At 42.9% G+C, this 60,948-nt stretch overlaps 4 protein-coding genes across 7 annotated transcripts; 2 read left to right on the forward strand and 2 right to left on the reverse strand.

Annotated features, from left to right (window-relative positions):
- Positions 1-8,359: 8,359 nt before the first annotated feature.
- Positions 8,360-10,060, forward strand: LOC124016089 (GTP-binding protein Rhes-like). The gene has a single exon (XM_046331617.1). It carries the CDS (start codon positions 8,626-8,628, stop codon positions 9,259-9,261), a length of 636 nt encoding a protein of 211 aa, XP_046187573.1. The 5' UTR covers positions 8,360-8,625; the 3' UTR covers positions 9,262-10,060.
- Positions 10,061-13,362: 3,302 nt separating this feature from the next.
- LOC124015417 (phosphoribosyl pyrophosphate synthase-associated protein 1-like) lies at positions 13,363-41,325 on the reverse strand. Of its 3 annotated transcripts, none has more exons than XM_046330584.1 (11): positions 40,749-41,325; positions 30,624-30,676; positions 26,641-26,707; positions 22,424-22,596; positions 17,796-17,911; positions 17,603-17,658; positions 17,307-17,461; positions 16,151-16,189; positions 14,396-14,466; positions 14,016-14,162; positions 13,363-13,671 (listed from the first exon to the last, which is right to left on the reverse strand). In XM_046330584.1, exons 1-11 carry the CDS (start codon positions 40,829-40,831, stop codon positions 13,513-13,515), a joined length of 1,119 nt encoding a protein of 372 aa, XP_046186540.1. In that variant the 5' UTR covers positions 40,832-41,325; the 3' UTR covers positions 13,363-13,512. The 3 variants fall into 3 exon arrangements, with proteins under 3 accessions (XP_046186540.1, XP_046186539.1, XP_046186541.1); XM_046330583.1 differs by having other exon boundaries at positions 16,151-16,195; XM_046330585.1 differs by lacking the exon at positions 16,151-16,189 and having other exon boundaries at positions 40,749-41,324.
- A 251-nt stretch (positions 41,326-41,576) lies between these two features.
- LOC124016248 (scaffold attachment factor B1-like) lies at positions 41,577-44,695 on the reverse strand. The gene is made up of 4 exons (XM_046331798.1): positions 44,575-44,695; positions 43,469-43,733; positions 43,139-43,341; positions 41,577-42,764 (listed from the first exon to the last, which is right to left on the reverse strand). Exons 1-4 carry the CDS (start codon positions 44,606-44,608, stop codon positions 42,427-42,429), a joined length of 840 nt encoding a protein of 279 aa, XP_046187754.1. The 5' UTR covers positions 44,609-44,695; the 3' UTR covers positions 41,577-42,426.
- A 4,053-nt stretch (positions 44,696-48,748) lies between these two features.
- Positions 48,749-59,218, forward strand: LOC124016309 (cytoglobin-2-like). 2 transcript variants are annotated; one of them, XM_046331857.1, is made up of 3 exons: positions 48,749-49,351; positions 56,183-56,414; positions 56,601-59,218. In XM_046331857.1, exons 1-3 carry the CDS (start codon positions 49,203-49,205, stop codon positions 56,799-56,801), a joined length of 582 nt encoding a protein of 193 aa, XP_046187813.1. In that variant the 5' UTR covers positions 48,749-49,202; the 3' UTR covers positions 56,802-59,218. The 2 variants fall into 2 exon arrangements, with proteins under 2 accessions (XP_046187813.1, XP_046187815.1); XM_046331859.1 differs by having other exon boundaries at positions 48,776-49,351; positions 56,637-59,218.
- The last annotated feature ends 1,730 nt before the right edge of the window (positions 59,219-60,948 follow it).

The following is a 60,948-nucleotide window of genomic DNA, read 5'->3' on the forward strand; positions in this document are numbered from 1 at the left end:
GGAATGGCCTAGTCAAAGCTCAGACCTCAATCCAATTGAGAATTTTTGGTATGACTTAAAGATTGCTGTACACCAGCGGAACCCATCCAACTGGAAGGAGCTGGAGTAGTTTTGCCTTGAAGAATGGGCCCAAATCCCAGTGGCTAGATGTGCCAAGCTTATAGAGACATACCCAAGAGACTTTCAGCTGTAATTGCTGCAAAAGGTGGCTCTACAAAGTATTGACATTGTGGGGGCGTTCTGGTTTTTTGTCTTATTTTTGTGAAATAATAAAATCCCAATAAAAAATATTTAGCAAAGTGGTAGACGTGTTGTGTAAATCAAATGATACAACAAACAAAATAAGAAAAATGCCAAGAAGAGTGAGTAATTTCGCAAGCCACTGTAGAATTTTTTTTATCGGTGCTCGTCGGCCATTGGACATAAACATTGGACAAGTTGGAATTCGCAAATTCAACAACGAGTGGTTTGGAAGGAATCAGTGGCTAACTGCAAGCATTGCAAAGCAATCACTAGCCTGCTATTCCGTGGTGGCTGTGTGGTCCAAGTCTGGGTTTAGGGGTCTCTTTTCCAAGCTTAAAAGGATAAACATTCAACATTGACCATGCTGTCAATCCAGCATGAATTCTGCCACATTCAAAACAACTGGATACTCAGAACTGGGAAATATCAGACTTCAGTGAGTTCAAGACAACTGGGAACTCTGGAAAAAAAATAGCTCTGACTGGGAAAATACATTTTGAACGGTCATCCAACTCAGACCGAGGCTCCTGCGTCTGGACGACTGGTTCAGGCGCGCGGAGGAGACATGGGAAGCTGTCCGTGTTCACCTTCAGTGGGCCGTGCTTCGCCAAAAGGAGAATGCAGACCGCAACCGCAGTGAGGGCTCGGTGTCCTCACCGGGGGACTGGGTCTGGCTCTCGACCCGAAACCTACCCCTCCGCCTGCCCTGCCGGAAGCTGGGTCCACGGTTTGTGGGTACTGTCACGACTTCCCCGAAGTCGGTCCCTCTCCTCGTTCAGGCGACGTTCGGCAGTTCTAGCCATCGCTGATCCACCTTTCATTTTCCATTTGTTTTGTCTTGTCTTCCCACACACCTGGTTTCAAATCCATCAAATACATGTTGTGTATTTAACCCTCTGTTCCCCCCATGTCCTTGTCCGGTATTGTTTATTGTAAGTGCTTGTGAACGTTATGTCTGGTGTGCATCGGGTTTTGTACCCATTTATTGATTGTTCTAGTTTCCGGTGGGTTTTTATTATTAAACTGCGCCGTTGGAAACACAGTTTTTGCTCTACTGCGTCTGACTTCTCTGCAGCCAGTACGCACCCCTTACATGAGAGCATACATCATTAACAGAAACAACTTCAATTGTTACATCCTGTTGTGTTGTTGTCCTCCGGTGGCTAGCTAGCTAGCTAGCTAGCTAAAATAGCCCCTTTCCTAAATTAGCCATGGATGGAGATAGGGATTTGGACTTGTGTTTTACTTAATTATCTGTACTGGCCAATGACTATAATGGCGATTCTGATCCAACTATTAATTCATACATTGTTGTGCCCCTGGACTGAGAGGATGGGAGTTCAATGTGTAGCCAGATGTAGAAGGCTAATGTTAACTAGCTAACGTTGCCCATGAATGTAAGTTAGACTAGCGAGCGAGCATTTTATCCAGGTAGCATAGGACAACAAAAAATAAAAGCATGTACTATATGACAGAGTGATAGACCGTTTGGTCAACATTGAAGAGAAGAGGATGGCATTGGCGTTTCTCTACAAGTAGGGTGAGTCAACATGTTTTTCTACTTGCACAAATGCGCATGCACACACACACTCACAGAATCATTGATAGCCACATCATATTTAGCTTACGTTGATTGGACTAAATTGCTTTTGGTATCTTTTAGTTTTCAATGTATTAGACTAAGCACAGGTGATTTGATGATGTTGAAACGTTGAAGTTGAAATAGTGCCGGAATAGTAGAGGCAGCTCCTGTTTTCTTTGTGACTTGCGGTCACTCTCCGTGGTTCTAAATCAATGGTTGTTTAGAGGTCCAAAAATGTCGGAAAAATTTACTTGCTTGACCATGCTGTAGGTCTGTTACTGTTGGCTTCCCCAGTGATTTTACTCACGTAACCGCTACTGGTTGCTTGTTGAGTATGCACAACAGTGTCTCCCTCATTGCTTTCTATTACAACTGCCTTGGCCTGCACTGACCTCCATGCATTTGTCTCTGTCACCTCGCAGGGGGTATTGGCCAATTAAGCCTGTGCATTGAACAGCACTTCAGTACAGCTTCTCACCTGCCTTGGTTGTGTTAGGAGAGGTAAAATGTTGTGCTGACATAACCTCTGGTTAACAAGTCTATTTACAACATGGGCCCATGAAAGAACCAGGAGTCTGTCATTGTTTTACACCAATAAGACCTATTTGCCACATGCTGATAAAGGCTCTTCAGCCAAAACATTGGACAAATAAATCCACAGCAAGGAGAGGAGCGGGGGACTTTGTTTTAAACTAAGACATCATCCATTGGACCGAGCGCATATACGAAAGGATAGAGGCTCAGCAGCAACTATTTTAGCACAATGCTATTTTGACAGGCCTAAATATGGAACCTAGAAAGTAGAGGGGACCTGGGTCCGGCAGCCTTCTGGACAAAACCTAATCTGTTTTAGAGAGCATCTTGGAAGAGGACAGGGACAGCCAAGCCATATCACAAATCAAACATGAGTGACACTCGTGTTGAAGCCCAAAGAAAGGAGAAGTGGATCAACCCAAACCAACCCCCGCAGGCCATGGATAAGATTTAGAAAATGGCCTTGTTTCTCTGTCTTGAGTCAGCCAAGGGCAAAAAGCAGCAGAGGATAACAAAGGGAAAGAATGACATGAATAATTGCGTGTGGAACAAGCCAAAAGAGATGTACAGTGTTTATGGCGGAAGGCAACATTAGGTACAGTAGGATAGGTAGGGGATACCCTCTGACTTACTGTACTACCCATCCTTGCAAACATCCGATGAGCCATAATGTTGAGAAGATATGGGCCTGGCTAGAGTTGGATTACCGGATCAAATGATAGTGTTTGTTTTCTCAGGTAATTGTGCATATGATGCTGCTTTCTGGAATTCTAACATACGAGGAAGGGGTGAAACTAAGAGACTGTACTTAGGGAAGTCATATGGTGTAAATGACAGGACTTTAGTCAACAACAGCACATGTGACACAAATTACCAAAACATTGGTTTAATGACATTTCCATATAAACAGTTACTACTATACTATGATGAGGGAAGAGTGGAAACCATGTTGAGCACAAGTGAATACAGTATAATAACCATTTGGAATCAGTCCAAGCACTAAACCTACAGTAAGCCCATAGAGAATGGATTTTCCACCCATCTAGGTAGATTTGTGAAACCCATCATAGCAGATACGTGACTAATGAGTTGAAAAACTGGAAACATTTTCAATGGAAGATGATACTGTCTAGATCATGTTCCACTCCATGCATGCCTGGATTTTTCATTGAGGGAATTAAAGTTATTTCCTGGTCAGAAACATTGGAAAGATTGCGCAGTCAAAAGTATTTACTCTTTTTGGTGGAACCACCACATCCGTTTGATATATTACAATTTTTTTGTTTATTTTACCTTTATTTAACCAGGCAAGTCAGTTAAGAACAAATTCTTATTTTCAATGATGGCCTGGGTTAACTGCCTGTTCAGCGGCAGAACGACAGATTTGTACCTTGTCAGCTCAGGGTTTGAACTCGCAACCTTCCGGTTACTAGTCCAACGCTCTAACAACTAGGCTACGCTGCCGCCCCTACAATGACAAATAAGAACACTTTTCCCCCCTACGAACATCATTACATGTGCGAAAGAACAGCAGCTTTTTTACAAAGCTCTTCCCACTCGTCTCCTCCATGTTCCTCCATTTCATCAACAAAAACAATAACAAAGGTGCTTCCGTGTACATGGCGCCGTTTCCCTAAATGCGGATTCAATCTTTAACTGGTGCAGGGTAATTCAGTGCCTCACATACATAATATAATATAGGCCTATGCATTTTTGGCCAAATATCACTGTTGTCATCTCCACCGTCTTTTCACAGGGTTATGTTGTGATCAGTGGAGCCTGCTGAGGGGAGGACGGCTCATAATAATGGCTGGAATGGAGCGAATGGAATGGCATCAAACACATGATGAAACCGTGATGTATTTGATACCATTCCACTTATTCCGCTCTAGCCATTATCACGAGCCCGTCCTCCCCAATTAAGGTGCCATGATTCCCTGTGTTCCTCTCGGGTAATCATGGCACTGAACACGTCCACAGTACACAAGGGCTTTGAGCCTGGATACAGCACTTGGCCACACACCACAACCCCCCGAGGTGCTTTAGTGCTATTATAAACTGTTTACCAATTCAATTAGAACAGTAAACAAGTAATTTTGTGTCATACCCGTGGTATATTGTGGGATTTACCACAGCTTTCAGCCAATCAGCATCCAGGAGTCAAACTACCCAGTTTATAATGATTGTTAATTAATGTCCAAGTAATGACTCTGGTGATTAAAAATGATTAGAAAGTCTATCGAAGGTTGTAGGTGATTGCAAATGAACGTTGCTGTGATCTTGATAATGATTGTAAATTAATGCTTGTGTAATTACCGTAGTAAATGGATGTCCGTCCGGCACTTGCACGCGTAACGTTCGAGCTGAAGGAGCGATAGAGCTTGGCACACCTGGGTGCGAGCAGCCTAATTGGGCTCTCCTACACGGGGGGAGACCCACAGTGGTGGAGGGGCTTTGTCTTGGGAACATTAAACAGTCAAGGAGAAGAAGGACACGGGCAATTAGAGAAGAAGTGGACTGTATGAGTGCACATGATCGCCCCCCTTCGCCCGAAACATATCCATCACTGCCGCCATGACAACACAAAAGACACCTGTTGTCACGCCTGCTCCCGCTCTTCCCCCCTGGCGCTCGAGGGCACCAGGCTCCCCAGCATTGCGCACTCCTGCCACCATCATTACGCACACCTGCGTTCCCCCATCACGCGCATCAGCGATTATTAGACTCACCTGGACTCAGTCACCTCTGTCATTACGTCCCCTATATCTGTCTGTTCCCCCGCTCTGTTCCCCGCTTCAGCATTGATTGTCTTATGTCCTTGTATACCCGTGTGCTGATGCTATTCCTGTCTCGTTTCATGTCTGTTCCTGATTAAATGCTTGACTCCCCGTATCTGCTTCTCTATTCCAGGGTCGGTCCTTACAGAATGCTGAAGCCACCAAATGAAAGGGAGTACTGGCCAGCTCGTTGGGCTGTCATTCCCGAGCTGGCTCGAGAGGTTTCTTGCCTCGGAAGGTGCCCATTGCACGTCAGGCATCAGCCGAATAGAACATTTTCCTGAGATCAACAGCAGGACAGGGAGAACCAGTGTCTTGCCTGGTGATGGGACATTGACAGCTTTTGGACAGACTGTACTATAATATGCTATCTACAGGACTACGAGGATCCGCCCCCCCCATTATGCCCACGTCACAAGGGAAGAAAGAGGTACACTAATAAACACAATGGAAGATAGGCCTATTTACTGGAAATGGGTTGTTCTGGACACATGACATGCTCCCAAATGAGCCCACTAATGTCTCAGGTCATGTCAGAGTGGACAGAACATTGTGAATGAATAAGAACGGTAGAACACTGATTAGAATTCCAGAGTTGTGAGTGCATACGAGTGCATAAGAGTAGTATACGAGTGCATGGCAGTCTTGGAACATTGATTGTATAGATTATACTTCCCAGGCTGCTCTGCTGCCTATCACACAGCCAGTGGTCTAGAGAAGATAACTGAGATCGGGTACACACCGTGGTGGGGAGGGAGTCCCTCCCTAGAGCTCAAAACGGTTCCATGCTGTCACTAGCCTGACGAGGCAGGGACAGGGAAAGTCACAGTCCGTCAAACGCTGCAGATCCTAGGGGAAATTTAAGAAGGAAATGGGCTCCCTTCTGTAAAGCATCTGGCTCTCACACAGGAGCGACGTGATTCAGTACATATCACTCAAAGGCTATGAAATGCTTTAGCCTACACCTAATTGGATGCTGAAGAAAGAGCATGTGTTAAAGATTCAGGCAATAAGGACAAATGTGCCTCAATTAAGTTCATCTGATATAATATTCAGAGTGTTGTGATTAAAGTCATCTGATATAATATTCAGCGTGTTGTGATTAAATTAATCTGATATAATATTCAGAGTGTTGTGATTAAATTCATCTGATACAATATTCAGAGTGTTGTGATTAAATTCATCTGATATAATATTCAGCGTGTTGTGATTAAATTCATCTGATATAATATTCAGCGTGTTGTGATTAAATTCATCTGATATAATATTCAGCGTGTTGTGATTAAATTAATCTGATATAATATTCAGAGTGTTGTGATTAATCTGATATAATATTCTGATTAAATATCTGATATAATATTCAGCGTGTTGTGATTAAAGTAATCTGATATAATATTCAGCGTGTTGTGATTAAATTCATCTGATATAATATTCAGCGTGTTGTGATTAAGTTCATCTGAGATAATATTCAGCGTGTTGTGATTAAATTCATCTGATATAATATTCAGCGTGTTGTGATTAAATTCATCTGATATAATATTCAGCGTGTTGTGATTAAATTCATCTGATATAATATTCAGCATGTTATTATTAAATTCATCTGATATAATATTCAGCATGTTGTGATTAAAGTCATCTGATATAATATTCAGCGTGTTGTGATTAAGTTAATCTGATATAATATTCAGAGTGTTGTGATTAAATTCATCTGATACAATATTCAGAGTGTTGTGATTAAATTCATCTGATATAATATTCAGCGTGTTGTGATTAAATTCATCTGATATAATATTCAGCGTGTTGTGATTAAATTCATCTGATATAATATTCAGCGTGTTGTGATTAAGTTAATCTGATATAATATTCAGAGTGTTGTGATGAAGTTAATCTGAGATAATATTCAGCGTGTTGTGATTAAGTTCATTTGAGAACATATTCAGCGTGTTGTGATTAAATTCATCTGATATAATATTCAGCATGTTGTGATTAAAGTCATCTGATATAATATTCAGCGTGTTGTGATTAAGTTAATCTGAGTGTTGTGATTAAATTCATCTGATACAATATTCAGAGTGTTGTGATTAAATTCATCTGATATAATATTCAGCGTGTTGTGATTAAATTCATCTGATATAATATTCAGCGTGTTGTGATTAAATTCATCTGATATAATATTCAGCGTGTTGTGATTAAAATTCATCTGATATAATATTCAGCGTGTTGTGATTAAATTCATCTGATATAATATTCAGCGTGTTGTGATTAAATTCATCTGATATAATATTCAGCGTGTTGTGATTAAATTCATCTGATATAATATTCAGCGTGTTGTGATTAAATTCATCTGATATAATATTCAGCGTGTTGTGATTAAATTCATCTGATGTAATATTCAGCGTGTTGTGATTAAATTCATCTGATATAATATTCAGCGTGTTGTGATTAAATTCATCTGATGTAATATTCAGCGTGTTGTGATTAAATTCATCTGATATAATATTCAGCGTGTTATGATTAAGTTCATCTGAGATAATATTCAGCGTGTTGTGATTAAGTTCATCTGAGATAATATTCAGCGTGTTGTGATTAAGTTCATCTGAGATAATATTCATCGTGTTATGATTAAGTTCATCTGAGATAATATTCAGCTCACTAATTGGCTTCTTAAATAATCAGGCCAACACTGCCAAAAGGTTTATATATGTCACGCTAATCATCTATGTCAGTGAGCTGAATCATCTATGTCAGTGAGCTATGACAGTGTTGTAATCACTGTCAAACACATTCTATTGAATTAAAGTCCATACTATAAATGTATAACTAAAGACACATTGTAATCACTACTCAAGGCGGATTTACTATATTTAAAAAAATATATGTATTTTTTATTGTGCACATAAACATAAAATAGAATATCAAGAGATCAGGCAGCTCTTTCATCTGTGAGCTAACGTTACGTGAGTCTGCTTTGAATGATTATCAGACTGCTGCTCCTAGCAGATTTTCTCCGCTCCACTCTTCCAGTAGCTCTTGTTTATACACTTTCAGATATCACCTCGTTTTCCCCTCCCAAATCTGTCTAGTACTCACATTTGCATGCAGACCAGTGATTGGCCGCTTGCATCTTACGCCACAATAGACAACCATGTACTGATTGGCTCCTGTCGAAAGAGGGCATGGAATCCCTGCGACCAAAAACACACATAAAAGGGACCGTGGAAAACGACAGAGGCAGACAAGCACCTACCTATTACAAGAGAACTTTGAGCACAATCAGAGACCTTCTGCTAGAATCTGTACAGAAATCTCAGACAATCTACACTCAGTGTGCAATTGCGCAGCTGTTTCTACCAACAGCTACTTCACCAGAAGACAGAAGAGTTTGACTGGTCTTGTGTCCTACTATTCTACCTGTCTGCTGACAGAGACTGTCAGTGACTGAACAGTCAGTTTAAAGATACTTTTAGAACCCAGACAAAAAGCAGTATCATGTCTCTAGAGGTGAAGGAGAAGACCCAGGTGAGGTTGGTGTTCCTGGGGGCAGCCGGCGTGGGCAAGACGGCCCTGATCCGCCGCTTCCTCCAGGACACCTTCGAGCCCAAGCACCGGCGCACCGTGGAGGAGATGCACAGCAAGGAGTACGACATCGGCGGCTCTAAGGTCACCGTGGAGATCCTGGACACCAGCGGCAGCTACTCCTTCCCTGCCATGCGCAAGCTCTCCATCCAGAACAGCGACGCCTTCGCCCTGGTCTACGCAGTCGATGATGCAGAGTCGCTGGAGGCCGTCAAGAGCCTCCGAAACGAGATCCTGGAGGTCAAGGAGGACAAGTACACCCCGATCGTGGTGGTGGGCAACAAGTCAGATCGAGCAGGAAGCGACCGGCAGGTGGCAGCTGACGACGTACTGTCAACAGTGGAGCTAGACTGGAACAACAGCTACGTGGAGACGTCGGCCAAGGAGAACAACAACGTGATGGAGGTGTTCAGGGAGCTGCTGCAGCAGACCAACCTGCCCAGCCGGCTGAGCCCTGCTCTGAGACGCCGCAGGGAGACCTTCCCCAAAGGAGACCCCAAGGGCATCCGGCCACCCATGAACAAGACCAACTCCTGCATCATCTCCTAATGGGGCAGGTTGAAGGAGAAAAAGAGGGAAAGGGTGTGGGCTAGTACACCTGTTAAAGTGCTGCTGGACAAGAGGGAGAGGGAAACTTGACTGTGTATGAGCTGAAAAGGTTGAGTTGAGGGACTGCCAGTGTGCTGAAACGTAACTCCCAAACACTCTTGATTCCACGTCTGCTTCCCTTGTCCAAGCAATGTGGTTGATATGGGAAGAGAATGGGTGACAACGAATGGTTATGAAAGAGGACTTGGTCCAACTAATGTAAACATTGTAAGGTGGGGAGATAAGGGTGAAAAGGTGACAAAGATGTTCAACTGCTCAGTTGTTACTCAGTAACTACTTACTGTAATGTGTTGCTGCTTATTTGGTTAACAGGCTTCTGCTGTTTCAGTTTAGATCAATGTATAGCTTTTGTATTCAAATGATGCTAATTTTGCAATGTGTGTTTGACATTCACTTGCAATAAGACATTTGACTGTTGCAAACATACAATAAGAGTATTTATTCACTCAAAAGGAAGAATTATGTGCTGGGGTTTGTGCAAAGTCAATGGTTTGATGTAAAACACCATCTATTCAGTTGGAAATTCACATGTAGCACAGCATTATTGTTTACAAAAGACTCGCTTGTATTCAAGTTTTTTTTTGTTTTTTTTTGCTATTAAGCATGACTTGATTAATGTGTGTAAAAAGTGTTGACATGCAAATGTCTATTACATGCCATATGTTTTATTTTAAACATGTTTTTACATTCTTACGTTTTTTTAAATTCACGATTTATACATTAAACTGCTTCACCAGTGTTCATTTTACGATGGAATGTTTACCCCATAAAGCTAAATAAATAGTACACAAAAATAAAAAAGCTATAATCTCCTGTAATAACTAACTGCGTTATGAATATGAGACACATACTTGCACTCTCAATAGAGAATGAACAACTGGCAGACACCAACTGGAGGAGTGAAATGGATATCACACACACATCAGACATCGCACACGTCAATCAAATAGCAACGGTCTATCTATCATCATGACCCCAATAGATGTGCAGGTGCACCATGACGTGGATCAAATTTCCACAAGCAAACTACAAAAACATACTACCAAATCCCACTTACTAGTGAACATCTGCATAGTAGGATAAGGCCTAGACCAGGGATGGGCAACTTTGATGGGGGTGGGGACTCATCATGAGGGGCCGCTGTGGCTCACGGGTCTGCACACACATATCCATACCCACACATGCAGTCAGAGCAGGCCCTAGCCTTTTGGGGGCCCTAAGCTACATTTTTGGGGGTGTGGGGGGGAAATTGATCCGTGGGCCTACAAAAGAGCTGCCAGTTGCCAATCCCTGACCTAGGGTATAGCCTACAATTACACAAGGCTCAAGGGATTTTTCTGGCGTTATCAGGCTACCTGGAATACAATTGAATGACATTAAGCCTGAACCTTAATTTGTAAAGAATAAGATAGGCTTGTAAAAATTGCAGACATAGCTTACTGTGATTCAGTTCACACAGCCCCACTTCTTGGTCCAGAAAAGGCGTCGAACTGAATTGTGCAGGCTGTGTTATAGTCCAACAACGCCCTCTAACGACACTTGTCTTTCACTGCGCCCCCCTTCATAAAATATTTAACAACGTTATAAGCATAAATCGTTGCATTTCTTTAAATTACTGTATTTAATCAGTCTTCCTTTGAGACATTGACCGTTGCTCTCACAAACAACATTTGGCTTAATTAGTTACACCTGCTGTGAGCAGTCTAGGCATGCGCCAGAAGCCTCAGTACTGTATGCAAAATTAGCAACATCACGAGACAATAGGCTACCTTTCTCAAATGATATTTAGCACGGTATACTGCACTTGAGTGCGCCCATCTTGGGACCTTTTTATTTTACTAAACATATCCCTTACAAAGTATTGTATTTCTGTCTTGTTTCGATAGCCTTGCGCAATACATCAGATAAGAGGAATGTTAAAAACTTCTGAAAGAAATATGTACGCGGATTTCCCCTGTTTGTCATGAACACAGACAACACGGTCACAGCTCCCAACATACATGTAAAGTAGAGTACAACACACGGTCTCCACCAATAGCTGTGGTTGGTCCCCTGTCCTCCCATCAGACGCATTGTTTCCTGTCTAATATGAGGAAGTGGCCTGGTGAACGTTAAGTCCTCTAGTTCCTCTTTCTGTCCAGTTAAAACATTCTTCCGTACTCTCCCCCTATTCATTCATGGAATGGACGACTGGAGAAGAGAGGTCTATATATACACACAGTCAAACAGGTACGTAGGCCTTTGAGTCACAATAGTGTTATTCAATGACACGACTGAGGCGTTTTAACTGCGATACCTAAAATTGGTTCTCATATGCAATAGTTCTGTCTGTGATGAGTGATTACTAAATGCGGTACTATAGCCTACCGTATTGAAATGACTTGGTTTATTTTGTAGAGAATCCAAATAAGTTACAAGTACATATCGTGTCCTCAGTTCAGATGGATGTTCAGTGTCTATAGTTGTCTCTGCCCCTAGACTTGGTCAAAGCTCCTCAGCAGATGTTTCAGAGAATCCTGAGGCGTTTAGAACAAGTTCAGGGTCCTGGGACTCTTTTTGACAACTACAATGCATCTGAAGATAAAACATTTGCTATAAAATGTGATGTGTTCTGTGAAGACAGATCAACAAGCTGGTTGAGACAACACACCAATTATCTTAATATTCTGCTTGCAAGACATAGTTAGCAGGTGCCGTTTGACTCCACGTTCTAATCCATAATGAACTGTTCTTTCAGCAATATACCATAGTTTCCATTAATACTGTATCCTCAGACAAGCATACGTGAAATTAGGTGATATCACTAGCACACGTGGCAAAACAAATTACTACAGAAAATATATACATTTCCTCACTTCTTTAACAGACTAGTTGCCTAATAGATCCATGCACTTGCCTCATTGCTGTACATTTAAGCTAGTACCACTTGCTTTCATGACATGGTTCAGATGGAAAATACAGACAAGCTTCATTTGAATTTAGAGGAACCCAGAACCAAGATTTTAACCACATGCAACCAAAACCACCGTCAACATTGAGACAATGTTTCCATTGAGTCATTGTGTGGTAGATCCTAAAAAATGAGAGAAGCAGGCCTATTGAATAAGCTGTCAGAAAGAGGCAATAACTGACAGACCTATTCAGCTTGACAGGTTTATGAACGTTGGATTTCACTCCACTGATGGTAAACACATAGCTGTGAGAGGGAGACAAAAGAGAAGCACGCAATATCTAGACACAGAACAGGTCAATTCAATGCACCTCTGCAGAACACGGAGCCAGTACTTCACTCAAGAGTTGTTTGCTCATGACGGACTTCGACAGAACACAACGCTTCAAGGGAACAAGAGAGAGGAAGAGATCATCTCGACACATGAAAATATGTAAGAGCAGATTTAAGCATTTGTTCTCTTCAAAGGCTTAGCCTCATCTACTTCCGTGTGATTAATGGGTTCAGTAAAGTCCTCGATATGCATATTCCCTGTTTTCATCTATGAGCAAATGGAGATCAAATCCCCATGAAAACAGAGCAGTCTTCTTTGATAGCTGATAGACGGAGGTCCTCCGATTTGTCTATCATAATTTGCCAAGTGACAGAAAAAAAATAACATTATTTTTTTGTGTGTGCAGAAAACACACTGTGCAAGTGTCTATTCTTGTCCGATTTCAGTTAGAGCGGTATCGGTATCTGTGACTAAAATAGGTCTTGCCACTTGTTACAATTCTGTGCTTTAGTTCAACGGCTGCGAAGAGCTTTGGGCTATAGGCATCTAACTACAAGCTAATTCAGTAACCTTTCGAACAGACTAACTACGTACCAGTCTTGCTTCAATATTGGAGTTCAATTGATCACAAATACATGTTCATCAAAAAAGGATTTATTAACCAAATGCGGTGCTGTAAGTAAACACTGAAAAGTTGCATACAACACACACACTAAGATTAAATTTAACTAATCCAAGATATATCAGTGCAAATTGTTCTTTATGAGAGTGATGGGTGATGAATTTACCATGCATATAGTATAACACAGTACAGTAGTGGACTGAACAGTAGACATTTATTGAGAATGCAAGATATATTTTTTTTTACATGGCAAGTCAACAAGAATGAAAAGAAACAACTGCCTATGTAACCGAGGTGAAAATCCTTGGTCTCACGGTGTGAACACAACGTATTTGTGCGTGTAGCTCAGTCATCTACTGTGATGTTACGGAACAGGTAAGCCATGGACTCTCCATTGTGGATGCGTCGGATGGCCTCGGCCAGGATCATACTGACGTCCACTGTCTTAATCTTGGGACACTGGAGCTTCTGGACCTCGTGAGGGACTGTATTAGTCACCACCACCTGGGGGGGGGGGTACAAGGACACAAAATGGAGAGTCAGGTTACAGCAGGACCTGTTTAAGAATGTCCTTTGAATTATTAGAAAACAGCAGTGTATTCGCAGAGTTTGAGTATGCATTGCATATTACTGTATTTGGGTATCGGTGTGTGTACTTGTCTTTTTAAGGAAGCATAGATTTGTTTGATTTATTCAGCAAAGAGACACTTCCGACCTTGAGAAGCTTCCAAGTATCGGAGCAGCACAGACTACTTACAATAATTGTCAGTTGTGTCAATGTTAGAAAAGACAGCCATTTCAGGCTTAATAAAACGCCTGTGCGAGTACGGCCGTGTCCTTAGTCTTACCTCGTCGATGGCGGATTCCTCTATGAGTCGGGGGGCCTCTGCTGAGAGCAGGCCGTGTGTCGCCATGATGTATATCTTATAGGCCCCTCTCTCTTTCAGAATCTCAGCCGCCGCCACAAAGTCCTCCACGTCGTCTATGATGTCATCCTGAGAGAGCGAAACGACAAAGGCGGAAGTTTATTAGCGTCTAGATAAATAAAAAACACCAGCTCTATCATACAGTATGTCCAAATACACCTTACACGAGGACTTCCTAAGAACAGTGAGTGTGAAATTTCACTAGTTGATATAACACTCACTCTTGCTTGTTAGCAATAGTTACGTTTTTGTCCCATAGGGGTTAAAGTTTAAACAGAAATAAGAGATGATCAAATTCTTACAACAATGATAGCGATGCGACCTCCCACATCTCCCACTACAGTGATTGGCGGTTTCTCCTTGGCCATCATTACTGAAAGAAGAGAGAGATTTATCATCACTTTCAAAACAGTGGTTCAGAGGAAAATGAGGAGGAAAAATGACATTGAAATTATTGGGAGGAGATTGAGTAAGGGATCAAGTTCAACACCTGCAAAGACCATGCAAGACAGCTCTACCTCAATGTCCACATACTGCTACAACGCCTACAGAATAATCCTGAAACTCTAATTTTGACAAAAGGACAACTAAGTGAAATGATTCTGCGGTGAATATAGGGCAGCTTCAGGCATATTGCGATGATAGCAACACATGGCTTATGAATATAGAGCTGTCTTCCTTCCCACAAATAAAACATCCGGTTTGGGATTTAGGAATCCACACAGCAACCCCATGCCATGCCAAATCACAACCTACTTCAAACCTGTTTCCTCATCGTCAGCCCAGAGGCATCCAACCAGATGTTTGCATATTTAAAAACTCAGGTTTGAATCATGAGGCTCTACTTGGAACTCCAAGGTGTTGACATTAGCAACAAAATGATTTTGTTCAAATAGATTTAAGGCTTTAGGGGTTGAGTTTTTAAATAAACAAGAATCATACCGTTGCTGAATCAGCAAGTTAGCTCTAAATATTCTAAACTAGGAATTGATCAAGAAAAAGGATGCAGGGGAACACAACCAAGCTTGCCATCATGCCTCACTCAACCTCTTGAGGTGCTTGCAATGTTTCCCTCATCTCCATTGGAGCTATAGAGAAATTGCCCAAAATGACATAACATTTATGGGGCAATGATTGGCCCCATAAAATGTATGCCAATCACCAACCTTTCAGTGGAATACAGTAGGTGCCATCTGGTAAGGCATTTGCATTAGCAGCCATTTTGTTGGTTGCTTTGAAGGGGTCAAAAGTCAGATAAATGCTACATTTGAGGCATGTTGAAGGGAATGTTGACAAGCCATATGGTTTCAAACTGGTATTAATTGTAGTGCAACTCCAAAGTATACATGGGAAGAGCCATGTATTTTTCCATGATACTTGCATGAATGCATCCAGCAGATTCTTATTGCTATCGGTAGGGTTGAATGTGATGATTATTAGAATTTTGGAAGTTCACAGTTAATTGTGTATTAGACAAACGGCAATGTAATGTCAAAAATGTATCAAGTGAGGAATACCGTACAATGTAAGCTTGGGATTATCTGAAAGACCTTGACACCAATTTGAGGTGAAGAAATCTGCTGTTTTACAGATATCTTGTTTCAATAAGCATACCAAATTTGGTGACAGCCAACAGTTGGAGGGGCAGCACTTAAAATGTATTATATTCCCTTAAATTTTTTCAATGTTTTATTTTTTCAAAATTGGTTTAAATTGTCCCCTATCCATCGCTTTAGGAATTTCCGTTGCTCCCACGACTGTCTGGCTTTCGTTACGATGACAGCTAGCAGGCTAAGTGAAAAGACTATAATTGTAGGACGATTTTCATTTCTACACCATTTAAAAACAAAAAAACTCAATGTTTGACTGCCCCACCCTCAGTCTAAACACTTAACTGAACTGAGATCTTCAAAGTGGAATTTAGAAGGTCAGTACTGCTAGAAATGGAAACTCCCTCGGTAGACATCAACATTGCATGCAGGCAGGTATAAGCGATCACAAATAGTATTGCAGGATAGGGGGTTAGCAGAAGAGAGAGTGGAGCATTACGGTCGTACTTGGGAGCTCTATGCCTGGGAACGAAGGCTGGTGCCTCCCTGTGTCTTCAAAAGATAAATGGTATATGTTAACACTGTCATATACAGAGAATATATAATAGACATACAGACAGACAAAGGCAGCATACAGACAAACAACTCCAGAACTGAAGACAGGCCTTCTGGTCCCATTTATCGAAGGAAAGCAAATAAAATAAAGTTTAAAATAAAAAAATAATGGGGGGGGGGGGGTGTCTTAATTTCTCAAAGATTAAAAGGTGCCCCTTTGCTCCGTATCTGAATTTAGCTGTTGTTTTGATAAAGGGAGACCAACCCTGTTCCTGTATAAAGGAAGAGAGAAACAGAGAGAAGAATGAGAGAAAATTAGAAGAAAAAGGTGAGAAGAGAAATCCAGAAGCTGTGTGGAGGAGAGAGGAACGAGGGGAATGGATGACTTATGGCCCGTAATATTTCACAGGCATTGCCAGTAGTGTCAGGCTTCCGAGAATGATTGCTTTGTTGCTGAACCAACACATACTACAGCCCTGACTGGCTGAACCACTCCAGTTGCACACCGTCAGCATGAGGTCCTCTTTGCTACAAGTGCCTTTGGGCATTCAGGGCTGGATTTAAAAAAAACATTTTATTATGTTTTTTAAAACAGCATTTCTGTGACAAATGGATTTGTAAAGATAACTTTCTCTGAGCTATGGGTTGTTATTCAGACAGTCCATAAATGTAAAATACAGTTTGTTATTTTTCTGTAAATACTGTTCCATTAGATCTCTGTAAAGCCTCCCTTTGACCCAATGCCATGTTTCTGTGTCTCTACAATGGATAGGATCAGAGTCTGGGTGTACGTGCGTTCACAAGTGTCTGCATGCTGCATGGGAGGCCCATCCCAGTGTCGTCTACTCCCCATAAGCAGTGGAGCTTTAACCCTTCGGTTCAGACTCATTACCTTTCTATGGATTCCTCTGATAGACAGCAGTCAGGGCTGAACTCATCCTGTCCTGACACTAGTGGTTACATAAACCAGCACGGTCTGCTGACTAGGCAGATTATATACATGAGAGCAACACGAGTGATTTGTGTGTGTTATGGTCAAAGGCAGGGATATTTTCTAGTGTGGTGTGTGTGTGTGTGCACACGCCTGTGCATGTCAGGGGTATCTTACATGGCAGCTCCAGACCAGGGTGGCCAGAGGTGGTGCGTCCTGAAGACATTGGAGGAGGAGAGTGTCTTCCGTCGGCCATGTCAGACTCTGAACACTGGGCCTCCCCGTGCATCACCGCCAGGCCCAGCCGCAGCCGCTCAGCATAGGATTGAGCTCTGGGATGAACGCACACACAAAAAAGGATTTAAATACATACAGAGCAAACAAATCATCATTAAACACAAATCTGCAGCCACAAACACACTTCACATCATTCACTATCCATCTTGCTGGAAAACTCCCAACCTTTATGTTACCTCTTGGCCGCCGAAGGAGACTTTGCAACGATAATGGCATTTCTGTAGTCTGGAATCTAGAAACAAATCAACATTATCCAACATGATTTCACAGTTCAACACCACATTAAAACTAAACATTAGTCAACAAATACATTATATCATGATTGAAATTCTACAAGTGACTGGAGGTTTCTGGGTAATGTAGTCTTACTTCCTCCTGGATGTATTGTAGCAGGAAGGGCGAGGCACGCAGGTTATCAACAGGGAAACTGAAGAAGCCCTGGATCTCCTTCTGGTGAAGGTCCATTGTGATGATGTGAGTCAGCCCTGTGATAACACCAGTGGGTCAAGCCAGTGGTGTAAAATACTTAAGAAAAATACTTTAAAGTATTACTTACAGTGGGGCAAAAAAGTATTTAGTCAGCCACCAATTGTGCAAGTTCTCCCAATTAAAAAGATGAGGCCTGTAATTTTCATCATAGGTACACTTCAACTATGACAGACAAAATGAGGAAACAAAATCCAGAAAATCACATTGTAGGATTTTTAATTTATTTATTTGCAAATTATGGTGGAAAATAAGTATTTGGTCAATAACAAAAGTTTCTTAATACTTAGTTATATACCCTTTGTTGGCAATGACAGAGGTCAAAAGTTTTCTGTAAGTCTTCACAAGGTTTTCACACACTGTTGCTGGTATTTTGGCCCATGCCTCCATGCAGATCTCCTCTAGAGCAGTGATGTTTTGGGGCCGTTGCTGGGCAACACAGACTTTCAACTCTCTCCAAAGATTTTCTATGGGGTTGAGATCTGGAGACTGGCTAGGGCACTCCAGGACCTTGAAATGCTTCTTACGAAGCCACTCCTTCGTTGCCTGGGCGATGTGTTTGGGATCATTGTCATGCTGAAAGACCCAGCCACATTTCATCTTCAATGCCCTTGCTGATGGAAGGAGGTTATCACTCAAAATCTCTCGATGCATGGCCCCATTCATTCTTTCCTTTACATGGATCAGTCGTCCTGGTCCCTTTGCAGAAAAACAGCCCCAAAGCATGATGTTTCCACTCCCATGCTTCACAGTAGGTATGGTGTTTTTTGGATGCAACTCAGCATTCTTTGTCCTCCAAACACGACGAATTGTGTTTCTACCAAAAAGTTATATTTTGGTTTCATCTGACCATATGACATTCTCCCAATCTTCAGTAGGCTTTGTTACATTGGTCCCAGCTCTCTGCAGGTCATTCACTAGGTCCCCCCATGTGGTTCTGGGATTTTGGCTCACCGTTCTTGTGATCATTTTGACCCCATGGGGTGAGATCTTAAGTGGAGCCCCAGATCGAGGGAGATTATCAGTGGTCTTGTATGTCTTCCATTTCCAAATAATTGCTCCCGCAGTTGATTTCTTCAAACCAAGCTGCTTACCTATTGCAGATTCAGTCTTCCCAGCCTGGTGCAGGTCTACAATTTTGTTTCTGGTGTCCTTTGACAGCTCTTTGGTCTTGGCCATAGTGGAGTTTGGAGTGTGACTGTTTGAGGTTGTGGACAGGTGTCTTTTATACTGATAACAAGTTCAAACAGGTGCCATTAATACAGGTAACGAGTGGAGGACAGAGGAGCCTCTTAAAGAAGAAGTTACAGGCCTGTGAGAGCCAGAAATCTTGCTTGTTTGTAGGTGACCAAATACTTATTTTCCAACATAATTTGTAAATAAATTCATTAAAAAATCCTACAATGTGATTTTCTGGATTTCTTTTCTTTTCATTTTTTATGTCATAGTTGAAGTGTACCTATGATAAATTGCAGGCCTCTCATCTTTTTAAGTGGGAGAACTTGCACAATTGGTGGCTGACTAAATACGTTTTTGCCCCACTGTATTTAAAACCAGATAGTTTGACTTTTACTCAAGTAGTATTTTACTGGATGACTTGCAGTTTTACTTGAGTAAAAGTAAAGATACCTTAATAGAAAATGACTCAAGTATGGCAATTTGGTACTTTTTCCACCACTGGGTCAAGCAACACCCGAGCTAGACCGTCTCACATATGTGCTTGTGTGAATTATAATTTTGTCCATCCCCAACCAGACATGTGTGAAAACCAAGTGTAAATCAATTATATTAATTTCAGGGCAGGTCTGAAAAAAACCATGATTGAACATTTAGCTAGCTAGCTAGCTAGTTTGCCTTGGAGATTAACATTGGATTTAAGCTGACATGCATATGGTCCTCTTTTTAGCTGGTTCTTTGTAGAAGTTTGACCCGGTGTTATACAAAATAGTATTTCTCTACTCTTGACGATTAATACACAGATAAAAAGTAAAACAGTTTTTAGTTCGTTACCTTTGATTATTCTCTCCTCGTTCGTCTATCAACCACCCACGTGGGTTTGTATCCTCGTGAAAACCAAACCAAGTTCTATTTTAGCGTTCGGCAACACAGATGCTCGTTGACGCACGCAAGCAATGTGGATAAAATTATTGAATAACATGCATGTGTAAAAATATATATATATAATTGTAATGCTAGCGCATGCAATGTGCCCGGTCCAGACAGTGTTAGCTTTTACAGAGTGACGCAATAACTGTTTCCCTACTAAAATACCATAATATGACCGTTGGCTTTTCTGCTAGCTGCATGTGGTGACAGAGTTCATGGACTTGCTATGGTGTAACGTTACCCAGCCCGGTCTCAGATCATTTCTTATTATTCTGTACGTAAATCGAAAAACACTCCATTTAATATAATATGTTATGTTTCATTTGGTATTTATTAATTTGTGGATGTCCATCACCCATTTCGTATGATATGTGATGAATTACAATTTGTATTATGTCCACATAGCTCAAGCAGTAGGAAGCGCTCTCATCCATTTATATACAAATACAGTCTTATACTCAGCTGGCCCCTCCCCGGATTTTGTGTTAAACGCTCTACAAAGCCTTCTTGGTGTCCAACAAGCTTTCTCTGCCCTTAACCTTGTTCTGAACGCCTCCAAAACAAAGGTCATGTGGTTTGGTAAGAAGAGCGCCCCTCTCCCCACCGGTGTGATTACTACCTCTTAGGGTTTAGAGCTTAGGTAGTCACCCCATACAAGTACTTAGGAGTATGGCTAGATGGTGCACTGTCCTCTCAGCACATATCAAAGCTGCAGGTTAAAGTTAAATCTAGACTTGGTTTCCTCTATCGTAATTGCACCACCTCCACCCCAACTGCTTAACTAACCCTGATTCAGATGACCATCCTACCCATGTTAGACTAAGGAGACATCATTTATAGATCGGCAGGTAAGGGTGCTCTCGGGCGGCTAGATGTTCTTTATCATTCTGCCATCAGATTTGCCACCAATGCTCCTTATAGGACACATCACTGCACTCTAAACGGGTCATCTCTGTAGACCCGTTGCAAGATGCACTGGTTGATGCTTATTTATAAAACCCTCTCAGGCCTCACTCCCCCCTTATCTGAGATGCCTCGCGCAGCCCTCAACCTCCACATACAACACCTGTTCTGCTGGTCACTCCTCTTTTCAGTTAGATGCAGCGAGCGACTGGAGCGAGGTGCAAAAAAAAACTCAAACTGGACCGTTTTATCTCCATCTCTTCATTCAAAGATGGAATCGTGGACACTCTTAATGACAGTTGTGGCTGCTTCACGTGTATTGTGGTCGCTACCTTCTGGCCCTTTGTGCTGTTTTCTGTGCCCAATGTTTGTACCATGTTGTTGTGTTGCTGCCATGTTTTGTCGTCGTCTTAGGTCTCTCTTTATGTCGTGTTCTCTCGTCGTGATATGCGTTTTGTCCTATTTTTATTTATTTTAATCCCAGCCCCCCGTAGGCGGCCTTTTGGTAGGCCGTCATAGTAAATAAGAATTTGTTCTTAACTGACTTGCCTAGTTAAATAAAAGGTTGAATAAAAATAAATGACAAATTTGCAAAACGTATGATACGGTTAAGGTTAGCTAAAAGGATTACGGTTAGGGGAAGGGTTAGCTAACATGCTAAGTAGCAAGTCGTTGAAAAGTAGCTGAAACGCTCAAGTTGTCCGTGATGACATTTGAACTCACAACCTTTGGGTTGCCGACTTCAATTTTGGCCTTAGACCATTGTGTCTCATGTAACATATCATACAATTTGAGTGTCCAGGATTTACATTTCCTGTTACGTCTAATAGATCATCAGGACAACAACCACCTGAGCCACAGCCTTTTCACCCCGCTATCGTCCAGAAGGCGAGGTCAGTACAGGTGCATCAAAGCTGGGAACGAGAGACTGAAAAACAGCTTCCATTTCAAGGCCATCAGACTGCTAAATAGCCGTTACTAGCATTTTAAAGGCTGCTGCCCTATATAAACCTGAAATCTGCACTGGCCACTTTAATAATGGAACACTAGTCACTTTAATAATGTTTACATATTTTTGCATTACTCATCTCATGTGTATACACTGTATTCTATCTTAGTCTGTCGCTTAGACATTGCTCGTCCATATATTTATAGATTCTTAATTCCATTCCTTTACTTAGGTGTGTATTGTGTGTTTTGTTGTGAAATTGTTAGATATTACTGCACTGTTGGCACTAGAAACACAAGCATTTTGCTGCACCCGCAATAACATCTATTAAACACGTGTATGCGACCAATAAAATTTGATACCAGACTGCGTTACCTCCCTGTATGTGGTAAAAAAAAAGTTTCATTAACTACATGTCCACCTTATCTTAGCAGTGTTGTAACCATCTTCCTACAACACTGTAAGCTACTATGCAAAAAAAAAAAAAAAAATTATTGGTATCACAACAACGAGAAAGCCACATGATGCATACAGTAGCCATATAGTAACATACCGGCTTTAGCGAGCATGGAGGCCAGCAGCTTGCAGACAATGGAGCCTCTCTTCCTCATCTTGCACTGCTTGCTGTAAGGGAAGTAGGGGATGACCCCAATGATGTTCTTGGCACAGTTAGTCTTGAGAGCATAGGCCATGACCAGCAGCTCCATGATGGCAGTGTTCACATCTCTGGGTAGGACAAAAGAACCATTCAAGAGACAACGGAGCAAGATGGACAGAGATAAGATAACGTAGTAAGATAAGCAAGAGTGAGATAAGAGTAGTCGTTGTAGATATTTCAGTAAACTGTTGAATAAAACTGGCTGTTGTGTTGTCATGGTTTTAATTTGCACGTCGTAGTAACTGACGGGGTATAAAATTCAAAACCAACATTAACACACTCAGAGCGTTCGCTCTCGGAGTCAACACTCGTCTTTGTTCAGACACATTCACTACACATTTAAGTGAGCGAGTCTATGACGCTAGTCAGTATCCTACAATGTTAACCTTACTTGACTACGTGCCCATTGTCCTGGCACTAATCGCCACATTGTAAGACAAGACGTTGAGCGCCACACTAATAGTCGTTCCCGAAACCCTGAAGAATAACCTTGATAGCTATGGGGCATTTCCAAATAATTAAGCTTCAAGATCGTATCGAAGAATGACTCCATTGTTGTATGGGATTCAGCCAGTTCATGAGAGAAGCAGAGGCGAACTTTGTTGGGGACTTGATGCACTTTTATTAACACTATAATTAGTAATCAAAGATAACGTCTTATTAACTAATACAAAGAGTGCAGTAAGGTAGTGCCAGAGAAAATTTGACCTCGGCAGCCTCCTGAAACAGCAGAGCCAACCACAATCATTAAAAGGGCAACTCAACCCCAATATCACCCGTTGTATCTTCTAAAAAATGCATTCAGGCTAGAAGTTGTGGGTGGAAGGAATTGGTAAACATAGTTGTACCTGAACCCAACACTTTCTCACTAAAGCATAATCTGACAATAACATTATGTGCATTGTGAGCAAATACATCTCTGGACAGTTAGCGCACAGTAGTTAGTCACCAAGTTCCTGGCATCTATTGCCACTTGCGGTTTAAGATCAAATCCCAAATTTGAGGTGCAAAAAACATTTTAAATGTGGACTCACATTGTGGTATTGTGCTGAGGGGGGAAAAAATGTAATCGTCACCTTGAAAATTAAGATTAGGGGCTCAATTCAATCCAACCTACATTGTATTATTTACGCAGTAGTTCTTTTTCCAACGATCAAATTAACTCAGATTGGTCTTGGGTACCAGGGCCGGCTCGCTCATTAGGTAGGATTAGGCGTCCACCTATGATGGCAGATCGACTAGGGCGCCATTTTCTGAGCTAAACTGACCAAGACTTACCTCCAACCTCACAATTAATTCTGCCCAAAAAACAATGGAAAATTTCTCTCAACCTGTGGCATATGGGCTTTTAATGATTTATTTCACCTTTATTTAACCAGGTAGGCTAGTTGAGAACAAGTTCTCCTTTACAACTGCGACCTGGCCAAGATAAAGCAAAGCACATCGACACATACAGAGTTACTTGGAATAAACAAACATACAGTCGATAATACAGTAGAAAAGTCTATACAGTGTGTGAAAATTAGGTAATGCAATAAAATAGGCCATAGTGGCAAGGTAATTACGATATAGCAACTAAACACCGGAGTGATAGATGTGCAGAAAATGAATGTGCAAGTTGAGATACTTGGGTGCAAAGCATTGTAAACTTTGTCAAAGGCAGGGCTGCAAAATATTTAACTTGTCCATTCCAAGCATGCCTCTCCAGAGTGCAGTTGGAGACATACCATCATTTTTTTTTCATAAATCATGTAGCATATGGTAGAAAGAGTATGTGGTCTTTCCTGTAGCCTAAAGGCTGGAGATAAAATGTATAACAACGTAATGAGACGAACCATTTTTACATTATGCAGGTTTCTCCAATCCAATTGCCTTACTTAAATGGCATCCAATCAAATCAAGAATACGCTGGCATCTTGACAAACATCCTAAAAACAGGATGGGTCAAAGTAAAATAGACAATATGGAATGGACGATCAGGCTACTCACAATTGCTGTCCAGGACTTTGATCCCGTGTGCTACATTTCATGTGTACGCCTACATGTTTTTTTATAAGCTGATATTAGCGAAAAATAAAATTCTGCATTTCCCACTGTGTAAACACATCGCAACTAGGCTCAGGATTACACCTACTGATACAATTGGATTGCTGATAGTCAGCTTAAAAAGCCAAATTGATTAGTAACAGGAATCAGGACTAATGAAGCCAATGCAACGGCCTGTTTTGCAAACGATGGGCATTCATACATTTCCATTGTGGTCAGACATGGTTGACTACACCCCTGTAAGGACGGACCGACACAGTCTTTTGGACATCTATTTTTGATCTGGTCATCTTTGTTTTTCATAGAGTAGGCCTACCACATAGATAGCATTCCTAACATTCTATTTTAGACAACACTGTAGGCCAGGGATGGGCATCTCCAGTCCTCTAGGGCCAAAAATAGTGTCACACTTTTGCCCCAGATAACAAATCTGACACCAATAATCAACAAATGAGCATCTGCAGTTTAGAACGGAATTAAGTGTCAGCGGCTGTGTTGACCACAGATGTGGAACAAGTTTGACATCTCTCCCACCCCCAAGGATTGGAGTTGACCATCCCTGCTGTAGACGATACCGCGTTAAGAGCGGACCGATACGGACGCCTTTTGGACTTCTTTTTTTGTCCGGTCTGGACCAGCCTTTATTTGCAACAAACATACGTCTATGAATTACATCTTGTCAACTTTCATTCAGAACCGAAAATGAATCTTCAATGTCTTCAACATCTGGAAAAATTGACTTAAGATATCTTTCCAACATAATCTTGCTTACTGGGACTATTGTTGAAGGGGCGCCAATTTTTGTTGTCTCGCCTAGGGGTGCAGAAGGGCCAGGACCAGTCCTGTGGGTACTGTATAAAACCCTACAACTACTACCAGGGATAAATATTGTGAAATAAAAAGTATCTTCTCCATGTGGGATTATAAATCACAGTCATTGAACTATGAGCCACCAATTAGTCATAGCAGTTGGGAGCAAATACGAGTTGACAGCGCCACCATTGTCACCCATTTCTCATTATGATGGATATAGCTACGAATATAAACGTAAAATCCTCAAAGCCTACATGTTTTTATTCTTCGTAAAAGCACATAAGTGTATGAAACGGTAAGCAAAAAATGTATCATATGCGGAAATGTGCCTTACTGCCTTTTGAATTTTGTGTAACGTCAGTAGTCTAGTCAAGGAAGCCTTATGCAAAATATACTGGCACACTCCACTTACCAGACCATTACCAAATAAGGCGTGTGGTCACCTGCTTTAATAGTGAGCCTCGAGGTGGTACCACCTAGCACATCTAGAAGGGAGTGTATTTCATACCAAACCTCTCCCTTCAGATGAAGAGGCACCTTCTTAAGGACAAAAAGAGCTAGATTTACTACTAAAATACCTTAATATATAACTTTTGCAACGAACTGTCAAAATGAAGACCAGAATTTATTTGTTTCACTATAAATAATCCTAAAACATCTGGTTTTAGACTAAAAAATAAATTTTAAAAGTTCAGGAAAGTTACTTGTTCCAGTGCCGCCTAGCTGGCTGTTAATGTTGCCATCTCAATTTCCCAGGCAGCTCCTGCCAACTAATGAATGACATAACCACTGGAAGAAAATATGTTTGTGGAAGACAGATGTAACGGATGTGAAACGGCTAGCTTAGTTAGCGGTGCGCGCTAAATAGCGTTTCAATCGGTGACGTCACTTGCTCCGAGACCTTGAAGTAGTGGTTCCCCTTGCTCTGCAAGGGCCGCGGCTTTTGTGGAGCGATGGGTAGCGATGCTTGTGACTGTTGTTGATGTGTGCAGAGGGTCCCTGGTTCGCGCCCGGGTATGGGCGAGGGGACGGTCTAAAGTTGTACTGTTACACAGACACCCATGGGGGGGGTCATATTCTGACTGATCAGCGATGAATCAACAATGTCTGCCTAATTTCAAAAGGGAATACATTTACGTTCCTCTCGAGTTTCTATTGATCAATTTGGTTCTGTGGCGTTACTGCAAATCCAACCAAATAGAATGTAAACACTTTAAGACTGTGTAGAAGACATGACACCCGGATCCTCTCACCTTGGAATGGTCTGAATGATAAAGATGTCTTGACCACGAACAGACTCTTTCACATCCACCCTGGTTTCTGTAAATAAAAAAAGCAGCAGATCAGTTCCAGGAGCAAGTAACCCCAGATACAGTATGCCGACCATCATCTACGGTGCATTCGGAAGCTATTCAGACACCCTGACTTTTTCACGTTACAGCCTTGACCGAAAATGTATTCAATAAAAATGTTTCTTCAATCTACACACAATACCCCATAATGATAAAGCGAAAAGTTTTTTTTAATTGCACAATTACATACAAATGAAAACTGAAATACCTTATTTACATAAGTATCAAGACCTTTTGCTATGAGACTCGAAATTGAACTCAGGTGCATCCTGTTTCCATTGATCATCCTTGAGAGGTTTCTACAACATGATTGAAGTCCACCCGTGTTAAATTCAAATGATTGTGTATGATTTGGAAACACACACACCCGTCTATATATAATGTCACACAGTTGACAGTGCATGTCAGAGCAAAAACCAAGCCATGTGGTCGAAGGAATTGTCCGTAGAGCTTAGAGACGGGCTTGTGTCGAGGCACAGATCAGGGGAAGGATACCAAAAAATGTCTGCAGCATTTAAAGTCTCCAAGAACGCAGTGGCCTCCATCATTCTTAAATGGAAGAAGTTTGGAACCACCAAGACTCTTCCTAGAGCTGGACGCCTGGCCAAACTGAGCAATCATGGGAGAAGGGCCTTGGTCAGGGAGGTGACCAGGAACCTGATGGTCACTCTGACAGAGCTCCAGAGTTCCTCTGTGGAGATTGTCCTTCTGGAAGGTTCTCTCATCTCCTCCAAACAAGCCTTCATGGTAGAGTGGCAGGCGGAAGCCACTCCTCAGTAAAAGGCACGTTGACAGCCTGCTTGGAATTTGTCAAAAGGCACCTAAAGACTCTCAGACTACGTGAAATAAGATTATTTGATGTGATGAAACCAAGATTGATCTTTGGCCAGAATGCAAAGTGTCTCATCTGGAGGAAACCTGGCACCATCCCTTCGTGAAGCATGGTGGTGGCAGCATCATACTGTGGGGATGTTTTTCAGCGGCAGGGACTAGGAGACTAGTCCAGATTGAGGGAAAGATGAAAAGTAGAGAAAGATCCTTGTTAAAAACCTGCTCCAGAGCACTCAGGACCTAAGGACATTGATCCTATGCACACAGCCAAAACAATGTAGGAGTGGCTTTGGGACAAGTCTCTAAATGTCCTTGAGTGGACCAGCCAGAGCCCGGACTTAAACGAGATCGAATATCTCTGGAGAGACCTGAAAATAGCTGTCCAGTGACGCTCCCCATCCAACCTGACAGAGCTTGAGAGGATCTGCAGAGAAAAATGGAAGAAACTCCCCAAATACAGCTGTGCCAAGCTTGTAGCATCATACCCAAGAAGACTTGAGGCTGTAATCGCTGCCAAAGGTGTTTCAACAAAGTACTGAGTAAAGGGTCTGAATACTTATGTAAATGTGATATCAGTTTATTTTTAATAAATTTGCAAAAATGTCAAAGACTGTTTTTGCTTTGTCATTATGTGGTATCGTGTGTAGATTGAAAGAAAACAATTGAATCAGTTTTAAAATAGGGCTGTAACGTAACAAAATGTGGAAAAAGTCAAGGAGTCTGAATACTTTCCGAATGCACTGTATACCAGGGATGTTTAGCTCTTACACTACGAGGTCCAGAGCCTGCTGGTTCTGTTCTACCTGATAATTAATTGCAAAGACAATTGAGGCATGAATCATGTATGTGCGCCATTCAGAGGGTGCCTTTGAACAGGGTATGGTAACAGGTGCACCGGTTTGCGTCAAGAACTGCAACATTGCTGGGTTTTTCACACTCAACAGTTTCCCCGTGCGTGTCAAGAATGGACCCCCACCCAAAGGACATCCAGCCAACTTGACATCTCTGGGAAGCATTGGAATCAACATGGGCCAGCAACCATTGTGGAATGCTTTCGACCCCTTATAGAGTCCATGCCCGACGAATTGAGGCTCTTCTGTGGGCAAGAGTGTGGGGGGTGAACTCAATGTGACTAGTTTCAGGAAAACTCCTGTCACGTGTCACTACTTAACATAAGGTATTTGAACGCAAACATGTTTTTACTCAAAATGCTTTTGGAATGTGTACTCAAGTGCTTTAACAAAATTGTATACCATTTGTAAATACGAATAAAATAATTCAATTACGAGCCTAGTTGGTTTAGCCATGGAAAAAAACAGGAACCTTTCCAATTACATTTACATTTAAGTCATTTAGCAGACGCTCTTATCCAGAGCGACTTACAAATTGGCTATGATTGGCTGAGATAATGGATGGGCTGGTCAAGCCAATTGGATTGGTCTGCCATGTAGCTTCTTTCTTTAGCGTGAGCTGCTCAGTATGTGTAGGTAATCCTTTCGAACGCTTTTTGAAAGATATCACAAAGAACTGCAAAAGTGTTGCTAATGCTCTCCACTTTCATGAGGACAGTTTTGAAATGGGTGGAATGCCCGGTGGAAGCAGAGTATGACAGCTAAGGAGAAAATTCTGCCGTTTGATTGCAAATACGCGGAGGGAGTCAAAAAGAGAACACAGAGAAGGCTGTTGTATAAAACACTTGTCTCCGGATTACATCTTCAAACTAAGGGCAACCATGGCATCGGTGAGGGAGAAGCGTTAATCTATGAATACATGTAAGAGTCTAGCTAGCTACAATTTCCGATATTATAAGTTTCTAATTTTGGCAGAAGATAATTTAGCTGGCTAGCTGTCTCGCTAGATAACATTACATGTATGATATGTGTAGTAATATTATTCATACCTCAGAGCCATTTGAATTGTCACCTATAGCCTAATGTTACCTAGCTAAGAAACATTGAACCTAGTTGGTTAGCTTTACCTATCTGAAAATTCATAAAGGACAGTAACGTTATGAGTTGGGATTATGGTTCATTGTTGAGCTAGCTAACAAAAAAACACTCCACCATGCAAGTAAACGTTCACTGTACCATTTACACCTTCTGTATCATATGCTTGTGACAAATAAACAGATTTAATTTAATATTGTGCGTGTTTACCAGAGACGGTAATGTGAAGAACATGACCAGCACCGAAGTCAAATTAGATAGAACGTTAGGCCAACTAGACAGTGTCCCAAGTTCAATAAATAAAATTGTCACAATCACAAGCTATTTTCTGTAGTTAGCTTGCCATTAACTTGTAAATAATGATCTTGTTGTGAGTTTATTTACCTTAAATAATTCATACAAATTAGGTCAATAAAAACGTTGTCAGCTATATAATAATTATCTTAACTGTCAAGCCAGCTAACAAGCTAGAAACTGACCAAAACATTGTTTAGAAACTTGCTTTTATTTGCCTGGTTTGCTCGATTGACATATAATAAATACATTTTTAAACAGATTGGTTTATTGGTGTTAAAAAACACCAGTTATGCTATTTTGGACCACCAGGATGCTGATGTCATTTAGCCTGTTGTTTTTGTTCATGTCACTGCGACAACTGTATACAGACATGTCAATAGACATAGTATAAACCTTTAGTCTTGAAATCTTTGGTTGTTTAGTTCACTACTGTACTCACTCGGTTTAGCACGGCCTCACATGTGAATCCTTAAAGAGACGGGTGGGGCTTAAGAGGGTGTGAACAATACTGAATGGGTGAAGACAAAATATTTCTCCAATAGGTATAACAAAACATTCAAGGGCCATTTTATCAAAAATGGGGTTACAAGTTTATCAACTTTCAAAGCAGAAGTACTTTCCTAATTGTTCCTCAACTGTAGTGTATGATATCACATTTTCTTAGCTCTGAATCTCTACTTTTAGAGACTCACAATTTTGCCACATAAGAATGAATCGAGCTGGTCGTTCACATATTAGGAAGGGGTCCATCATGTTCTGTACACTCAGTGTATACTATATGAAGCTGAAAGGGTTAACCTGGCATCTCACCTCTGTTGGACTCTTGGTAAACAACAGACTTTCCCAAGTCTACGCCAAGCCGTCTGCAAGGAGAGAAGGAAGGTGTTAGACAGTAAATAAACAAAAACACACAACTAAAATCGTCCACACACAGGAGGAATGCCCGCCTTTTGAGTAACTGGCCCAACTCATCAATCATTATTATTGTGGGTGCTTATGTTTGTCCTATTTAAGATAGTGTATGTATGTAAACTTCTGACTTCAACTCTTAGGTTGGAGTATTAAAACTGGTTTTTCAACCACTCCAAATTTCTTGTTAAGCTATAATTTTGGCAAGTCGGTTAGGACTTTTGAACTCTAATAGTGGTGGTGTGAAGACATTTGTTTATTATAAATTAAATGTTTATGAATACCTGTCATTAAAATGACTTAGTAAATTTGTAGAATTTTAGGTTTCTACATTGTGTAAACACACAATGTTTCTATTGAGATGCATTTACATTGAAAAATAGTCCACCATCTCTAAAAATGTCAGATGCAAGAGAGATGTCATTCATTCTTTGCTATGATCATTGATATCCTGAAGAAGCTATCACTTATTTCTTTGCCTGAAAATGTTTGGATATACTGATGAAGTTACATTGTTAGCTAGCTAGTCAATGAAGTAACATGACTGAAAAATGTGTAAATAAATGGTGAGTAGTTTTGGTAGGCCCACAACATTTAAAATGGGGTCCCGGTAATCCGCAATAGGAAGATAATGTTGCACCATAGTGGTGAGAGAACTCGAGACGTTGGAACTATACAAGTGCTTATTTCCAAAGAGCGCTCCGTAAGCCAAGCCCCAGTGGGCAGAGCTAGGCATGTTGCACTTGGATACGTTTTAATATGGGAAGAATAGCCTCTCATTTTACAATGGGTCAGTTTGGTTCTGTGTAGCCTGGTTATGCTAATATACAGTATATATATATATATATACACACACACACAAAAGTGTGTACACCCCTTCAAATGAGTGGATTTGGCTATTTCCGAAATACCCGTGGCTGACCAGTGAATAAAATCAAGCACACATCCATGCAATCTCCATAGACAAACATTGGCAGTAGAATGGCCTTACTGAAGAGCTCAGTGACTTTCAACGAGGCACTGTCATGGGATGCCACCTTTCCAAGAAGTCAGTTTGTCAAATTTCTGCCCTGCTAGAGCTGCCCCTGTCAACTGTAAGTGCTGTTATTGTGAAGTGGAAACATCTAGGGAACAGCATCTGTTCAGCCGCGAAGTGGTAGGCCACACAAGCTCACGGAACAGGACCGCCGAGTGCTGAATCGTGTAGCGAGTAAAAATCATCTCTCCTTGGTTGCAACACTCGCTACCGAATTCTAAACTGCCTCTGGACGCAACGTCAGCACAAGAACTATTCGACGCGAGCTTCATGAAATGGGTTTCCATGGCAGAGCAGCCGCACACAAGGGAAAGCGGGATACCTAGTCAGTTGTACAACTGAATGTCTTCAACTGAAATGTCTTCCGCATTTAACCCAACCATCACCATGCGCAATGCGTCAATTGGGGTTGTGTGAAGCTCACCTCCATTGGACTCTGGCGCAGTGGAATTGTGGTCTTTTGAGTGATGATTCACGTTTCACCATCGGGCAGTCCAACTCGAATCTGTGTTTGGCCGATGCCAGGAGAACACTACCTGCCCGACTGCATAGTGCCAACTTTAATGTTTGGTGGCGGAATAATAGTCTGGTGCTGTTTGTCATGGTTGGGCTAGGCCCCTTCGTTCCAATGAAGAAAAATCTTAACGCTACAGCGTACAATGACATTCTAGACGATTCTGTGCTTCCAACTTTGTGGCAACAGTTTGGGAAATGCCCTTTCCTGTTTCACCATGACAATGCCCCCATGCACAAATCGAGGTTCATAATGGTTTGTTGAGATCGGTGTGGAAGAACTTGACTGGCCTTCACAGAACCCTTTACCTCAACCCAATCGAACAGCTTTGGGATGAATTGGAACGCCGACTGCAAGCCAGGCCTAATCGCCCAACATCGGTGCTTTCACTTCAGCGGATGGGGAGTAGCCATGTCATAAACCACTCCCTCTGTTCTCACTCAATGCTTTTGTAAAGTAAGAGCATTTTGAGGAACGAGAGTGGACTAGTTAAGTAGCCTGGCGGTTAGTGTTGGGCCAGTAACAAATGTCGCTAGGTTGAATTCCCAAGCCGATAACATGAAAAAAATCTGCCCAAGTGCCCATGAGCAAGGTACCGTTGATAAAGGCAGACCCTAGGTGTGACCCCTCTCAGAGTGTCTCTCGTTGAGTTTGAATATGCAAAAAACACATTTCCAATTCATACGTGCATAATACATACAGTTGAAGTCGGAAGTTTATATACACCTTAGCCAAATACATTTGAACTCAGTTTTTCACAATTCCTGACATTTAATCGTTATAGGTCAGTTAGGATCACCTCTATTTTAAGAATGTCAAATGTCAGAATAATAGTAGAGAATGATTTAAGCTTTTATTTATTTCATCACATTCCCAGTAGAAATTTACACACTCAATTAGTATTTGGTAGCATTGCCTTTAAATTGTTTAACTTGGGCCAAACATTTTGGGTAGCCTTCCACAATAAGTTGGGTGAATTTTGGCCCATTCCTCCTGACAGAGCTGGTGTAACTGAGTCAGGTGTGTAGGCCTCCTTGCTCGCACACACATTCTCAGTTCTGCCCACAAATTTTCTATCGGATTGAGGTCGGGGCTTTGTGATGGCCACTCCAATACCCTGACTGTTGCCCTTTTGCCACAACTTTGGAAGTATGCTTGGGGTTATTGTCCATTTGGAAGACCCATTTGAGACCAAGCTTTAACTTCCTGACTGATGTCTTGAGATGTTGTTTCAATATATCCACATAATTTTCCTCCCTCATGATGCCATCTATTTTGTGAAGTGCACCAGTTCCTCCTGCAGCAAAGCACCCCACAGCATGATGCTGCCACCCCTGTGCTTCACGGTTGGGATGGTGTTCTTCGGCTTGCAAGCCTCCCCGATTTCCTCCCAATGTAACGATGGTCATTATGGTCAAACAGTTCCATTTTTGTTTAATCCGACCAGAGGACATTTCTCCAAAATGTTATGTCGATATAAGACCCGTTTTACTATGGATATAGATACTTTTGTACCTGTTTCCTCCAGCATCTTCACAAGGTCCTTTGCTGCTGTTCTGGGATTGATTTGCACTTTTCGCACCAAAGTACATTCATCTCTAGGAGACAGAACGTGTCTCCTTCCTGAGCGTTATGACGGCTGCGTGGTCCCATGGTGTATAGAATTGTTGTACTATTGTTTGTACAGATGAACGTGGTACCTTCAGGCATTTGGAAGTTGCTCAAGGATGAACGAGACTTGGAGGTCTCCAATTTTTTATTCCTGAGGTCTTTGCTGATTTTTTATTTTACCATGATGCCAAGCAGAGGAACTGAGTTTGAAGATAGGCTAATTGACATCATTTGAGTCAAGTGGAGGTGTACCTATCAGAAGCTTCTAAAGTCATGACATAATTTTCTGGAAATTCCAAGCCGTTTTTCAAGGCCCTGTCAACTTAGTGTATGTAAACTTCTGACCCACTGGAATTGTAATACAGTGCACGTCTTCCTTATCAAATTCCGAGGTGCGTATTGAAGATGTTAGAACCATTCCACATGTTAGAAGAACCGTCAGCTAACTAGTTGAGTAAAACACCAAAAGCACGAACCTGTGTCAATCTACTATTCCCACATTACAAAAGTCAACCTATTCCATTGGATGGCTTGTCATTCGGTGCGAGAAATAAATATTCCAAATAGACTGGGACAGTTGGACAAAGAATATCAAATTAATACAACCAGAGTATGTTTTTAAAAAGCAATGAGACAAGATCGCAAATTGGATAGCGCAAAATTGGGGATGACACTTTTTATAATTTCAAAATAAATATAATTGTAAAACGTTCCCTGCCTCCGCTCAGATTTCAAGGTGGGTGATGTTGCAATGGGCAACAGGCACTGGCCTTTCCGAACAGTGCCTCAAGTATGACAGAATCAAGCCTTTAGACGTTAATATTAATTATCCTACATAATATTTGTCAAGAATGACTGTAGTTTAGCGTATGCATCTATGACCCGTGTATGTCGCACGTCACTACTTCACAGGAAAGGCATATATACATTTTTTTGAATCAACATTTTTGGGCAGAAATGTTTTCTGGAATATGAACTTCCATGTGCCTCAATAAGAAATGTGTATGCCATCTATAAATACAATTGTTAAATAATGAGCCCAATTGGTTTAGCCATGGGAAAAGACAGGAACCTTCCCGCTAGCAATGATTGACTGAGATAATGAATGGGCTGGACATGCTGAGAGCGGAGTTTGGATTGGTCTACCATGTAGCATGCTTCTGTCTATAACATGAGCTACTCAGTATGTGTAGATAATCCTTGCTACCTCAGCTTTTTGAAAGATATAGTAGCCATGGAGAACTGCAAAAGTGTTGCTACTGCTCTCAACAGCATTTCTGCCCTGAATTTAGCAGGCGCTATCAACAAAGCTCAGTAGGGAAGAAGTTGTGAGTAATCAGATGAGGAAATTCCTGACTTGGGCAAAAACATTTTCACTGAACCAGACATTGTAGAGTCTTCTGATGACAGTGGTGGAGAAGAAACAGCAATCAACAGTGTTGTTGTCACGGAAGAAGTTGACTTTTTAATAAGTGGAATGCCCGGTGGAATAGCTGCAGATCGTCTAAACAAGACTCCACTGCGAGATGAATACATGACCCATCAAGTTTGTCAGGTGTGTTTGGGCGTGACTATGGCCATTATTGTATTTCATGAACATGTGAACTACACTACCTTACTCATTCTGTTTGGCTCATGGCCTCACATGTAAATCCTTAAAGAGATTGGTGGGGCTAAGGCTTAAGAGGGTGTGAACAATGCTGATTCGGAGTAGACAAAGAAGAGCACTCCAGTTGGTGGACCAAAATATTCAGGGACCATTTGACTGAAAAGGAGGTGGTTGGTGACATATACGTAATTAAGTCATTAAAGTGTGGCTACATTTTCTGGTACTCCCTCCTGTCTGCATCGGTCTGGACATGAAGACTGTAGCCAATACGCATAGGCTATCACCTACACTTTCACATGCAGGCAAATTATTTATGTACATTTACAGACACGTTTTTCTGAACAGAATAGCAGTGTTTCGGTTTTCAAATTGGCTATTAAAATGTTATAATTTTGATTCGTGGCCTTAGTGCCCGAGCAGATGTCCTTGCTGCTTTCGCAGATTGGGCACCTCTTGAAGGCCAAATGGCCTTGCCTGTAAAATCACAAAATTCCAGGCCTGCTGGTGAGCAATGTTCCCTTTATGGCTGTGATGGCTGTGATCGAATAAACACAATACGAACGCAACAAACGCTAGTGTCCCACCTCGACAACAGCCAGTGAAATTGCAGGGCGCCAAATTCAAAACAGATATCCCATAATTAAAATTCCTCAAACATACAAGTATTATCCACCATTTAAGATAAACTTCTTGTAAATCAAACCACAATGTCGATTTCAAAAAGGCTTTACTGCGAAAGCACACCATGTGATTACGTTAGGTCAGCACCTAGTCACAGAAAACCATACAGCCATTTTTCCAGCCAAAGAAAGGAGTCACAAAAAGCAGAAATAGAGAAAATTAATCACTTCATGTTACACAATACATGTATGTTTTGTTCGATAAATATCAGTTGACATTGGCAAGTTATGGTCAGAAATGCATCGTCTCAAACATCCGGTGAAAGTGCAGAGAGCCACATCAAATTACAGAAATACTCAAACATTGATAAACGATAGAAGTTTTAAACATACGATTAAAGATAAACTTCTCCTTAATGAAACCGCAGTGTTAGATTTTTAAAACGCTTTACGGAGAAAGCACACTTGGCAATTATGTTAGGTCTGCACCAAGCTTCAGAAGCCCATTCAGCCATAAATAGCATTAAAATTAATCACCTTTGATGATCTTCATCTGGTGGCACTCCCAGGTCTCCATGTTAGACAATAAATGTTAGTTTTGTTCGATAAAGTTCCTCTTTATGACCAAATACCTCCTTTTTGTTAGCACGTCTTGTCCAGTAATCCGAATGCTTAAGGCGCGGGCAGGGCACTAAGTCCAGACAAAAAGTGTATTTTTTTTAAAGTACAATAAAAGTTAATAGAAACATGCCAAACGATGTTTAAAAATCAATCCTCCGGATATTTTTGTCATAAATAATCAATAACATTTAAACCGGACAAAAGCTTCGTCAATCGGAAAGGAGAAACAAGAAAGGCGCATTCCCGATCAGGCGCATGGCTGATGGAAATTTCCACTGGCCCCTGATTGAAAGTGCTGTATCGCCCTAATTTTTCAGAGTAAAAGCCTGAAACAATGCCTAAAGACTGGCCACATGTAGAGGAAGCCACGGAGCTCGTGAACTGGGTCCTAAGTCTTTGTATGGTGGATAGGCTTACAATGGAAAAATAGCCTTTCAAAATAATAGTACTTACTGGTTGGATTTTCCTCTGGTTTTCACCTGCCATATCAGTTCTGTTACACTCACAGACATTATTTTAACAGTTTCGGAAACTTAAGAGTGTTTTCTATCCAAATCTATTACTTTTTTGCATATCCTCTCTTCTCAGTCTGAGTAACAGGCAGTTTAATTTGGGCACACTTTTCATCCAAAATTGCAAATGCTGCCCCCTACCCTAGTGAAGTTAACGAGATAATCACTGACATGATGTCAGCTGGTCCTTTTGTGGCAGGGCTGAAATGCAGTGGAAATGTTTTTTGGGGATTCAGTTCATTTGCATTGCAAAGAGGGACTTTGCAATTAATTGCTAATTCATCTGATCACTGTTCATAACATTCTGGAGTATATGCAAATTGCCATCATACAAACTGAGGCAGCAGACTGAAAATGCATGCGTCATTCAAAACTTTTGGCCTCGACTGTACTATGTAGGCACCGGAGCTTACCCATAAGGAAGACTAAGCATGTACATTACCTATCAGATTAGGGTTCTGAAATTACCCTCACCCACTAATAAACTTGTCATTTTTGCAGGTTAAGTGACCGAGCTAGGTATGTCTCAATATTTGTTTACAAATTGTGAGTCAATGAATATATACTGAATGTACAAAACAGTAACAATGGTTTCTAACAGATCTAACAGAGAGATCTCTTCTCGCTTTGGCTATGCAGTGGGCCTCCATGTGATTGCTCTCCTCATTATGAAATTATCTACTTTACCCTGTATATCTAAAAATGATTGTTTAATGCAAAATTACCAAAACCTGATCGTGAACCTAAACACTCAAAATAAAATATATTGTAAGGTCTGTTCAGCAGTTATAGCCAGATGAGTCCATTTGGGATCCTGATCCCGGGGTGTATCACAACTGGCCATGATCTGTCCCAGTAACAGCTAACAATTGGCTCAGCTTCATCTGGGTCAGGGGAGGGTTTGGCAGGGATAGGCAGTCATTGTAAATAAAAATGTGTTAACGGACTTGCCTAGTTAAATATTTTTTTTTTTAAATCTGTCTCCAGTACCTTACTTTCATTCTGGTAAAAACATTTAACAGCGCATAGATGGGGCTCCCGAGTGGCACGGCGGCCTAAGGCACTGCATCTCAGTGCTACAGGCGTCACTATGGGAGTCACATAGGGCGGCGCACAATTGGCCCAGCGTCGTCCGGGTTTGGCCGTAGGCAGTGATTGTGAATAATATCACACAAGCTATTTTGAATTTGAATGCTGAAAGTGCCATGCAGTTGAGCAAGATCCGGAACAGCCCGCCTACCTTGCGTTGGTCAGCGTGTGAAACTGGGCACAGTACGAGTTTGACTAGGATAAATAAACACTGGTTAAAAATAATTATATTGCCTGAGATTTCTCAGCATGCAAAATGACTTGTAGCTCAATGACTGTCAACACAGTTACATGCAGTTCGACACTGAAGGAGAGGACTCATCAGTTGCAGAGTATGCAAGTAAGCGGGGCTGGAGCGAGATTCCCAAAAAGCTGGCCTTCTCGCCTGCTCCAATAGTGCTCACTTCACAAGCTCAGGGCATGCCCGGCCCAGCATGCATTTGTAGCCTACTTACGTGCTGCTACAGCCCCTTGCTTTAGCTATGGTCATGAATTGGCTAAATATTTTCAGAAAGAAACATAAAACACAGGGCCAAAATCAAGATGACTTACAAAGACGAGGACCAAGATTAAGAGAGGGAGAGTGGGGATGTAGTGTCCAGAATCGGTTAAAGATAAGTATTCCGAAAGCATGATGGGTACTTACTACGTGCACATGCTACAAGAAAGTAATGAGGTGGATAGATAACTAAGTGTCATTGTTACAAAGTATTTCTAAACTAACAATCAGATCTCTTATGTTTTGTTCACTGTTGTTCTATTATCTATACAATAGGCCAGAATTGATTTTGGCCCAATAGGCCTGGCATATTCCCACTTCAAGGAACTTTCCGTTTTGATTGGGTTATTTTGCTGAAAAATCTTAAGGCCAACCTATAGAAAAATAAAACTATGCATCTCTGCCCAGCCTGACAAGAGTGGCCAAAAGGGTGTTTAGCATCCCCAGTGGCTCCCCTGCTAGCCTGCTTTCCAAGCACCTTCGCAAGAGCCTAAAGCCACAGAATGGCGAAACTCCTGTTAATAAAAATGACGTAGCCTATTTGAAGTGATGAGCACTTCTTACATTCACCTTTATTTTTTTATGGTATCCAATTGGTAGTTAGTCTTGTCGCTGCAACTCCCGGTATGGACTCGGGAGAGGCGAAGGTTGAGAGCCGTGCGTCCTCCAAAACACAACCATGCTGCACTGCTTCTTGACACAATGTCCGCTTAACCAGGAAGCCAGCCACACCAATGTGACGGAGGAAACACCGTACACCTGGCGATCTTGTCAGCGTGCATGCGTGCCCGACCGGTCACAGGAGTCGCTAGAGCGCGATGGGACATCCCTACCGGCCAAACCCTCCCCTAAACCAGACAACGCTGGGGCAATTGTGCACCGCCCAATGGGTGTCCCGGTCGCGACCTGCTGTGACAGAGCCTGGACTCGAATCAGGATCTCAAGTGACACAGCTAGTACTGCGATGCAGTGACTTAGACCCCTGCGCCACTCGGGAGGCCATAAAGAATGTAATTTCATTAATATTCTGACCAATGCATGTTACATTTAGATCGGTTCGGGGTCAGCAGACCGATGCACTTGTATATTAAACATGGGAATCGGGAAAAACAGGTCAGTGTCTGGGGATGGGGCAGCAACTGTAACTGCCCCTATGTTTGAAATACTGTTTGCCTGGAATGGGCCGTTTGTTAGACCAGTTTGCTTGAAGTCTCTTAGCAAAGTTATGTGCGAGGTCATTCTCTCTCATCCTTGGGACTGTTAGCGACTGTGTTGACTTCAAAATATGGGGTGTGAACAAAGTTTCTATTCAAGCGTTGGTTGACATGGTAATGGCTCTATAGTGTTGGAGAAAAGTTTAAACAAACGGACCCTCCGTTACATCGTGACGTGTCATGCCGTAATGTACAGCACCCATAAAGCAATGACACATTATATAAACTCTTTATAGTGTTTCATTTATATTTTAGAGGCGATAAGTTGGACAGATCGAGTGAAAAAAAGCAATTTTCCCACACATATCTCCTCACTATCACGCATTAGTATCGCTTCCCCACCCGCCATTTTTAAAGACCTGACAGGGCTCATTGCCTTCTTGAATCATGCAGAAACGGGCAGCGTGGGGGTCATGTAATTGATTCTGTTGGAAAGGGGAGAAATGGTACTTTACAATGGTATTGACATTACAGTTGATCTGGAAGTATTACGTTTTGGGGGCGCTAAAATAAGGTCAATTGTACAGACCGAGGCAATGTACAAAAGTGAGTGAGTTTACGTTACCCGAAAAAGTTTGGGAACCACTGCGCTAGATCACCACCAATTTGTCTTTTGACTACTTTCAAATCCAGTTGAGGGGGAAAATGTTTAATTTGAGAGAGTTGCAAGAGATTCATTTGAATGCGCAGCATATACTTACTCCGTGATCTTCTTCGCAAGCTCGGTGCATGCGGTGGTCGAGTTGGCAGAGAAGACACGGTACCCACTTTTTGAGATATTCATTGTTGAGTGACTATAGGAAAGCTTTGACGTTCGAGAATGACAGACGAGATTTATAGGGCCTTATAAAAGTCCACGTACTTTGCCTACTCACATTGACAATATCGACTCCTTTTATAAATGCAGGACTTAAGAACACGGAAATACGTCGAGTGAGGAATGTTACAAAATCTCAAATAAATACCGGCCTATATGTAGCTAACCCACATAACTGGCGTAAGTAAACACATCTACTTATCGATCGCAGTATGACTGGTCTATCAAACTAGAAAACTGAGTTTTTCCACATCCGCACATAGATCTGTAGATTACTCTACGAAAAACGCGCTCCACCTAATTCTTCAACTGGAAAAATATTTAGCAATAAAAGTACACTACAGCAGACTCGTGTAATCTCAAAAGGTGTATACAACGTTGCTTCTAGCGTAGCTAATGTAAACTTTGTAGCAATGAGGTCAAATAAAATAAGAGTAATTTCATTGGGTAGCCAACGATTAACATATTGGCAGTATAATAATCCAATGTGATTGCTGCTTTGGAACAGAGGGCGGTTTGTTCGAATTTTCAACCACTCAGGGCACTTCAATTATGCGCGAGGTCAAAGAGTACCTTACGTAGAATGCGTAAAAAGACGTAAAGAGACGCTCAAGTAATGAGTTATTATGAAGAAGAAACATGTCGGTAACATGTGACATGTGATATTATGTTTTAAATATTTTAAAAGTGGTATTTCAGGGGGAACGGTAGGTCATGTATAATTTAATATAATTACAAATCAAATAAAAAATTGTTACACAACTTTGTCATATTTCCTAGAAATCTAACTAGCCTAATGAACATTTTCTATACTCTTTCCTCAATTAACAAATACAGTTTCAAAATCATTAGGAGGTTACGTAAGTACTTTCTTTAATTTTCAGCAGGAACAGCTTCATAATAATGACCACACAGTCAGAATTGACTAAAGAGTTAATTGACATTGGGAGAATTGCTGGCAATTTTGTCTTTTCACTATAAAAATGACCCTTGATGAACAGCTTGTTATTCTATCACCAAAGGATTTGTTTAATAAGATAACGTGTGGGTATGTACAGTGTGAGAATATGCTACCTATTTTTTTGTCAGTGTCCTTGTGGAATGCGGCCATTCAGCTTAGCACAATGCTAGGCATGGATCTCCACACTTATATATGGGTGTCACAGCAGATTCCTTCACTAAGGCCATTTGCGTAGAACAAGGGGCAGAGGGTGCGATCCAGAGGTAGTACCACCCTCCCAACGTCTTAATGTTATGTCCATGTAACCGATGTGAAATTGCTAGCTAGTTAGTGGTGGTGCGCAATAATAGCGTTTCAATCGGGTGACTCACTCTCTCTGAGACCTGGAGTAGTTGTTCCCCTTGCACTGCAAGGCCCGCGGCTTTTGTGGAGCGATGGGTAACGATGCTTCGTGGGTGTTAGTTGTTGATGTGTGCAGAGGGTCCCTGGTTCGAGCCCAGATAGGGGTGAGGGGACAGAAGTTATACTGTTACATCCACACCATACACCTAGGGTTCCTTCAGCCCCTCACCTGCCCCCCTCCACCATCCCATCAATCATCTCATCCTTTGAGCACCTTCTCCTTTAGCAGGTCCAATATGACCTGTCTTTCCTGGCTCTCCAGCTCGAACCTCCTCTCCCTCTCCTTCCTCTCCGCCCCCAGCCTCTCTCTCTCCAGAGTGATCTTACTCCTCTGGATCTCTAGCTCCTCCCTCCTCAGCAATAACTCCTCCTCCCGCAGTCGTTGTTCCGCCTCCGAGCGCTTCTCCAGGAAGCTGAGGATCTCTGAGTAGGTCTGGCAGCAGCATTGGCAAGGCTGCTTGGCCATGGGCGCCGCAGAGACTAGCGAGAGCTCCGCCAGGTTCTCCTGCTGCTCCTCGGGCTCTGGGGTCGTGGGGACTGAAGGGGGCAGGGAGGGGAGAGAATAGAGAGGGAGATAGTTGGTGATGGGGAGGATAAAGTCTCAAAAGGTCAACGTTTTTTGTTTATTTCTTTGGTCGTAGTCCCTCAAAACATTTTTGCTGAGGAGCAAACATGTCACTGTGTGTCCCTTTGAGTACCAGCACACACAGAGACAACTGTTTTAGGCGGGGCAAGGGCAGGGCATTCTAAGCAATTGCAGGGGAACCACTGGTTTGGTCACAGTAGGGCTATAATAACAGTGATCTCTTCAGGTGTGTGTCCTATTTCCTTCCTCCATTTGAATATAATCACAGATCTAAAAGTTGTTCTCTCACCTCACAGATCTTAACAGACTTGGATGGGGTTCTTACCTTTGGGTTGTCCTGTTTGTGTGGAGATAATGATGGGTTTGTCCTGCTCTGGTTGACTAGCCAGCTCTTCCAAGGCTCGTTTCCTGAGTTCCTCATCCTGGTACTTACTCTCTCCGCTGGCCAGAAGACCCTTCTCTGCCTCCAGCTCCAACACCTCATGGAGTAGGTCTTCTTTCTGGGCATACAGCCTCTCTGTCCCAAACCTGAACACATACAGGCACATAAGCATGAACAGACACAGACACACAAGGTTGGGTATCAGCTTCTAATACATTCCTCCTATTAAGCATATGCATGTCTAATGTCAACTTCTGGCCAGTCTTGACCAACCTGCGTAGGCTGGGGAAGTCCTGCTTCTTGTAGTAGTCCAGCAGCAGCATGGTCCTCTCCCTGCAACGCCGGGCGTCCACCTCGAAGCTCTCGTCCTGCAGGGCAGCAGTGATGATCTCCCCGACACGGGCCCAGATACGACCCGACTCCTTGGAACAGAACGGGTTCTGAGCAATGACCTCACGGAGCAGCAGGATGTCGTGGCGGGCGGAGAATCGCACCTGTCGCTTGCGAGGAGTGGTGGAGGGGCCGGCGAGGGAGAAACCTAGGGAGAGGAAGGGGGACGGAAAAAGTGACTATTGGTATAGAATCCTCAGATATGACCTTTGCCAAGAGGTCTGGGCCCCTAATGCACTTATACTGTAACACTGGTTCAAGCCTCACTGACTGTTCCTCCTCAATTGCTCCTTCAGAAAGTAAATAGACAATCCAGATGGTAAGGAAATAACTTGAAGTTCAACATGGGGAGCTGCAAGATAAACTACTGGGCTGAATATAAGGGGTTCACATTGGTGATTGTTTGGGAAACATACCTTGGTTGTGGTCCTTTTGGAAACCGTTTCCGTTTAAGAAGGCGACGTAAAGAAAAACGGGTGAGACCCTATTTGAATTTGTCCCAAGAGAAACTCTCGTTTGCGGTTTCGGTTTGAAGTAAACGGTTTTGCTACAGAGCGAAACGATTTGTAACAGATTAAGCTAATGATTTTACAACCCATGGTAAAGTATTTCATCATAAACGTAATTTAACTGGGAACGACCTGTAGGCTATTTGTTGGCGATTGGGGATCAGCTGTCATACAAAGCAAAGCCGATATTATCACTTTCACTGTCAAAGCAACAGCCGAAGCCCCCTATTTGCCTGGTGATGTAGGCTAGTTGCTAAAACGCTTTGCCATTCCAGGCACAAGTGCAAGCAACACGGCACGTCTACCCATGTAGAGGCAACGCAGTTAAAAAAATTGAAGTATAAATGTTACATTGTTTATTATGGGCCAGCGCGCGCACAGGAAAATCACACGAGCTGCATAAAAATGACAAATGCTGGTTATGGATTTATGAACAATAAAATATGTAATGTCAGACGTAGCAGTTTATGTCGGGCTCACCACCGTTATTTGCCATCTCCACCACACGTTCCATATCTGCATGTATCCGGGATCAGCTGATACACACAAAATGTTGAGGTCACAGTACACGTCCACTCACCAGTACAGGTTCCATTCTGACGTGTAACTCAACTTCTCTGGAAATCTGGCAAAACTGGCCAGGCGAAAATTGTGCAGGACCGCGGAGTGTCCACAAGATGGGGTCAATGTACCGCGCGTAAAGTTTCTGGTATATTCTGACAAGTGAAGTCAATTCCATCATCACAGAGAAATGGGTCTGGATGCTCTATGCAATCCATAATACAGAACATATTCACTTGTGGCTTTGACTTGGCATGGTAACAGGCAATCTGAAATATATAGTTGACCTACATAAGATTGCTCTCTTCTGCATCTGATTTCTTTTTATTGACCATAAACAGTTGAACAATGCACTCACTTCAGAGTGAGTGGCACCTCAAATGTCATAATTCACTCTCCAGGTCAAGAGCTATTTACTGGAATGATGTGTTGAATAATTACATTTGAATATCATCGGTATTCAGGTGGTCTCTTACCTCCCACCTTTTAACCCCATCCACCTCGCTCACTTACACACACAAGTCACTCTGCCCCCCCTGCAACTCTCTCACATTTTAGTCATTTGACAGGCGCTCTTAACCAGAGCGACTTATAGGAGCAAGTGCCTTGCTCAAGGGCACATTGACTAGCCTGCCTGGAGATTCGAACAAGCGACCTTTCGGTTACTGGCCCAATGCAAGGCACTTATCTTGTCATGGTGACATGGCGCTAATGAAATCTACTGAGGTATTGGACAGGCTTAATGTGCTGTGTATAACACATCACCATAATAGCTATGAAATAATCATTATAATGGTCTCTACCACATCAGACCAGAGCAGGCGCACTCCTAAAAACACACATCTAGGCTGTATCCTAAATGGCACCCTATTCCCTATAAATAGTGCACTACTTTTTAACAGTGCCCATAGGACTCTGGTCAAAAGAAGTGCGCCCTGGTCAAAAGTAGTGCAAAAGTAGGGAATAGGGTGCCATTTGGGACACTATTAGAGATGGGATCCAACTGGGAACTGACCTACTTGACCAGTGTCTCATTGAAGAAGTCAAATGTACATCTACACTGAGTGTACAAAACATTAGGAACACCTAATATTGAGTTGAACCCCTTTTGCCGTCAGAACAGCCTCAATTCGTCAGGGCATGGACTACAAGGTGTCAAAAGCGTTCCACAGGGATGCTGGCCCATGTTGACTCCAATGCTTCCCACAGTTGTGTCAAGTTGGCTGGATGTCCTTTGGGTGGTGGACCATTCTTAATTCACACGTACAACTGTTGAGCATGAAAAACCCAGCAGCTCTGCAGTTCTTGACACACTCAAACTGGTACGCCTGGTACCTACTACCATACCCCGTTCAAAGCCAGTTAAATATTTTGTTTTACCCATTTACTCTCAGAATGGAACACGTACACAATCCATGTCTAAATTGTCTCAAGGCTTAAAAATCCTTCTTTAATCCGTCTCCTCCCCTTCATTTACACCAGGGGTTTCCAACAGGTTAATTGCGAGCTACCAGTAGCTCATAGCCCGTAAGCTACCAGTAGCTCATAGCCCATAAGCTACCAGTAGCTCATAGCCCGTAAGCTACCAGTAGCTCATAGCCCGTAAGCTACCAGTAGCTCGTAGCTCGTAAGCTACCAGTAGCTTGTAGCCCGTAAGCTACCAGTAGTTTGTAGCCCGTAAGCTACCAGTAGTTTGTAGCCCGTGAGCTACCAGTAGTTTGTAGCCCATAAGCTACCAGTAATTTGTATCCCGTAAGCTACAAATAGCTTGTAGCCCATAAGCTACCAGTAGCTCGTAGCCCACCTATGAGTAGCTCGCCAAACAATTCTGAAAGTACATGCACATGTGCCCTTGTGGGTTGACAGAAATACTTTCCCCCGAAACCTTCTCAATTAATTAAGGATTGGACCCTTTTTTTTTCAATTTTCGCCTAAAATGACATACCCAAATCTAACTGCCTGTAGCTCAAGACCTGAAGCAAGGATATGCATATTTTTGATACCATTTCAAAGGAAGCACTCTGAAGTTTGTGGAAATGTGAAATTAATGTAGGAAAATATAACACATTAGATCTGGGAAAAGATAATACAAAGAAAGAAACATGCATATTTATATATTTTTTTTTTCATCATAATTGTTGATTGATGTGGCCAGTAACTTTATTTTCCCACAGTAGAAATTCTTTATACTCGTACTATGCTATGAACAGTGTATTCTGTATGTATATGAGCAGGAGGTCATTTAATTATGTCCATATAGGTTTTAGTATTTGACTTAGTATTTGCTCACCCTAAGGCTGCGCTTACACAGCCAGCCTAATTCTGATCTTTAAGACCCATCAAATCAGAGCTATTGCTAATAATTGGGCAAAAGATCAGAATTGGGGTGACTGTGTAAACGCAGCCTAAGTGACACGTGGAATGTCTGACAGACATTAGTGTGCAATTCAGTTTAGTGTTGACGGGTGCCACACTGTACAGAAATCTGTCATCTTTCAAATACTGTGACAGCTCTGTCTCAACGGCAGGCAGGCTTTTTCTATAGCCTCCATGGCACAATAAAACTGTCACCGTAACCTCCTTTTCACTTCGCACCCCCCCCACTTTTTTTTGTCTAGCCAGCAGTTTGTTAACCGTCTCCTCTGGCTGTGAGCGAATGCCACTGAGTGAATGTCACTGAGCGAATGTCACTGATTGAATGTCAAACGTGGCATTTTCAATATCTTCAACACAGATTGACCCCTCCAGTAGCAGCTTTCTTCAATCGTCTTGTGTTGGTCTGTCTGCACAGCACAAATCAAAGGGTCATTTCAAACCAGACGATCCAAGATTTTTGTTGAATTTACTTTTGAATGGTTTCATCAAGATGTTTTATGAATCATACATCCAATACAATTCAGTCAGTGAGATGTAAATACTCTGACAGATAATGTCTTTCATAGTTCACACTTTGTTCTTGGCCTCCATTATTTGTTTCATAACTTTCTCAATAGCCTGAACGCAAATGTAACTTCTCTCTCTCTTCCCCTCTCCCTATCTTCTCTCTCTCTTTCTCCTCTCTCTCTCTCTCTCTCTCTCTCTCTCTCTCTCTCTCTCTCTCTCTCTCTCTCTCTCTCTCTCTCTCTCTCTCTCTCTCTCTCTCTCTCTCTCTCTCTCTCTCTCTCTCTCTCTCTCTCTCTCTCTCTCTCTCTCTCTCTCTCCGATCTCGTTTACCTGTCAAACTGTCAGGCACAATGTCCTGTGAGAGTCTGTGGAAAGACAGGGGCTTCCTATAGCTTTTTCTGTCACAGTCTATACAAGCTCTCTCATGAGACGACACAGAACCCCACCACGCGCGCACATGCACGCACACACTCTTTCTCTCTTTCTCCATGTCTTTGTTTCTTTCCTTCTCTAGTAAGGGAGCTGTCTTCTCTCTGAACTGCTGTGTTTGTCAGGACCTGATGGAATGGAGGAGGGAGTGGGAGAGAGAGGGGTGGAGAGAAAAGAGAGGCGGTGGGGAGAGATAGAGAGAGGGGGTAGAATAGAGAGCATCTAGGATGTCTGTATTGTCCCCCCGCCTCCCTCTCACACACTCTCCTATCTCTCCCCTCTCTTTCTCTCTTTAATTTTGTCTACCTAATGTGCGCAGACATGCAAACACATGCACATACACACACACACACACACGCATATGCACAAACATGCAAGTGCGTGCACACACGCACATACACTCTCCTCACACTTGTTTGTCTGCCTGTCTCTCTGTGCCCTCCCAGGGATGGAGACAGAGAAATCGCTCTATAAAAACAGTTGTGAGGAGTGTGTGCGTGTGTATGTGTGTGCCCGCGCATGCATGTGTGTGTGTGTGTGTGTGTGTGTGTGTGTGTGTGTGTGTGTGTGTGTGTGTGTGTGTGTGTGTGTGTGTGTGTGTGTGTGTGTGTGTGTGTGTGTGTGTGTGTGTGTGTGTGTGTGTGTGTGTGTGTGTGTGTGTGTGTGTGTGTGCGTGCATGTGTTTGCGTGTCTGCAAAACATTAGGTAGACAAAATGAAAGCAAGAGAGAGAGAGAGAAAGAGATGGGGAAGGAGGGAGAGATAGGAGAGTGTGTGAGAGGGAGGCGGGGGGACAATACAGACATCCTAGATGCTCTCTATTCTACCCCCTCTCTGTATCTCTCCCCACCCCCTCTCTTTTCTCTCCACCCCTCTCTCTCCCACTCCCTCCGCCATTCCATCAGGTCCTCACAAACACAGAAGTTCAGAGGGAAGACAGCTCTCTTACCAGAGAAGGAAAGAAACAAAGAAACGGAGGAAGAGAGAAAGAGTGAGAGGAATAAAAAAAGAAGTGGTATTAACAGTGGAGGACAAGTTTTGGAGGAGAGCAAAGGGAGAGAGGGGTGGTTTGGGTGGGGGGTGGGTAGCGTACAAGGCTGCTCCGTCTGTCTCCTCCATCCCTCCGTCTCCGTCGCCGTGGGTTCACAGCTCTCCCTCCCCCCCTCCCTCGCTCCCTACCTCCCCCGCTCGCTGCTGGCGGGAGCCTCCGAGCTGCTGCGGCGGAGGTCGTCTCGGATGGAGTCGCCGAGAGACGTAGGAGGAGAGACGATGGAGCGCGGGGAGCGGGCCGAGCCTCTGACCGATGCCGAGCGGGAGATCATCCAGAACACCTGGGTACACGTCTATGAGAACTGCGAGGACGTGGGCGTGTCGGTCCTCATAAGGTATGTGGTCATGTGGGTGGGTCCTCATAGTGGTGGGGCTGTTGGTCTCCATTGCGGTGGGGCTGGAGGTCCTCCTAAGGCACATATAGGGCTGATGTTCCTCATTGAGTACGTGGGGATTAGAGGCTGGAGGTCCCCATAATGTACGTGAAGTATCAGGGGGTCCTCATAAGGTTTGTGTAGCTGGTGGGGCCGGATGGCATGGGTGGGGGGGGGGGTCTGCAATTTTAGTGGAGTACAATTAAAAAATGACGTTCGTTCTGTACAGCATCTTATCAGGCATAGAAAAGTTTGGGCAAAGAAGTTGTGAGTGGAGGGTTAATGGGGACTAGACTCGACCGACATACAGACACAGATTTCCACTGATGTTTCCTGCAGCTGAGCACCGCTGGACGTGTGTTTTCCATAGATACGTGCAGATTGGAGGGGGATCATGCATTTCTATGAAAGCCCACAGCAGGCTCTGGAAATGGCAGGGGGATTGTGTCCACACTGTGCAGACCACACACACACACACACACACACACACACACACACATAGACTATTCTGCTCTTATTCACTCACTTCTGTCCTCATTAAAAAAAGCAATTTCTCAGAAGCCCTCTTCATTCTACAGACTATTTTTGCAAGACGCGATAATTGAGGGAGAGCACACGTTTCTGCTTAAATGTCCTCCTGTCTGAGGCAGACATTCCTGTTCTAGCTGTTCAGCTGGTGCTTTACACCTATTTCACATCTTTTACCTGTCACATTTTCACTCTAAACTTGAAGCACCAGTATAGCAGGTACCTTTCTGTGGCACCTGGATGGGGGGAGCCATTGAATTCTAATATTACAAGTTGTCTGTCACTTTGTTTGTATGTCTGTGTTGGTCTTAATGCTGAGGCTCTGCATCTGAATAAAGAGTCGCTGTCTGATTGAGCTGGGATGCGTTTGACTTTTTTCTCAGTGTTGTCTCAGTGTTGTCCCAGTGTTGTCTCAGTGTTGTTCCAGTGTTGTCCCAGTGTTGTCCCAGTGTTGTCTCAGTGTTGTCTCAGTGTTGTCCCAGTGTTGTCTCAGTGTTGTCTCAGTGTTGTTCCAGTGTTGTCTCAGTGTTGTCCCAGTGTTGTCTCAGTGTTGTCCCAGTGTTGTCTCAGTGTTGTTCCAGTGTTGTCTCAGTGTTGTCCCAGTGTTGTCTCAGTGTTGTCCCAGTGTTGTCTCAGTGTTGTCCCAGTGTTGTCTCAGTATGGTTCCAGTGTTGTCTCAGTGTTGTCTCAGTGTTGTTCCAGTGTTGCCTCAGTGTTGTCTCAGTGTTGTCCCAGTGTTGTCCCAGTGTTGTCTCAGTGTTGTCCCAGTGTTGTCTCAGTGTTGTCCCAGTGTTGTCTCAGTGTTGTCCCAGTGTTGTCCCAGTGTTGTCTCAGTGTTCCACATGGAACGCCGAGAGGGCTCGTTAAAACGGACAGTAGGGCGCCGCTAAGGCAGTGATGTGCCCTGATTTTGGGTCGGAGCGACAAGATAGTCCCTTAGGGAAAGCTCTGAGGGCAGAGAGTGTGTAGAGTTGTCTCTGTGTGTGTGTGTGTGTGTGTGTGTCATTCTTATCTGTGGGTAACAGCAACAAGCTTTGGCACTTCACTGTCTCTCTCGACTCTCCCTCTCGGTCTCTCTCTCATTCTCCGTCTCTGTTCCTCTCTCTCCCTCACTTTCTTTCTCACTATCCATCTCCCTCCTATTCTCTCTCGCTTTCCTCAGTCTCCCTCCCATTCTCTATTCCTTATGTCGCTTTCTTTCTATCTTTAATTTCTCTCTGTCCCTTGACAACAAGATCACAGGCTCTCTTGACATGCCCAGGCTTGAATGCTCTGCTGGGTCTGATAATCCTACTGAGTGCAAAGCCTCTCGACTGCACCTACAGTACCAGTCAAAAGTTTGGACACACCTACTCATTCAAGGGTTTTTCTTTATTTTTTATTATTTTCTACATTGTATAATAATAGTGAAGACATCGCAACTATTAAATAACACATATGGAATCATGTAGTAACCAAAAAAGTGTTAAACAAATATAAAATATATTTTATATTTGAGATTCTTCAAAGTAGCCACCCTTTGCCTTGATTACAGACAGCTTTGCACACACCTAGCATTCTCTCAACCAGCTTCATGAGGTAGTCACCTGGAATACATTTCAATTAACAGGTGTGCCTTGTGAAAAGTTAATTTCCGTTAATGCATTTGAGCCAATCAGTTGTGTTGTGACATGGTAGGGGTTGTATACAGAAGATGTCCCTATTTGGTAAAAGACCAAGTCCATATTATGGCAAGAACACATCAAATAAGCAAAGAAAAACGACCATCCATCAATACTTTAAGACATGAAGGTCAGTCAATACGGAACATTTGAACAACTTTTATCGCGAAAACCATCAAGAGCTATGATGAAACTGGCTCTCATGAGGACCGCCACAGGAAAGAAAAATCCAGAGTTGTATCTGCTGCAGAGGATAAGTTCATTAGAGTTACCAGCCTCTGAAGTTGCATCCCAAATAAATGCTTCACAGAGTTCAAGTAACAGACACATTTCAACATCAGCTGTTCAGGAGAGACTGCGTGAATCAGGCCTTCATGGTCAAATTGCTGCAAAAAACAGTACTAAAGGACGCCAACAAGAAGAATATACTTGCTTGGGCCAAGAAACACGAGAAACCTGTCCTTTGGCCTGATGAGTCCAAATTTGAGATTTCTGCTTCCAACCGCTGTGTCTTTGTTAAATGCAGAGTAGGTGAACGGATGATCTCTGCATGTGTGGTTCACACTGAAAAGCATGGAGGAGGAGGTGTGATGGTGTGGGGGTGCTTTGCTGGTGACACTCTCAGTGAATGATAAAAAATTCTGTGTGATCACGCTCTCCGTAGCCGACGTGAGTAAGACCTCTAAACAGGTCAACATACACAAGGCTGCGGGGCCAGATGGATTACCAGGACGTGTGCTCCGGGCATGTGCTGACCAACTGGCAGGTGTCTTCACTAACATTTTCAACATATCCCTGATTGAGTCTGTAATACCAACATGTTTCAAGCTGACCACCATAGTCCTTGTGCCCAAGAACACAAAGGCAACCTTCCTAAATGACCACAGGCCCATAGCACTCATGTCCGTAGCCATGCTTTGGAAGGCTGGTAATGGCTCACATCAACACCATTTTCCCAGAAACCCTAGACCCACTCCAATTTGCATAACGCCCCAACAGATCCACAGATGATGCCATCTCTATTGCACTCCACACTGCCCTTTCCCACCTGGACAAAAGGAACACTTATGTGAGAATGCTGTTCATTGACTACAGTTCAGCGTTCAACACCATAGTACCCTCAAAGCTCATCACTAAGCTAAGGATCCTGAGACGAAATACCTCCCTCTGCAACTGGATCCTGGACTTCCTGATGGGCCTCCCGCAGGTGGTGAGGGTAGGTAGCAACACATCTGCCACGCTGATCCTCAACACTGGAGCTCCCCAGGGGTGCGTGCTCAGTCCCCTCCTGTACTCCTGTACCCTCCAGCAGAGTGAAGAAAAAGCAGCCAACAAGTGCTCAGCATATGTGGGAGCTTCTTCAACACTGTTGGAAAAGCATTCCAGGTGAAACTGGTTGAGAGAATGCCAAGAGTGTGCAAAGCTGCCATCAAGGCAAAGGGTGGCTACTTTGAAGAATCTCAAATCAAAAATATGTTTGGATTTATTTGACACTTTTTTGGTTACTACATGATTCCATATGTGTTATTTCATAGTTCTGATGTCTTCACTATTATTCTACAATGTAGAAAATAGTACAAATAAAGAAAAACCCTTGAATGAGTAGGTGTGTCCAGACTTTTGACTGGTACTGTATGTCACACTCCCTAACATCCCTCCGATTCAGGGAAACGGAGACATCACTGTACCCACTAATTGGCCTGCTCCTATTAACAAGCAGATGGCCCGAGTAAGCAGGTCATCTGTGTGGAATGGATAATGGTCTAATAGCTATCCTGAAAGCACATTGAAGAGTGGATGGATACTGGGTCAAAGCCTTCCACGGTTCGGTTGACTTCCATGGTTCGCCATGTGAATGCTTAGTTATTTGCATTTATATCCTTCTGCTTGGATGGTTGGAAAGAATAGACAGTGAATTAGCCTGGGCTAATGTCATCATCAATGCGCACAAATGCAATTTCACCCGTGAGGAGACCACCTCCGGCCATCTCGAGTACTGTAAAAAAAAATGGCAGCTCAATGAAATCACCAAACATCGAACAATAGTACTTAGGCTGTGACTGGATGCTTCTGATACTAGCGTGATGGATATGGAGTTCTCCAAAGTGGTCCGTCTTGAGGACTGAGGAGTCGAGACTTGATTTGATTTCATGAAGTGCTTTCGAACGACCATAAAGGGAAACCATCCCTCTGTGCTGTGTCTGATGCTCGCTCAAGTTAGTCAAGGTTGTTTCTCTCAGTACTCAAAAGCGTGTTGCCTTCCCGAAAAGAACCCTTCAAGACTAATTCGAATGTGACTAACAAACCACTAATGGTGCTGCGTTGATGACATCATTGAAATGCAGCGACAGGTTGGGGGAATTCAGTGTGAGAGTATCTTTGACACTCCAGACACTCTACTCTCACCCTCTGGCTCTGGTTGTGTTAGGCTTTCAGGGCAAATGTTTTGACCGTCTTGCATTATAGAGATATCGAGATGTAGAAATATACATGCAGATATGAAAGTGAATATACATTGTTTGTATTTAACAGTATATTAATATATTATTGCACAATACTCTTGTACCTATAAAGGAGGCCCGTCCTAAAGAGGATTGGCGAGGTATACGAAAAAAGTCCTTCATTTCTGACTTCTCAGAGGAGAAGTCCTTTCCTCACAAAGCTCTAAGGGACTTTCATGTTTATCTGCAAGGAACAACAAAGTGTTTCAAAGACAAAGTGAAGCAGCGACAGCTGGGAGAGCTTGGCTTGGGGACAGCTACAGGCAAGCAGGCGCCTCTTTAGCGCAGCATAGCATAGCATAGCTTGTCACAAGATCTGCGGGGATGCAGTGTAGTGTAGCGCTGCTGCCAGGGGCCAAACCTAACCAACGCTGAATAACTCAACCCTCGTACCCATTCAGCCGCACTAGTGTAAAGCACTTACATGAGTCAAATTGGGTCAGGGGTAAAACAACACAAGAGTGTATGTGTGTTACAAGTGTCCATTTGTTTACATATAAAGCATGCTGTGCTTTCACCAGAAAGGGTGAGAGCAGAGTCAAACATCGAAAAAAATATCCCCCGTATATCTCCTTGTACGAGCACTGTAAGCTTGTGGAAACCTCAGTATAGTCGTATCGATAAAATGCACAGACGCTAATTGAGGTGGCCTGACGTGGTCAGTGTTGGTGGTGGGGATCTACAAACAGTTGGAGAATGGGCGTTACTGTACGGCCCTAAAAAACTACGTGCAGTTCAAACTAGTCCATAGACGGCACACACATCAGTCACAGTACCCTCTGTGTGAAGTCCAGTAATCCTCAGAGAGGTGCTCTTCCTTTTGAAGTTCCATTTTTTTCCGTTCAGGACAAGTGTGTCGTTCTGCAGGATATACAATATCTGTGACTAGGGAGGGGAGGTCTTGACAGAAGCACTTTAGGACGTGCAAGGCTCACATAGAGGCTGGTATCTACTGTCACTTTTGTGGATGACAAAGCAGTCGCAGGACATAGAGTTTTTTGCATCCTTTATCGGCTGTGTGTGGCCGATAAAGGGTATTGTTATGTGGCTCGTAATCAATGCCAAGCCATTTAGGCAGAGGAAACATCCTACGCACCGTCACCGCGGGTGAAGTACTCCGGGAGGAACATCGACTGCCAACAGTCTCGCTCCTCCGGTCCCCAGCAGCACCTGCCTCTAATTACACTCAAAGAAACGTAACGATCTTGGCGCTCCTCGCCTCATCAGCACCACTTCACCGTTCCCGCCTGCCAATCACCCCGTGCTGCGTGTTGGGGGTGCCCTGAGCAGATTCTCCAAGTAGACACGAGAAATCATTGGAAGTGTGCCGCGCACTCCACTCGCAGGGTGTAAACACTTGAGTGGTAAAACCCAAGTCGTGACAAAGTGTAAGTAAACCCAATCACCGAGATGCAGATGAGGCTATGTTAAGAGGCTGATTACAACTCGAGGCACATTGTGCATTTTGACAACTTTGAGTCGTTTTCATTAGCTCTAGGTCACACATACAACGAGCAGTAATGTCTCCAGAATTTCTTTGTAACGCATATGACTTTATGGCCACAGGGCATCCGTTCAATGAGTAGATTCAGAAATCTTAAAGCTTGAATGCTTCGAACAAATGTTATGAAGCGTACATAGTACCGATTTCAGTAACTTCAGTCACTTCAGTGGCTTTTGCCCAGGGTCTAAAATGACATGTTATTCATCCCTCTTTTTGTTTTTACACTGACACCATTTGATTGCTTGTGGGCATGTTGATATCTTCTGGGCTGCTCTGTGTGGATTGCGAGGACATTCGAATAAGAGTCTTCTTGTCTAATTAGAATGTCAATGTCCTGGAACATTTGAAAACCAGCATGGATTATATCCACATAAGTTGTGCTTGTACCGTCATGGCTCGGCACTAACTCTAACCCGGACTCTTTTGTCCCCCAGTTTCTTGGACTTCCCCTGATATTGTTTGATTGCACGGTCGTTCTGTGGGTGTTATGATATTATGAGTACACTAACTTCTACCCAGAGCCATAGATTAACCTTGACACCAGAAGTTCCAGGAAAATCACAGAGTAAGAATGGTAATTACTCTTTCTGTCCTCCAGGTTCTTTGTGAACTTCCCGTCGGCCAAGCAGTACTTCAGCCAGTTTCAGGACATGGATGACCCAGAGGAGATGGAGCGCAGTGTCCAGCTGAGGCACCACGCCCGCCAGGTGATGGGCGCCATCAACAAGGTGGTGGAGAACCTCCACGACCCAGAGAAAGTGTCCTCTGTTCTGGCTCTGGTGGGCAAGGCGCATGCTGTCAAACACAAGGTGGAGCCTATGTACTTTAAGGTGAGAGGGCGTGGCTTATCTGTCCATAATGGTCCATAATGTCCCTCTGAAAGGTTTTGACTGAAGTTGCGTTGCTCTGTTTCAACTGGAAAGGCTTTGAGGGTGTTTTTACTCTCTTTTTTTCATCTGGCAATTTGTATTTTTCTTTACATCTTGCCATCCTCTTCCTCTCACCTTTCTCCTCAGTGTTTATCTCACTTCCTCCCTTTCTCCATCTCTCAGATCCTGTGTGGTGTAATGCTGGAGGTGTTCTCGGAGGACTTCCCAGAGTTCTTCACGGCAGAAGTGCAAATGGTGTGGACCAAACTGATGGGGGCGGTGTACTGGCATGTGACGGGCGCCTACACAGAAGTTGGCTGGGTGCAGCTCTCCAGCTCGGCAGTGTGAGGGGCGATAGCGGGGGTGATTTTTAGGGCTGAGACTGTTCATAGAATATCTTGTTGTGTTCAACTTTTGGGGGAGTCTTTCCCCTCTCCCTGCTGACTCATTGTGTGTACTTTACTGTATAGCCCCTGAGATGTTGTCTGTATAGCCCCTGAGGCGTTGTCTGTATAGCCCCAGAGGTGTTGTCTGTATAGCCCCAGAGGTGTTGTCTGTATAGCCCCTGAGGTGTTGTCTGTATAGCCCCAGAGGTGTTGTCTGTATATCTCCTTAGGTGTTTTCTATATAGCCCCTGCGGTGTTGTCTGTATGGCCCCTGAGGTGTTGTCTGTATGGCCCCTGAGGTGTTGTCTGTATAGCCCCTGGGGTGTTGTCTGTATAGCCCTTGGGGTGTTGTCTGTATAGCCCCGGAGGTGTTGTCTGTATAGCCCCTGGGGTGTTGTCTGTATAGCCCCTGAGGTGTTGTCTGTATAGCCCCGGTGGTGTTGTCTGTATAGCCCCTGGGGTGTTGTCTGTATAGCGTACAGTAAGTGAGCGTGTGTATTCTCTATGCCCTCATCCAACCCTCATTGTAGTATTGTAAATCTCCAATGCTTTCAAGGGAACTAAGGGCTCCATTTTAGGGAGTTTTGTTGCTCACTGAATGTATGCCACTTTGGATTCCCAAACACACCCTGTCTCTTTCCATGCCCATCTCATGCACTATACAAACACACCCATCTGCTAACACCCTGTCCATACGGCAAGTGGCTATTTAAATGTAGAAACAATTTCAAAGTGATGGGATAGAGACACAGGCTGACAGACCACTGTTAAGGTGCCATCTCCTCTTTATAAGCATGCATGCACGAGCACACACACACACACACAAACACACACATACACTCTACCACTCTGCCGAATTTGACCGCCCACATGCTAATATTTACGGAGCATTTACTTGGTTTACATTTCCTCATTAAACTCTCCATTAAGGGTTTAAGAAACTGACTCCGGAGGTCTCTGGAAATACAACGGACCCTTTGAAGTAGCATCAGTGTATCTTTCACCTCTGAACCACTAGGGTAAGAAAAAATATGAATATCGACCATATCTGATATACTAAGCACTCTACAACCCTACCAAGAGGTCTAGACACTTTGGTACAGTTTAAACCATGTTGGGTTGGCATGTACAATACGGTGCCACAAGTTGGAGCCCTGCTCCCGACTTTTCCCCTGAATACACTACAAATGGATTTTGAGTGTCGGTTTAGATCCAATCTCCTCTGTGTCTCTGATAGTAACTCCTCTGGTCCCTCTCAGATTTGCCATTTACCATTAATAAGGAAGTAATGGGGCTCCGATCTTCCTCTTGTGGTCATTCATCAAATATCTCCCCTACTCTCTCATCCTTTCTTTCCTCTGGCCAAATGCTGAGAGAGAACGTCCCTCTATCGGCTTTGCTACCATGGCTATTTGGCTAATAATATAATTATATTCATATTCTACTGCCTTCTCCTTTGTTGTTTTTTTGGAGGCCAGCAGTAAAGTTACAAGATCAAGGATATACAGTTGGCTTATATGGCTGACAAATAACCGCCACAGGAAGTTGAGCTAATACAATATGACAAACTCATTCAGCAAGAGACCAGTGGCTGTAGATGAGAGGAAATGAGGTAGATTACTGTAGAAGTTGTTGTCTATAATAAATTATCTCTCCCATCACACCTACAGAACAATACACTCACCAGTCTCACACTGCTAGCAAAACATTTGACCTCAGATCTTGAGTACAAACCCGTTAGAGGTCAGGCTCCTCTGTTCCTCTGAGTAGCTCGGGGTGGAGGAGTATTTGTGTTGGGCGCGAGCCGCTCCGACAGGTTGTTTTATTAAACACGTCACCCATAATTCACAAAATGGCGACATTTATTTTTAAAATTCTCCCTTAAGCTGTAAACTCTTACCCTCCATCTGCAGAGCTTTCCTCCCTGACACACACACACACACACACACACACACACACACACACACACACACACACACACACACACACACACACACACACACACACACACACACACACACACACACACACACACACACACACACACACACACACACACACACACACACACACACACACACACACACACACACATCATATACTACATCTGGGACTTCTTGTTGTGAATTGTTTTTTTGCCAGTGAGTTTTAAAGCCTGGACTTTATATTTTTCTAAATATATAAAACACAATAATTATCTGTTTATGTATTTGGAATGGAATACTTTATATAACTATGATTATATACATTTGTTGACTGGGGCAGTGGGAGTGGTTTTGTGCTGTTTTAGCATGTGTGCACAGCCTCCTACAGACGTGTACCTTTGCAGACCTGGTGAAATGAACTATTAACAACTATCAATAAAGTGATAATTACCTACACTTGTTTCATGGCGTTTGGACTGTCTTTGAATGTGTGACCATATACTGTAGGTTTTATGTATTTGAATGTGTATGATATATATCTGCCGAGAGCATATGTGTTGACCAACCAAAGACTGTGCAGAATTTCCTAGGAATTAAATAGAGTTTGTCAATACTACTCAGTTCTCTATTCTCGTCTCTTAAAGTGCCCGTCTAAGAGAAGTAGCCTGGTCCCAGATCTGTTTGTGCTATCATGTCAACTTCTTGTCACCCACGGACATTGAACAATGGAATTGGCAAGAGCAAAAACAGATCTGGGACCAGGCTAGGCTACTTCTCTTCCCTCCCCTTCTCCAGTCTGGTGCAGAAGACTGAAATAGCACAACAGGACCTCTAGCCTATAGGTGCACAGAGGTACTGGGTTTTCGAGGCCCTCTGTTTCACTCTGCTAATTCAATAATGAGATGTAAATGTCATTAATCAATGATTAATTAACATGCATGTTCGCTGGTTGATGCCCAAAGCAATGTTTTTCATCAAAGGGCACCGGTGAGAGCGTCAAACGGTGAAGAAGGCATCCTTTTTTAAATTCCGGGTCTCTTGCCGATATATCATCATGTACTGTATCATCAGAAGTGGTTATAACTTTGCTTTATTGTAAATTTATGCAAATCCAATGACTGCTCGGAGTTTTACAGTGTTGGCGGGAAGAATTCACACTATCATGGCAACTTCCAGATATTGGTTTTAATTGAATGATAAAGCACTGTAGTAGATTATACTTCTCCCACCTCCTACTGTATCTGCAGAGGAATATCTCCAGTGGTATTTAGCAGTGTGCGTGCTCCCCTGTGTGCTGTGTTGACAGGATGGTGATGTTTCACCATGGCGACCAGTCTCTTGTCACCAAGCTTGTCATTCTAGCCAGCGCTGGTGACGGTCAGGGACTCATTTTGACAGGCTCCCATGGTGATAACAAAGACACAAACACACATGTGCACCTACATCAACATTCAAAGCTGTACAGTAAGGTGAGAAGTGCCGGCGTATGAGAAGAGAACACACACACACAGACACACGCATGTGCACACACACACACACACCTGCCTACCTATCTGACTCAGCAGTGTCAGGGATGTTGGGATTAAATAGCCTATTAATAGTGTCAGGGACAAGAGAACAGCATTTGGCAGCAGATCCGTCATGCATCACCTATGTGGCTACGTATCCTTCTCATAGTACAACGGGTAATGTCAACACATAACCTCATCCAGAGGCCCTGTTGGTACTTGAACTCCTAGCAGCATACAGGTCCTCTCTAGTCATGAGAGGAGAGGACTTAATAAGCATTGTTCTTACTACCATGGCTACCGCATCATCGCCAGCCTCCAATTGATTCATAGAACCCATCTCTTCTCCACTGTAACTCATGACCAAGTCGTTGCTGCAACTTGGTAAAATAAGGGTTAAATATACCAGGTTGCGATACATTTGGCCAGGTCATAAGAGCAGGAAGTGTCAAACTCATTCCGCAGAGGGCCGAGTGTCTGCGGGTTTTTGTTTTTTTCCTTTCAATTGAGACCTAGACAACCAGATGAGGGGAGTTCCTTACAAATTAGTGACCTTCATTTTTTAAACAAGTACAAGGATGGAGCGAAAATCCACAGACACTCGGCCCTCCGCGGAATGAGTTTGACACGTGGGCCATATAGGGTTATGTAATAGCAATGTTAACAACAGTCTGAT

The sequence above is a fragment of the Oncorhynchus gorbuscha genome, linkage group LG26 (genome assembly GCF_021184085.1).
Source record: "Oncorhynchus gorbuscha isolate QuinsamMale2020 ecotype Even-year linkage group LG26, OgorEven_v1.0, whole genome shotgun sequence".
NCBI lineage: Eukaryota > Metazoa > Chordata > Actinopteri > Salmoniformes > Salmonidae > Oncorhynchus > Oncorhynchus gorbuscha.

Excerpts from the sequence above, each read along its gene's own strand:
- LOC124016089 (XM_046331617.1), top strand. The coding sequence starts at position 8,626 with ATGTCTCTAGAGGTGAAGGAGAAGACCCAGGTGAGGTTGGTGTTCCTG.
- LOC124015417 (XM_046330583.1), bottom strand. The coding sequence starts at position 40,831 with ATGAATATCTCAAAAAGTGGGTACCGTGTCTTCTCTGCCAACTCGACC. Across the intron at positions 26,708-30,623 it reads TTACCAAGAGTCCAACAGAG|AAACCAGGGTGGATGTGAAA; the intron begins GTGAGATGCCAG and ends TTTTATTTACAG. Across the intron at positions 16,196-17,306 it reads CCCTGGTCTGGAGCTGCCAT|ACACAGGGAGGCACCAGCCT; the intron begins GTAAGATACCCC and ends TATCTTTTGAAG.
- LOC124016309 (XM_046331857.1), top strand. The coding sequence starts at position 49,203 with ATGGAGTCGCCGAGAGACGTAGGAGGAGAGACGATGGAGCGCGGGGAG. Across the intron at positions 49,352-56,182 it reads GGCGTGTCGGTCCTCATAAG|GTTCTTTGTGAACTTCCCGT; the intron begins GTATGTGGTCAT and ends TCTGTCCTCCAG. Across the intron at positions 56,415-56,600 it reads TGGAGCCTATGTACTTTAAG|TGTTTATCTCACTTCCTCCC; the intron begins GTGAGAGGGCGT and ends CTTTCTCCTCAG.
- LOC124016248 (XM_046331798.1), bottom strand. The coding sequence starts at position 44,608 with ATGGAACGTGTGGTGGAGATGGCAAATAACGGTG. Across the intron at positions 43,342-43,468 it reads GACTTCCCCAGCCTACGCAG|GTTTGGGACAGAGAGGCTGT; the intron begins GTTGGTCAAGAC and ends GTATGTGTTCAG. Across the intron at positions 42,765-43,138 it reads ACAAACAGGACAACCCAAAG|TCCCCACGACCCCAGAGCCC; the intron begins GTAAGAACCCCA and ends TGCCCCCTTCAG.